The 72,089-nt window shown below is 38.1% G+C and overlaps 1 pseudogene; it reads left to right on the top strand.

Annotated features, from left to right (window-relative positions):
- Positions 1–42,131: 42,131 nt before the first annotated feature.
- Positions 42,132–51,503, top strand: LOC134390028 (small ribosomal subunit protein eS1-like; annotated as a pseudogene).
- Positions 51,504–72,089: the final 20,586 nt, after the last annotated feature.

The following is a 72,089-nucleotide window of genomic DNA, read 5'->3' as shown; positions in this document are numbered from 1 at the left end:
GACAGACGGACAGACGGAAGGAAGGAAGGAAGCAAGGAAGGGAGAGAAAGGAAAGAAGGAAAAAGAAACAACAATCATAATAATGTGTTGAACTTTCAGAAGGAGAGAACAAAACTGTGCTTACCAGAGGAGAGGAGAGGGGGCTTATGGAGAAATTGGTTAATGGACACAACGAATGAGTACATTTTGTAATGATGAATATGCCAACTATCCTGATTTGATCAGCATGCATTGTACACAGGTATTGATATTCAACACAAATATGTATAATCAAATATGTTTCAATTTTTAAAAAAGCAAATTATGTGTGGCTGAATCCTCAGAACCTGTAGCAATGCCTGACAAATAGCACTGATACAATCAGTACATTCTTGTTGAATGACTTAATCAGTAAATGAATAAACTCAACATGTCCAAAACAAAATTTATTATCTTGTATCCCCTAAAACTGATCCACTTCCAGTGTTCTGATCTGTGAATGGTGCCACCTTTGAGAACTATGCTTTCTTTTGTCTTTTCAACAACTTCTCTCAATTTATTTCCTAGCTAATTTTCAAATCATTCCATTTTCTTCATCTCCACAGCTATCTATCTATTCTACCTCTATCTCTTACTGGGCTACTCTACCCGTACTGCTGACAGGTAAACCCACATTTCCTCTCATCCTTTCCAATCCATTTCCACAATGTTATCACGGTGGTCTTCTCAAAAGACGCATCTGATCCCTTGTCTAAGCCTGCTGAGTCTTAGAGCTCCTTGGGAATTTTTAAAATTGTTCTTATAACTAGGATGCATATTATTAACATGACCAATAGTACTCTAAGCTGACTGACCCCTGCCTGAGTCTCAGACACACTTGTTCTGGCAAAGCTTCTAATCCTCTGCAGAGGCCACATTTTCTCCTGCCCGGGGACTTTTACTTATGGGGTTGCTACAGCCTAAAGCCCTGAGTACCTCCCACCACCACACTTCAATGAGTTGATTCCCACTCATTCCTCTCTGGCTTTCCAGACTAGTTCCATCCTCGTATTAAAGATCTAAGTCACTATATTACATTCATTTGTGTGACAATTTAATGAATATCTATCTCTCTTTGCCACTTGACTCCATGAAGGCAGGGAGTGTCTTCTTTGCCCTGCTTAATTTTATCCTTATGTCCTGTCACTATGCCTTTTCAAAGAAATGTATTGACAAGAAATTTGTAAAGGAAGATTAACACCAAGACATGGGTTGAAAAGTTACTTGAGGTTGAGAAATATAGAAAGAATATGACAATCATAGAAACAGAAGATTATCTGTAAAGAAAAAACTTCCACACTGGGCTCATTATCTCCAGAAACAGTTTATTTAATAATATATTGAGCTTTGAGGGGGAAAAAAATCATCCAAAGAACTATAGTAAAGCTATTGTTCAAATATAAAAGGAAATAGAAAAACTTCCTCATAGATGAAGCAGAATTATAATGTTTATCATAGTTCATTTCTGATGATTTGTTATGTGCCTACACTGTACAAGAGGTGGGAAAAGGGCAGAATGATTAGAGAGCAGAAAAACACAAAAAATAAAATGAAGTAACACACAAAAAGTTAACATGCCTTTCATCCTAGTAAATTTGAAAAATAAAGCCATTGAAACAAACAGTAACTTTCAATTAGAATCCAAAAACAAATCCCAACACACTTGAAACTAAATGATTAGAAAAGTTTGCAAGCAAAAAGAAGGGAAAAGAGATCAAAGACCTAAATGTATGACCTAGAACTGTAAAACTCTTAGGAGAAAACATGAGAAAAGCTTCAAAACATTGGATTTGGCAATGATTTCTTTTGGCAACAAAAGAAAAACATAGATAAATTTGACTACATCAAAATTTAAAACTTCTGTGCATCAAAGAACACAATCAATAGAGTGAAAAGGCAACCCATGAAATGGGAGAAAATGTATGCAAAAAACATATCTGATAAGAGGTTGCTGTGGAAATAATGCTCCCCCCACTTAATCCCCACCATGACAGTAGTAAGAGAGTGGGAAATCCTATTACGGTCATTGAAAGATGGGGCCTTCAAGAGGTGATCAGATTGTGAGGACTATGCCCAAGTAAGTGGATTAATCCATTGACGGTTAGATGGTTGTCATAGATGTGGTTCCGGCAGCTTTAAAAGGAGGAGTTAGCTCTCTCGCTTCTGCCATTTTGCCATGTGATAACCTGCATTGCTGTAGAGTTACCACCAAGAAAAGGCCCTCAACAAATGTGTTCCCCGGACTTTGGACTTCACAGTCTCTGAAATTTTAAGCAATAAATATTGTTCCTTTATAAATTACCCAGTTTCAGATATTTCTGTTATAAGCAACAGAAACATATGAATATGGAAAATTGGTACCAGAAAAGTGGGGAGCTGTTTAAAACAAATACTTGAAAATGTGGAAGCAGCTTTGGAACCGGGTAATGCACAAAGGTTGGAGGAGTTTGGAGGATACAGAAGAAGGTAAAGAGACAAGGGAAAGTTTGGAACTTCTTAAAGATCAGTTAAATGGTTGTGACCAGAATGCTGATAGAAATATGGACAGTAAAGGCCATTCTGAGACGACCTCGGATGTAAATGAGAAGGGGTTTATTAGAAATTGGGGCAAAGATCACCCTTACCATGAACTTGCAAGGAACTTAGCTGCATTCCGTTTGTGCCCAAAAGTTTTATGGAATGTGGAAATTCGAAGTTATGAATCAGGGTATCTGGCAGAAGAAATTTCTAAGTAGCAAAGCACTCAGACAGCTACAAGGCTACTTGTAACAGCCTATGCTCAATTATGGCAGTAAAGGCATGATGTAAAGCCAGAATTTATAATTAAAAGGGAAGTAGAGCATAAAGATTTGGAAAATTTGCAGCCTGGTCATGTGGTAGAGAATGAGAGAGCATTTACAGGAGAAAAATTCAAGGGTTCAGCCCAGTGACCGCTTGCTAAGGAGATTAGTACTGAAGAAAGGAATTACCGAGAGAAGAGGGAAAAGGCACTGAAGGCACTGCAGAAGTCTCTGGAACACCCCTCCCGTTACACATCCAGAGGCCTAGTGAGAGAGAATGGTGTTGGTTGACAGGCATGAGTTGCCCTACACAGGCTCATTGCCCAGGGCCACCTTGGGAAGCTGCTTCCAGCACCAGAACCCTAGCTGCTCCAGCCATGGCTAAATTGGCCCCAGGTATGGCTGGACCTGCAGTTTCTGAAGATAAAAGCCAGAAGCATTGATGGTGTCCACGTGGTATTAAGTCTGCAGGCCCAAAGAATGCCAGAGCTGTAAAGGCTTAGGACCTTCCATCCCAAGTCTAAAGGATGTATGGAAAGGCCTAGGGCCCATGAAGAGATCTGTCATAGGGGTGGAGTCACTGCATAGAACCTTTGCTAGAGTGATGCTGAGCAGAAATGTGGGATCAGAATTGCAGCAGGAAAATCCCACCAGTGCCATGCCTAGTGGAGCAATGAGAACAGGACTGCCATGAAGAGGACAGAATTGTAGAGCTACTGGCTTGCAACACCAGCCTAGGAGAGTCAAAGTATGGTCAGAGACCAGGAAAGCCACTGGAGCAGAGCATCCTGAGGACTTGGACACCTAACACACACACACACACACACACACACACACACACACACATTAGTCCATTTTGTGTTGCTATAACAGAATACCTGAGACTGGGTAATTTATAAAGAACAGAGGTTTATTAGGCTTATGATTCTGGGACAGCCATATCTGGCACGGGCTTCAGGCTGCTTCTACTCATGGCAGAAGGTGACAGGCAGCTGGCAGGTACAAGCAGATCACATGGTGAGAGGAAGCAAGAGAGAGAGAGAGAGGAGGTGACAGGGTCTTTTAAACAACCAGCTCTCATGGGAACAAATAGAGTAAGATCTCACTCAGGGTCCCCTTCCCCAGTTAGAGCATTAATCCATTCATGAAGTATTTGCCCCCATAACTCATACTGCCTCACTGGGGGTCAAATTTCCGTATGCTTTCTGGGAGGACAATACATCCAAACTCCATCATTCCACCCCTGGCTTCTCAAAACTCATGTCCCTCTTACATACAAAATACAGTCATTCCATCCTAACAGTCCCAAGAGTCTTAGCTTTCTCCAGCACCAACTTAAAAGTCCAAAGTCTCATCTGAGACCAAAGGCAAAACTCTTTCCAGCTGTGAATCTGTAAAAATCAAAACCAAATTTATTTATTTCCAAGATACAATGGTGGAACAGACATTGGATATACATTCCCATTCCAAAAGAGAAGAATCGGCCAGAAGAAAGGAAAAACAGGCCCCAAACAAGTCTGAAACCCAGCAGGGCAGACATTAAGTCTTACAGCTCCAAAATAATCTTCTTTGACTCCAAGTCCTGCATCCTGGACACAATGTGGTATCTGGGCCCCCAAAGCATCAGGCAGCCTAACTCCCACAGCTCTGCCTTATGGGCTGTGCTGGTGCCTGTGGCTTTTCCAGGCCAGTGTTGTACGTTGCCACTGGCCCTACTGTTCTGGGGTGCTGGCAGCAACCCCACTGCCTTGGCTCTCCTAGACATTTCCCTGGTGGGGCCTCTCTGTGGGGGCTCTCTACTAGAGCATTGCTCCAGTAGATGGCCTCTGTGGTGACTCTGTCCCTGCAGCAGGTCTCTTCCTGGGCCCCAAGGCTGTTCCATACTTCCTGTAAATCCGAGTGGAGGCTGCCCCACCTCCACTGCTCTCATGTTCTGCTGGCCTGCAGACTTAACACAACGTGGATGCGACCAAGGTTTCAGGCTACTACTCTCCAGACCTGCTGCATGAACCATGCTTGGAGCTGTTTGAGGCAAGGCTGCTCCAGTCAGAGCAGCTCAGATGCAGGGGGCAGGTTCCCAAGTGCAATGGTGCCCCAGGTCTGTCCTCTGGGACAATTCAGTCTTTCTAGGCCTCTGCATCTGTGATGGGAAGGGCACCCTTCCAGACTTCTGAAATGCCTTCAGGGCCTTTCTCCCATTGTGTTGGCTATTAGCATCTGGCTGCCTCACCACCAAGCTAATGTCTTTAGTAACCAGTTTATCTGCTTCATCCTTGCATTTTTCTCTTGCTTTCAAGTTTCTTTACCACACAGCCAGGCCGCAAATTTTCCAAATCTTCACTCTCTGCTTCCCTTTTAAATTATGGCTTTACATCATGCCTTTGCCACCACAACTTAGAGTAGCTGTTAAAAGTAACCATGCAGCTTCCTTAATGCTTTGCTGCTTGGAAATTTCTTCTGCCAAACATTCTGGTTCACAACTCTTAAGTCCCACCTTCCACAAAGTCCAAGGGCATGGACACAATGCAGCCAAGTTCCTTGCTATAGTGTATCAAGGGTGATCTTTTGTCCAATTCCTGATAAGTTCCTCATTTCTGAGACCTTATCATCCACATGGCCTTTACTGTCCATGTTTCTATCAACATTCTGGCCACAACAATTTAACCATTGAGCTCTAAAATGTTCCAAACATTCTGTCATCTTTTTGTCTTCTTCTAAGTCCTCCAAAGTCCTCCAACCTTTGCCTATTATCCAGTTCCAAAGCTGCTTCCACATTTTCAAGTATCAGTATAGCAACACCCCACTTCTCTGGTAACAATTTTCTGTATTAGTACATTTTGTGTTGCTATAACAGAATACCTGAGACTGGGTAATTTATTAGGAACAGAGGTTTATTTGGCTTATGATTCTGGGACAGCTGCATCTGGCACAAGCCTCAGGCTGCTTCTACTCATGGTGGAAGGCGACAGGCAGCCGGTGTGTACAAGCAGATCACGTGGTGAGAGGAAGCAAGAGAGAGAGTGGGGAGGTGCCAGGGTCTGTTAAACAACCAGCTCTCATGGGAACTAATAGAGAGAGGTCTCACTTAGGCCCCCTTCCAGGGAAAGCATTAATTCATTCATTAGGGATCCACCCTATAACTTAAACTGCCACACTGGGGGTCAAATTTCATATGAGTTCTGGGAGGACAATACATCCAAACTCCATCACCCCCATCACACTAACCTGTCAGTGTACAGAATGCCAAACATGGAGTCAAGGCACATGATTTACCAGCTTCAAAATGTGATATCTGTTCTGCTGTATTTCAGATTTGCTTAGGACTTATTACCCCATTCTTTTGGCCTATTTCTCCCTTTCTGAATGGGAATATGCACCCAATATTTGTCCCACCATTGTATCTTGGAAGTAGATAACTTGTTTTGATTTTGCAGATGGGACTTTGGACTTTAGACTTTTGAGTTGAAAAAGTTAATACTTTTAGGATGAAATGAAAGTATTTGTATGTGAAATGGACATGAGTTTGGGGAGGCCAGGGAGGAATGCTGTGGATTGGATATCCCTCTAAACTAATTGAGGCTTAGTCCCCACTGACAGTGTTAAGAGGGTGAGAAATCCTATCATTGTAACTGAAAGGTGGGACCTTGAAGAGCTGATTGATTGTGAGGACCACGCCCTAGTAAATGGATTAATCCATTGATGGTTTAATGGTGGTCATGGGTGAGGTTCCGAGGGCTTTAAAAGGAGGAGTAGTGAGGAGTTAACTCTCTCTTTGCTTCTGCCATTCTTGCCATGTGAAACCTGTGTTGATGCATAGTCACCACAAGGAAAAGGCCCCCCACCAGATGTGCTCCCTGGACTTTGGGCTTCCTAGCCTCTGAAACTGTAAGCAATAAGTGTTGTTTCTTTATAAATTACCCAGTTTCAAGTATTTTTTATAAGCAGTAGAAGCAGACTAATATAGAATTTATTATCCATAATATATAAAGAACACCTACAACCCAACAACAACAACAACAGCAACCAAAAAACCAATTTAAAAAAATGGGTAAAGGACTTGGATAAATATTTCTCCAAATAAGATGTACAAATGGACAATAAGCACATGAGAAGATGTTCAACATCACTAATCAATAGGAAAATCACAATAAGACACCACCTCACACCCATTAGGATAGCTACTACCAGAAAAACAGAAAATCACAAGTGTTGACAAGGATGTGAAGAAATTGAAACCCTTGTGTACTGTTGGTGAGAATGTAAAATGATGCTGTTACTATGGAAAACAGCATAACAATTCCTTGAAAAATTAAAGATAAAATTACCATATCGTCTTTGTTTTCTGTTGCTTATAACAGAATATCTGAAACTGAGTAATTTATAAAGAAATAAAATTCATTTCTTACATTTCTGGAGGCTTAAATGTCCAACATCAAAGGTCCACATCTGGTTAAAGCCTCACTGCTGGTGGGAACTCTCTGCTGAGTCCTGAAGCAGCAAAGGACATTGCATGATGAGAGGATTGAACATGCTTGCTCAGGTCTCTCTTTCTCTTTTCATAAAGCCACCAGTTTCACTCCCATGATAATCAATTAACCCATCACCCCATTAATCCTTTTATGAGGGCACAGCCCTTGTGATTCAGTGACCTCTTAAAGGACCTCTCAGTACTGCCACATTGAGGATTAAGTTTCAACATGAGTTTAGAGGGGACATTCAAACCATAGCACATATGATCCAGCATTTTTATTTATTTATCATATACTCAAAGTAATTGAAAGCAGAAACTTGGCATTAAAATATACAAGTAAAAGCTGCAGGAATCACAAAAAGAAATAGAAAGAAACAGAATTATAACCAACAATGGGAATCTTAAATACACCTTTCATATTTCTTGGCAGATCAAGTAGATAAAACCTGAGAAAAGATATAAAAATCTATTTGTAAATAAATTGTTTACATATAATAATATGAATAATTATTACTTATCTTTGTACTCTTGTAACTTCTATCCATATTAAAAAACATACAGACATGTTTAACTCGCAGAAAGTTTTCTCATGTTCATTACCAGACAGTCTCCAAGGTAACTATTCTGACCTTTCTCACCACAGAATAGTTTTGACTGCTTTTCACTTTCATATAAATAGAAAAGTACAATATGAAGTCTTTTGTGTCTCAGTTCTTTCACTCATTATAATATTTGTGTCTCACTTTTTTCACTCATTATAATATTTTTTAGATCCATATATGTCATGTATATATAAGCAGTTTGTTCATTTTTATGGTTGTCCAGTATTAATTGTATGAATATAACACAGATTTTCTTGTGCAAGTCTTTTTGTGGATATATTTTTGTTTCATTTGTCTTGGGCATATATCTAGGAGTAAAATGGCTAGGTATTAGGATAAGTCCATATTTATATGTGTTAGAAACTGCCATACAGTTTTTCAAAATGTTTGTTCCATTTTAAACTCCCAACCAGTAACTCATGAGAGCTCCAGTTGCTCGACATCCCTGAAAGCACGTGGTACTGCCTGTCTTTCAGCTGATGTGTATAGTATTTTAATATGTTTTAATTTTCATTTCCCTGTTTTGTAATGATATTTGAACACCTTTGATAGTATTAATGGCCATTTAGATATTTTTCGGTAAAGTATCTGTTCTAGTCTTTTCCCTTTTCTTAAATGTAGGTTTTTTGTCTTTTTATTATTGATTTATATTCCTTATATATTCTGAAAAAAAAATGTGTTTTGTCCAATAAATATCGTGGATATTTTTTCCCAGTCTGCAGCTAGCATTTCACTTTCTTAAAGGTGTCTTTTGATGGCCAAGAATTTTTAATTTTTTTTTCTTTTTTCTTTTTTTTTTTTTCTTTTTTTATTTTATTTTGTCAATATACATTGCGGCTGATTATTGCTCCCCATCACCAAAACCTCCCTCCCTTCTCCCTCCCCCCCTCCCCCCCAACAATGTCCTTTCTGTTTGCTTGTCGTATCAACTTCAAGTAATTGTGGTTGTTATATCTTCTACCCCCCTCCCGGTTTCTGTGTGTGTGTGTGTGTGTGTGTGTGTGTGTGTGTGTGTGTGTGAATTATATATTAATTTTTAGCTCCCACCAATAAGTGAAAACATGTGGTATTTCTCTTTCTATGCCTGACTTGTTTCACTTAATATAATTCTCTCAAGGTCCATCCGTGTTGTTGCAAATGGCAGTATTTCATTCGTTTTTATAGCTGAGTAGTATTCCATTGTGTAGATGTACCACATTTTCCGTATCCACTCATCTGATGGTGGACATTTGGGCTGGTTCCAACTCTTGGCTTTAAGCTGTACTACAAAGCTATAATAACCAAAACAGTATGGTACTGGCATAAAAACAGACACACTGATCAATGGAATAGAATAGAGAATCCAGAAATCAACCCACACTCTTACTGCCATCTGATCTTTGACAAAGGCACCAAGCCTATTCACTGGGGAAGGGACTGCCTCTTCAGCAAATGGTGCTGGGATAACTGGATATCCATATGCAGGAGAATGTTCATCGCAGCACTCTTTACAATAGCCAAGAATTTTTAATTTTGATGGAGCCAAATTGCCAATTTTTGGTCTTTTATGGTCAGTGTATTTTCAGTCTTTTTAGGAAATCTCTGTACATCCCAAGATCTTAAAGAAATTCTCCAATATTTTTCTGCAGAAGCTTTATGAATTTAGCTCTATTATTTAGAACTACAATTCACTAACATTTCACTTATTATAAGCAATTGAGCCAAGAGGTAAAAACATATCAAACTCTCTGCTTAAAATAAAGGTAAATAAAGGTTTTATACATGAATAAAAACTTACAAAATAACCATAATTTAGGCCACCAAAAAAACTCTCGGTCAATATCACAAGCATAAATATCAAAAAAAGCATTCTGTGTCCACAAGACTATAAAATAAGGAATAAATAACAAAATTTTAAAATCTAGTTGGAAATTTAAAAAATTTTACAAGCATTGGGTGAAGGAGAAAATTAATATTTTGAAGACAAATATCTAGAAAATAATGGCAAATTTTTAAAATCTTTGGGACAATGTCAATTCTATACTTAGATAAAAAGTTCATTTTTACTCCAAAAAGAAATAGAAAGAAAGGAAGGAAAGAAGTTAGGGAAGAAGGAAGGAAGGAAGGAAGGAAGGAAGGAAGGAAGGAAGGAAGGAAGGAAGGAAGGAAGGAAGGAAAAAAGGAAGGAAAGAAAAAAGTGAAGGGATTACTAAAGATAACAAAGAAATATATGAATTTGAAACTAGAAGAGCAAACACTACATTCTTCTCTCATGCTAAAAAATATAGAAAGCTATGATAAAAGGCAGAAAGCTACCTGAGCTTTCCTTGAAATCAGAGATAGCCATGTGTTTCTTGGGGGCTTTTGTTTGTTTGTTTGTTTGTTTGTTTGTTTGTTTGTTTGTTTGTTTGTTTGTTTTGCTGTTCAGTATTTTTTTTTAATTTTATTTTATTTTGTCAATATACAATGTAGTTGATTTTTTGGCCCATTACCAAAACGTCCATCCCTCCTCCGTCTCCACCCTCCCTCCCAACAATGTGCTCTCTGTTTGCTTGTCGTATCAACTTCAAGGAATTGTAATTGTTGTGTCTTCTTCTCTCCCCCCCAGGTTGTTGGTGTATTTATTTATTTACTTTTAGCTCCCACAAATAGGTGAGGACATGTGATATTTCTCTTTCTGTGCCTGACATGTTTCCTTAATATAATTCTCTCTAGGTCCATCCATATCATTGCAAATGGGAGTATTTCATTCTTTTTTATGGCAGAGTAGTATTCCATTGTGTAGATATACCACATTTTCCGTATCCACTCACCTGATGATGGACATTTGGGCTGGTTCCAAATCTTAGCCATTGTAAAGAGTGCTGCGATGAACATTGGGGAACAGGTATACCTTTGACTTGATGATTTCCATTCCTCTGGGTATATTCCCAGCAGTGGGATAGCTGGGTTATATGGTAGATCTGTCTGCAATTGTTTGAGGGACCTCCATACCATTTTCCATAAAGGCTGCACCATTTTGCAGTCCCACCAACAATGTATGAGAGTTCCTTTTTCTCTGCAACATCATCAGCATTTATCATTCTCAGTCTTTTGGATGTTAGCCATCCTAACTGGGGTGACATGGTATCTCAGTGTGGTTTTGATTTGCATTTCCCGAATGCTGAGTGATGTTGAGCATTTTTTTGTGTGTCTGTTGGCCATTTGCATATCTTCCTTTGAGAAATGCCTATTTCACTCTTGCCCATTTTTTAATCGGGTTACTTGTTTTTTTGTTGTAAAGTTGTTTCAGTTCCTTGTATATTCTGGATATTAATCCTTTGTCAGATGTACATTTTGCAAATATATTCTCCCACTCTGTTGGTCATCTTTGAACTCTGTTAATTGTTTCTTTTGCTGTGCAGAAGCTTTTTAGTTTTATATAATCCCATTTATTTATATTTCCTTTGGTTGCCCATGCTTTTGGGGTAATATTCTTGAAGTCTGTGGCCAGTCCTGCTTCCTTAAGTGTTTCTCCTTTACTTTCTTTAAGAAATTGTATTGCTCCATGGTGTATATTTAATTCTTTAATCCATTTTGAGTTGATTTTGGTATACAGTGAGAGGTATAGGTCTAGTTTCATTCTCCTGAATATGGATAACCAGTTGTCCCAGCATCATTTGTTGAAGAGGTAGTCTCTTCCCCACTGTATAAGCTTGGTGCCTTAGTCAAAGATCAGATGGCTGTAGGGGTGTGTGTTGATTTCTGGATTTTCTATTCTATTCCATTGATCCATGTGTTTGTTTTTATGCCAGTGCAATGCTGTTTTGGTTATTACAGCTCTGTAGTATAGTTTAAAGTCAGGTAGTGTTATTTCTCCAGCTTTACTTTTTTTGCTCAGAATTGCTTTGGCTATGTGTGGAATTTTGTTTTTCCATATAAATGTCTGCATAGTTTATTCCATTTCTAAGAAAAATGTCATTGGAATTTTGATGGGAATTGCATTGAATTTGTATATCACTTTGGGGAATATGGACATTTTCACAATCTGGATTCTTCCAATCACAGAGCATGGGATATCTTTCCATCTTCTTCTGTCCTCTTAAATTTCTCTCAACAGTGGCTTGTACTTCTCAATATAGAAATTTTTCAAATCCTTGGTTAACTCTATTCCTAAGTATTTTATTTTTTTGGTGACTATTGTAAATGGGCAAGCTTTCTTGATTTCTCTTTCTGCATGTTCACTGTTGGAGAATAGAAATGCTAATGATTATTGTGTTTTGATTTTATATCCTGAAACTTTGCTGAAATCATTTATCAACTCCAAGAGTTCTTTGGTAGAGGCTTTAGGCTGTCTGTTATATAGGCCCATGTCATCTGCAAACAGGGACAGTTTCACTTCATCTTTTCCAATCTGGATGCCCTTTATTTCCTTCTCTTCTCTGATTGCTCAGGCTAGTACTTCCAACACTATGGTGAATTGGAATGGTGAGAGTTGGCATCCTTGTCTAGTTCCTGTTCTTAAAGGAAAAGCATACAGCTTATCCCCATTCAGGATGATATTGGCAGTAGGTTTATCATATATGACTTAAATTATGAGATACTTTCCATCTATACCTACCTTTTAGAGAATCTTTATCATGAATGAGTGTTGAATTTTATTAAATGGTTTTTCAGCATCTATAGAGATGATCATATGGTCCTTGTGTTTGATTTTTTTAATATGGTGTGTCACATTTGTATATTTGCATATGTTGAACAAACCTTGCATCCCTGGGATGAATCCCACTTGATCATGGTGTATAATTTTGCGTTTCTGTTGCTGTATTCTCTTAGCTAGCATTTTATTGAGGATATTTGCACCTATGTTCATAAAGGACATTGGGCTTTAATTTCTTTTTTATTTGTATCTTTACCAGCTTTTGGTATCAGGGTGATGTTTGCTTCATAGAATGAGTTGGGGAGAATTGCCTCTGTTTCAATCTTTTGGAATAGTTTGTAGAGAATTGGTGTCAATTCCTGTTTGAATATTTGGTAGAATACCGCTGTGAATACATCTGGCCCTGGGCTTTTCTTTTTTGGGAGCCTTCTGATAACAGCTTCAGTCTCTTCTATTTTTGTTGGTCTGTTCAGATTTTCTACGTCTTTTGACTCAGTTTTGGTAGTTTGTTTGTGTCCAGAAATTTATACATTTCCTCCAGATTTTCAAATTTGCTGGCATATAGTTGTGTATAGTAGTCTCAAATGATTCCTTCTATGTCGGATGTATTGGTTGTAATATCACATTTTTCATTTCTAATTTTTGTTATTTGCGTCTTCTCTTCTTTTTTTAGTTAGCCATGCTAATGGTTTGTCAATTTTATTTATCTTTTCAAAAAACCAACTTTCTGATTCATTGATCTTTTGTATTGTTTTTTGGTTTCAAGTTTATTAAGTTCTACTCTAATCTTAATGATTTCTTTCCATCTGCTAACTTTGGGTTTGGATTGTTCTTGTTTTTCTAGTTCTTTAACGTGAAGTATCAGGTTGTTCACTTGCCATCTTTCCATTCTTCTGAAGTAAGCATTTAATGCAATAAATTTCCCCCTTAGTACTGCTTTTGCAGTATCCCAGAGGTTTTGGTATGATGTATCATTGCTTTCATTAGTTTCAATAAATTTTTTGATTTCCTATTTGATTTCTTCCTGGATCCTTATGTCATTAAGTAGAATGCTGTTTAATTTCCATGTGTTTTTTTAGTTTCCAGGATTTCACATGTTATCAATTTCAAATTTTAATTCATTGTGGTCTGAAAAAATACATGGGATAATTCTAATTTTTTTGAATTTGTTGAGACTTGATTTGTGACCTAACATGTGATCCATCCAGGAGAATGATCCATGTGCTGATGAGAAGAATGAATATTCTGAGGCTGTGGGATTGAATGTTCTGTAGATATCTGCCCAGTCCAATTGGTCTAGAGTCTTGGTTAGATCTCGTGTTTCTCTGCTGATTCTTTGCCTAGATGATCTGTCCAATATTCATAGTGGGGTGTTCAGGTCCCCTGCTATTAAGGTATTAGTGTCTATTTCCTTCTTTAGGTCTAATACAGTTTGCTTTATAAATCTGGCTGCTCTGACATTGGGTGCATATATATTTGTGATTGTTATGTCTTCTTGATGGATCAATCCTTTTATCATTATGTAGTGGCCCTCATTACCTCTTTTTATGGTTTTTAGTTTAAAGTCTATTTTATCAGATGTGAGAATAACTACTCCAGCTCCTTTTTCATTTCTGTTTGCATGGTAAATCTTTTTCCATCCTTTCACTCTTAGTCTGTGTGAGTCTTTATAGGTGAGGTGGGTCTCTTGAAGGCAGCATATAGTTAGGTTCTCCTTTTTGATTGAGTCAGCCAGTCTGTGTCTTTTGATTGGGGAATTTAATCCTTTTACATTGAGTTGTTATTGAAAAGTGTTGATTTTCTTCTAGAATTTTATTGATTTTTGATTGGATGTCTTAAGTGTCTTTTGTTCCTTTCTTTCTGATTTACATTTTGTCTTCTGTATTTGTTCATTCCTTAGGTTATAGTTAGACTTTTTTTTTCATTGTTGACATTTTTATTTTACTAGTGGGTTTTGATTTTTCTTGAGTTTTTATGGCAGTGGTAATTATTTTTTAGGAACCAAACCCAGTACTTCCTTGAAAATTTCTTGTAAGTTTGGTCATGTGGTAGTGAAATCCCACAGTTTTTGTTTGTCTGAGAAATATATTATTTGTCCTTCATTTTGGAAGTATGGACTTGTGTGGTAGGGTATTCTTGACTGGCAATTTCTGCCTTTATTGTTTTGAATATATCATCCCATTCCTTTTAGGTTTTAGTGTTTGTGATGAAAAGTCTGATATTAGTCTGATTGGGGCTTCCTTATAGGTGATTTGATGTTTTTCTCTTGCAGCTTTGAAGATTCTCTCTTTGTCTTTGAGTTTTGCCACCTTGACTGTAAGGTGTCTTGGAGAAGACCTTTTAGGGTTGAATACAGTTGGGGATCTTTGAACTTCCTGAATCTGAAGATCTATATCTTTTCCTATACCTTGGAAGTTTTCTGCCACTAATTTGTTGAATATGTTTTCAATGCAATCTCCTTTTTCCTCCCCTCCTGAAATACCCATGACTCAGATATTTGAGCGTTTAAGGTTGTCTGATATCTCTCTTAGATTTTCTTCAATGTTTTAATTTTTTTTTTTCTTTTTCTTTTCTTTTCTTTTTTTTTTTTTTTTGTCTGCACTGGTTATTTCAAAGAGCCCATTTTCAAGGTCAGAAGTTCTCTCTTCTGCTTCTGCAAGCCTGCTGGTTAAACTCTCTGTTGTGGTTTGTTTGTTTGTTTTTTTTTCTTTGAATGAATTCTTGAGCTTGGCAAGCTCTGCTACATTCTTTTGCAGGGCATTGATTTCCTTGTACATTTCTTCTTTCAGGTCCTGTATACTTTTCCTCATTTCATCATGTTGTCTAGCTTAGTTTTCTTGTATGTCACTTAGTTTCCTTAGAATTATCACTCAAAATTCCTTGTCTGACATTGCAAGGGCTTCCTTTTCTACGGGATCTAGATCTTGAGAGTTATTACCCTTTGGTGGTATACTTTCTTGATTTTTCATATTTCTGGTATCTTTCCTTTGATGTTTAGTCATTGTGTCAAGGGATTTCACGGTCCACTTTTCTGACACTATTGTCTGGCTAGGATGCTGCTGGGGCTGCCATTTTGGCATGGCTGCCTCAGTGTCTGCTCAGTCACCCACTGTTGCCTCAGGTGCCTGGTCACCTCAGGTCTTGGGCCTCTCCAGTGGGGCACCTCTCTGGTTGGTGTGCACTCGGCCAGGCTGGCGATGGAATCTGGCAGTGGCAAGGCCTACCTGCTCAGTCAGGGACTGGTACGGTGGGGCGCCTGATCTCTGTGGATCTCAGGCCTCTCTGGCGGGTTGCCTCTCTGATTGGCAGGTGATCAGCCGGGCATGTGTTGCTGTTTTGGCTCATGTGATAGAGTCAGAGCCTGCTGAGAGTTTCCCTGCCTTCTTTTTTTTAAAAAGGTATTTTCCAGCTTTATTGAGGTATAATTGACAAATAAAAATTGCACCTATTTAGGGTGTACAGTTTGATGTTTTGATATATGTCTACATTGTGAGATGATTACCATAGTCAATCTAATTAACATATCTATCGCCTCACATAATTAATTGCCTTTGTTTTTTTGTGGTGAGAACACTTGAGATCTACTCTCTTAGCAAATTTCAAGCACACAACACATTATTATTAACTGTAGTCACCATGCTATATATTAGGTCTCCAGCATTTACTCATCCTATAGATGAAAGCTTGTACCCTTTGACCAACATCTTCCCTTTTCCACCACCAGCATATGTATATGTGTGTGTGTGTGTGTGTGTGTGTGTGTGTGTGTGTGTGTGTATCACATTTTCTTGATCCATTCATCTGTCAATGCAAACTTAGGTTGTTTACATATGTTAACTATTGTGAATAATTGGTGATCGGTAATGTTGAACAGTTTTCATATGACTGTTGGCCATTTGTGTGTCTTCTTTGGAGAAATGTCTATTTGGGTATTTTGCCCATTTTTTATTTTTAATTTTACTTTCATTTTTTTATTTATTGCTTTTGAGTTGCATGAGTTTCTTTTATATTTTGGATATTAATACCTTTTCAGTGTATGGTTTACAAATATTTTCCCTATTCCATAGTTTGCCTTTTCATTTTGTGGATGATTTCCTTTGCTGTGCAGAAACTTTTTAGTTTGATGTTGTCACACTGTTTTACTTTGCTTTTGTTGCCTGTGCTTTTGGTGTCAAATCCAAAATAATTATTGCTGAGACCAATGCCAGAGAGCTTTTCCCTGTGTTTTTTTCTAGGAGCTTAACAGTTTTAGGATTTATATTTGTCTTTAATCCATTTTAAATTTATTTTAATATATGGTGTAAGAGAAGAGTATATTGTTTTTTCTTTTTTGCCATGTGAATATACCGTTTTCCCAGCACTATTTATCAAAGACTCTATCCTTTCTCCATTGTGTATTCTTGGCAAGTTGGTTGAAAATTAGTTGATGTCATATATTTCGGTTTATTTCTGGGCTCTCTGTTCTATTGAATTGGTCTATATGTCTGTTTTTTATGCCAATACCACACGATTTTGATTACTACAGCTCTGTAATATAGTTTGAAATCAGGAAATATGATGCCTCCAGGTTTGTTCTTCTTGATCAACATTGCTTTAGCTATTCAGTCTTTTGTAGTGGCATACAAATTTTAGGATTGTTTTTCTCCTTTTCTGTGAAAAATGCCATTGGAATTTGATAGGGATTGCTTTCAATTTGTAGATAACTTTGGGTAATATAAACATTTTAACAATATACCTCCAATGAACACAGGTTATGCTGTAATTTATTTATGTTTTCTACAATTTCTTTAATGAATGTTGTAAAGTTTTCAGTGTAAAAATCTTTAACCTCCTTGGTTAAATTTATTCCTAACTATTTTATTCTTAATGATGCTATTATTGTTCATGGAATTGTTTTCTTTATTTCTTATTTGGATAGTTCATCATTAGTAGAGCCACACAATTGATTTTTGCATGTTGACTTTGCAACCTACAACTTTATTGAATTCATTTATTTCTTTTTTTAAAAAATTTTTATTGAATCAAATTTGATTATACTTATTTTGGGTGTTCTACATTAAGATATGTTGATCAAATCAATATTACTAGCATATATATTGTTACAAATCATAATTATTCTTTATGCCCCTTGTCCAATCTCTCCCCATCCCTCTTCCCCTCCCCCTCCCCCCTCTAATTACCCTAGATTTCTTCTCTCCTTCTGAAAGAATAATGGTTACTCTGTTGATTTGTTGCCTAGATGATCTGTCAAATACTGAGAGATGTGACCAGGACCCCAATATTATCATAGAGCAGATGCTTCTTCTGTCACTCGGAAATGGGCTATGTGGAGAGAGACATCCTCTTCTTTATCTCTGCTGTTGACTCTCCTTGAGTCAGTGCACTCCAGTCACTTGTGAACCATCTGCATAGTTATTTTGGCATCAAGCCACTTTATGGTAGCCATGGATATTGTGGAGGCTGTGGTGGGCCACCCACATAGAGGTGATGTTCTTGTCATGCTCCTTGGTGCTGGCACTGTACCTGGCTGTGGAGAATGTCTTGTCCCCAGTTCCATGCTTTGGGTCCCTGGCTCCATGCCTCAGGTCCCTGGTGGGCCCCAAGGTGCTGGTGTGGTGTGCCTGGTTGTGGGAGGGGGTGCAGTTCCCTTCTCCATGCCTCAGGTCACCAGGCAGGCCCCAAGGCACTGGCACAGTGTGCCTGGTTGTGGGAGGGGGTCCAGCCCCATTCTCCATACCTTGGGTCCCTGGGTGGGCCCCGAGGTGCTGGAACAGTGTGCCTGGTTGTTGGGGGGAGGGGTTCCAGTCCCCAGATCCAAACCCCAGGTCCCTGGCTGGTCCCTGAGGCACTGGCATGGTGTGCCTGGTTGTGGGATGGGTGTCTGGTCCCTTCTCCAAGCCTCGGGTCCCCAGTCAGGCCCCAAGGTGCTGGTGCAGTTTGCCTGGTTGTAGGCAGGAGGTCCAGTCTCTGGCTGCATGCCCTGGGCCCCCAGGTGGGCCCAGAAGCACTGGTGGTGTGCCTGGATGTGTGAGTGGAGTCCAGTTCCCAGATCCAAGCCTCAGGTTCCCAGGTGGGCCTAAAGGTGCTGGCAATGTGAGTGGTTGTGGGTGGGGATCCTGTCCTTAGCTCCATGCCTCAAGTCCCCTGGTGTGCCCCAAGGCACTGGTGGTGTGCCTGGGCCAGAACTAATTTTTTGTCCTTTGCTTACTTCTGACACAGGGGAACTTCCTGTGGTAGCCAGTACTTGAGTTGTGTTGTTGAGCTAAATTTTTCTGCTTTGCTGCTTTTTCCCTGGGGAAGGCTTTTTGTGCAGCTCAGAGTTTAATGATTAACCTTATAGGTACATCCCACTCTCCAGAAACTCGGTGCACCTGGATTGTGTAGAAACTCTGATCTGGGCCTGAGTTTTTTCATCAAATTGCACCCCATGCAATTCTGCGTTCCTGACCAGTCTCCTCTGAGTGGCCTTGCACTGACTGGGGGACGGATCAGCTGTCCTTGCTGTGTCCCAGTGTTCTCCCAGTGGACCTGCCTGTCTCCCCAACTGCCCACGCTCCAAACACTTCCCATGGGATGGGCCCTGTGCTGGTCCCTTGCATTGACTCAATGGCCTCTGAATGGCTCCCCTTTTTCAGCTGTTCTGGCTCCTCACTCCTGCATGGATCCACGGGAACCCTATTAGTGGTCTTGCTGTCCTGGGGGCCACCAACGTCCTCTTCTCGCCTGCTGCCTCCAAGTAACTCCATCTGAAGGGCACAACTGTGGCTTCTGCTGGCTCCTGCTCCATGAGCTCCGTAGCTCCAGCATTAAAGTGGCCATGGCCCAAAACGTTCACAGAAGATTTTCTTTCTCTCATCATGGTTTCTCTCACCTTCATGAACTCCATATGTCTCTCCTCCTATTCCCCTGAGCTCCAGTGGCCCCAGTCTGGCTGTTACACTTTTATAGTCATAAATTGGTTGATTTGTAGGAGAGAGTGATGCTGGGGACTGTCTATTCCACCATCTTGACAAGAAATTCCCATTTATTTCTTATAACATTTTTTGATGGAGTCTTTAGGTTTTCTATATGCAAGATCATGTCACTTTCACACAAAGACAATCTAACTCTCCTTTTGCCATTCGGATGCCTCGGTTTTTTTTTTTTTTTTTCTTGCCTAATTGTTCTAGCTAGACTTCCAGTAGAGCTGAATAGAAGTGGTGAAAGTGGGCGTCCTTGTCTTGTTCTTTATCTTAAAGGAAAAGGTTCAAATTTTCATCATTGAGTGTGATGTTAGCTATGGGCTTGTTAAATATGGCCTTTATTATGTTGAAGTACATTTATTGTAAGCCTAATTTGTCAACTATTTTTATCATGAAAGGATATTGAATTTTGTTAATTACTTTTTTTGCATCTACTAAGATAACCATATGTTTTTTGTCTTTTATTCTGTTAATGTCTTATATCGCATTGATTCATTTTCATATGTTGAACCATCTTTGTGTCCCTGGGAAAAATTCCACTTCATCAGGGTGCATGATCCTTTTAATATGCTGTTGAATTTGTTTTTCTGTATTTTGTTGAAGATTTTTGCATTTATCTTCATAAAAGATATTGGACTGTGATTTTCATTTCTTGTAGTGTCCTGGTCTGGCTTTGGTATCAAGGTAATGCTGGCCTAGTAAAATGAGTTCAGAATTATTCCCTACTGTTCAGTTTATTGTAAGAGTTTGAGAAGGATTTGTAGCAGTTACTTTTTTAAATATTTGGTTGAATTTACGCATGATGCCACCAGTCCAGAGCTTTTCTTTGTTGGGAGATTTTTGATTACTCCTTAAATATTATTAGTCTGTTAAGATTTTCTGTTTCTTTATGATTAAGTCATGGTTGGTCATATGTTTCTAGGAATTTACCCATTTTTTTCTAGATTATTCAATTTGTTGGTGAATAATTGCTCATATCAGTTTCTCATGGTCCTTTGCATTTCTGTACTATCAGTTGTTATGTTTCCTCTTTCATTTCTAATTTTATTTATTTGAGTCTTCTCTCTTTGTTTAGTCTAGCTAAAGCTTTCCCAATTTTGTTTATATTTTTAAAAAAGCAATTCTTAGTTTTATTAACTTTTCACATTTTTTCTAGTCTCTATTTCATTATTTCTTCTCTGACTATTGTTATTACCTTCTTTTTAATAACTTTGGGCTTAGTTCATTATTTTCCCTCTGTATGTTTCCCTTCTTTGCTATTTTCTTCCTTCTACTAATTTTGGGCTTGGTTTGTTCTTCTGTTTCTAGTTCCTTCAAGTGTAATGTTAGGTTGTTTATTTAAGGTATTTCTTCTTTTTTAATGTCAGTGTTTATTGCTGTAAACTTTCCTCTTAGAACTGCAATCAGTTTGTATCACATGAATATTCGTAACCAATAAAAAAAGAAAAAAAAAGAACTGCTTTTGCTGAATTCCATAAGTTTTGGTATGTTGTGTTTCCATTTTCGTCTGTCTTCAGATATTTTTAAGTTTCTTTTTGACTTTTTAAAAACCTATTTGTTGTTCAGGAGCATGCTGCTGAATTTCCACATATTTATAAATTTTATAGTTTTTCTCCTTTTAATTATTTCTAGTTTCATACCATTATGGTCAGAAAATACACTTGATATAATTTCAATCTTTTTAAATTTGTTAAGACTTGTTTTCTAATCTAACATGTGACCTATCCTGAAGAATTTCTGTGTGCACTTGAAAAGGATGTGTATTCTGCTATTGCTAAATGAAATGTTCTGTGTATGTCAGTTAGGTCCATTTGGTCTGAATTGTAATTTAAATCCAATGTTTTCTAATTGATACTCTGTCTGGATGATCTATCCATTGCTAAAAGTCCCCTACTATTATTGTATTACAGTGTTTCTGTCCCTTTAGATTTATTAATATTTACTTTTTATACTTAGGTGCTTTGATATTGAGTGCATATGTATTTTTTTATTATTGGATATGAATACTCATGAAATATAAAGTTGATTGTCACCCCTCAGGGTGCATATGTATTTACAATTATGATATCCACTTGATGAATTCATTCTTTTATCAACATATACTGATCTTCTTTGTGTCATTTTACAGTTTTTAGTTTGAAGTCTATTTTATCTGATATAACTATAACTACCCCTGCTCTTTTTTGGTTTTCATTTGCCTAGAATATCTTTTGCCATTCCTTCACTTTTAACCTATGTGTGTTTTTAAAGGTGAAGTGAATTTCTTGTAGCCAGCATATACATGGGTCTTTTTTTTTTTTAATCAATTTGGCCACTGTATGTCTTTTGATTAGAGAATTCAGTCCATTTACATTTTAAGTAATTATTGACAGGTAAAGTTTACTGTTGCCATGTTGTTCTTTGTTTTTTGGTTCTTTTATGGATCCTTTGTTTCTAGTTTGCTTTCTTGCTACCTTCCATTGTGATTTGAACATTTTTGGTAGTGATATGTGCTTCAATTCATTTTTCTTTATTTTTTGTATAATGACTATAGGTTTTTGCTTTGTGGTTACCATGAGGCATACATAAAACATATCATAGTTATATCAGTTTAATATTTTGTCTTTTAACCTTTATACTAGATTACAACTGATTTACACATCATTGTTACAGTAGTAGAGCATTCTAAATTTAACTGTGTATTTACTTTTTGCCAATGAGTTTTTGACTTCCTTATATTCTTATGTTACTAGTTAGTGGTCTTTTGTTTCAACTTGAAGAACGCACTTGAAAATTTCTTTTAAGATAGGTCTAGTGGTGATAAACTACCTCAGCTTTTGTTTGTCTGGAGAAGTCTTTATTTATAACTCATTTATGAAGGTCAGCTTTGCCAAGTCAAGTATTCTTTGTTGCCAGTTTGTTGGCAGGTTTTTATTTCTGTACCTCTCTCTCTCTCTCACACACACACACACACACACACACACACACACACACACACACACACACACCAGCACTTTGAATCACTACCCCATACTCTCCTGGCCTTCATGATTTCAGCTGAGAAATCTACTGATACTCTTGATAGAGTTCTCATATATTTGATATGCTTTTCTTCCTCTTGCTTCTTTCAAAATTTTCATTTTGTCTTTGATTTTTGACACTTTGATTATAATGTGTTTTGGTAAAATCTTCTTTAGGTTGAATCCAATTGGAGACCATTGAGTTTCATGTACCTGAATGTTTGATCTTTCCCTTGATTTGAGAATTTTTCAGCCATTGTTTATTTAAATAAGCTTTAAGTCTTTTTTCTCTGCCTCTTCTCTTTCTGAAATTTGTATAATGTGAATGTTCCCTCTCTTATTGGTATCCCATGATTCTGTAGGTCTTCTTCATTCCTTTACATTTTTTCTTTCTTCTCTAACTACATAATTTCAAAAGATCTGTCTTCAAATTTGCATACTTTTTAATGTGTGCTCCAGTCTGATGTTGAAGCTCTCTGTTGCATATTTTTAAGTCAGTCATTGCATTCTTCAGTTCCAAATTTTCTATTTGGTTCCTTTTTATGTTTTCTATTACTTTGGTAAGTCATTTATTTTGTTCTTGTATTGTTTTCCTGATCTTGTTAAATTATTTATCTGTATTCTCTTGTAGTCCACTAAACTTCTTAAGAACAATTATTTTGAATTCTTTGTCAGGTAATTAGTGTATCTCCAATTCTTTGGAGTCAGTTACTGGAAATTTCCTGTAAGCCTTTAGTTATGTTATGTTTCTCTGATTCATTGTGGCACATTTAGCCATTTATAAGTGTCTCACATTTGAAGAAACACTCACCTCTTCCAGACTTTGTAGATTGGCTTCAGTAAGGAGAGACCTTCACCTGTTCAGGGTGGAGGGTGGAGAGGAGGGGCACACTGCAAGAAGCTATGGAACCAGGTCCAGTGACATAGGGAACCAATTTCAAGGGTGTACAGTGGTTTCAGGTCTGGCGGACACAATGTCTGATCAGCTTAGACAATTGGAATCCAAGAAATTGGCAACTGCATGGTCCTTGGTGACAAGAGCTTCAGGAGGTTTGCAGTGGATACATGGGTTGTTGGGTCTCTCAGCAGTGTCTCTGGGTCCAGTGGCAAGAAACTTTGGTAGGCAGGCAGCAGTGGGGGCCAAGGCTGGCAGTGTGCATGCACTTGGCAGCAGGAGCTGGCTGCAGGCATGTGCCTGATGTTGGAGGGTGTTGACAAGGATTGGGCAGCTGCATGCATGTGTATGAATGCAGAGACTGAAGCTGGCACCATGCACATGCACAGCTGCAGTGGCTAGCTGCAGGTGCAAGCATGGTGGTGTAGGCCAGTGATGGAAGTCAGATCCAGCTGCTTGTGCATGGCAAATGCAAGGGCCAGAGCTAACAGCGTGCATAAGGCCAGCTACAGGAATCAGCTGTGAGAGCATGCACTTAGTACTCCTGCCCTCTTTCCTTTCCCTTCTTGCCTTGAACAAGGACATATAGCTATCTTTGTGCTGTATTGAAAAGACCAAAGAATCTGAGAGAATTCATCCTTGACAGAAATAAACTTTAAAAAGAGCATTAGCAACCATCCTTGTTTAATGCATCCATCAGACTCCTTGTTTTGTGGGGGGGAAAAACCATTGTAGCCATCAGGAAGTATTCTTAACTGTTGGAATGAGTAATAATGAGAATGGATGGTCGTATTCATAGTACTCAATATTGAGTTAACAGATAGATACAAGTATACACGGGAACTTACTTATGATAAAGTGGTTTCATACTAGTGGTGATAAATTGGGACAACTTCATAGCCAGTTGGAATAAGGAAAAGAATAAAGATGGAGTCTCACTTTTCTTCTTAAAACAAATATAATCTAAAGGATGAACCAAACCAAACAAAAATTAGTAAATTATGGTTTCTCCTGAAGCATTCCTCCAATGTTTAGAAAGAAATCCCTGACCTGATGTTCATTTTTTAAACAGTTCTAACTGTGGGCTACTCATTGAGGAAGTCAAAGGGGAGTGTTATATTGGCTTATCATGCATTTAAAAACCACAGTCCCCTTAAACTTTATTAACCACAAAGATAAATTTGTATTAACCACAAAGATGAATCAGTATTTCCCTGAAGTGGAAACAACTAAAAGTTGCTGGAAAAATCATACGGGCCTGATGCCTTGGGAATAAGATGTCACTGATCATCATTTCAATTTTTATTTTAATTATCTTATGGTTGTGAGCTTTCTTGATAGTCTCTCTCTAAGACCAATCTTGGCATTTATACTTTGCTAGAAAATTGTCCATTTCATGGGTTTTTAAATTATTGATATAAAGTTGTTCATATCAACTCTTATAATTTTAAAACATGTCTGCATATGTTTGTGTTCCATTATTTGTATCTGATATTGTTTATTTATATTCTCTCTCTTTCTCTCTTTCTCTCTTTCAGTTTTGCTCTCTAACACTGTAGAAACATTTTTCTGTTTTATTGCTCTTTTAAGATAGTGTTTGGTCTTATCAATCAGCTCTACCTTTTATTTGCTATTTAATTAACTTTATCTTTTATTCTTATTTCCTTCTTTCTATTTGATTTATATTTTTGTTTTGTTCCTCTTTCCACCTTTTGGATTTGAATTGCTAGTTAATTTATCATAAATTAGTCTTTTAAGTTCAGCTTAGGGGTGCATTCTATTGGTTGTTATACAGAGTGCTTTTGTTTTAAATATTTTATCACATTTCTTTAGATTTACTCTTCAACTAATGATTTTTCAGAAATGTGCCTTATAATTTCTCAAGGGCGCTGTTGCTATTATTTGTTATATTCTAACTTTATGTATTTTTTGCTCAATGTTGTCTCCCCCAGACCCCAGTCTAACCATGAGAAAAACATCAGACAAACCCAAACCGAAGGATATTACACAAAATTCTAACCAGTATGCCTCAGAACTAGCAAAGTCATCAAAAACAACTGAAGTCTGAGAAACCTTCACAGCCCAGAGAAGACATGAGACATGACAACTACATGTAATGTGGTATGCTGGATGGAGTCCTGCGACAGAAGAAAAGTTAAAGGAAAACTACCCTTTAGGTCAGGCAAAGGGCATAAAGAAATATCACGATTTGTAAGAATGAATAAGCTAACAACAAATTTTAAAACTTTAAATAAAACATTTCACCTAAAAAATTTAAATGAAAACTAGTAAAATTTGAATTAAGTGTATCGTTTAGTTAGTAGAAATATGCCTACGCTCTTTCCTCAGTTGTGATGAATGTATCATGATAAGATAAAATGTTAGCAATAGAAAAAAAATGGGTGAGCGTTAAGTGGAAACTCACTTACTATCTTTGCCACGCTTTTCTATGTCTATAACTATTCTAAAGCAGTTACTTAAATTTTAAGAACACTAAACAAAATAAAACAAAACCCCTCCTGTGGCTTGCCTCCCCATTTAGCATGCAACATGTCCACGTCCCTACCACAGATGCTCGGTCTGTTGCTCTGTCCTTGCTATCTCGACCTCCTTGCCCACTGCTCATCCCTTTGCCCAGTCTACTCCACCACCCGCACGTGGACCTTTCTGTTGTTCCTCCAGCATGCCGACTACAATCATTCTGGAGGGTGTCTACACGAACGCGTGGTCTCCAGTATCCGTGCGTCTCACTCCCTCACTTCTTTATATTCTTACACAAATTTCTTCTTTGCACGGATGCATTTCTGACCACTTTATTTTAAAGTACAACTTCCCCAATCTTCCTCCTTATCCTCTTATCCCCTTTCTTTTACTTTTGCTCCACATACTTATCACCTCCATCTAGCTCACTCTCTCTCTCTCTCCCCTTGTCTTCTTTATTGTGTCTTCATTCATTAGAATGTAAACTTCATGAGTATATACATCTTTTTATATTTTATTCATCGAGGTATCCCTAATACCTATAAAACATCTTACACATAGTAAGAACTCAGTGACTATTGATTGAGTAAAATTAATCAGGTTAGATCCTTAAGCAGTAGCTCAAAAAAAAAATGGTGGTGGACTGGGCTTGGTTAATGGCAGTGAAGATGGAGGGAGCAAAGTGGTCAACTATGGGATATATTTTGGGTGCTGAGAAAAGAGAACTTACAGATTATTTAGATGTAGGTTTTGGGGAAGGAGAAGAGTGAGGGGTCATTTTAGGTGTTTGTTGAAGGTGTCACCCTTTAATGAGATGGAAAAGACTTCAGGGAGCACATGGGGGGGAGAACCTAGAGCAATGTCTGGGTGTTGGATTGGAGGTTACTCAAAGACATTTAAATGGGCATGTTCAGTATAAGTTTTGGGTTTGATGAGATTGGAGCTAGAAGTACTAACTCAGAAGTCATCAACATATGGATGGTCTTTAAAGCCATGGTAATGGATTGGGTCACATAAGAATAGAACATAAAAAGAGTAGAGGACCAGGCACACCCCCACGAATCTAATCATATGATGATGGGAGGACGACTGCAAAAATACTGGGAGATAAGACAGTGGGGATGGGAGTAAAATCTTGATAGAAGTATCACCGTAGGGGCTTTAAGAAGAAAATTTTTTAAAAATATCATCAATATCGAATGTAGCTTGGGCAAGATGTAGACGATTGATGTCTATAATATGGTTTGTTTCCCTGAAGTGTTGGGTAAGAAACTCTAATTGGCATGGGTAAGGAAGAAAATGGGAAGTGTGGAAATGAAGACAGTATCCAGGGGAGAAGGCAGAGAAATGCAGCACGTCTGGGGTCTTTATATTTTTATGTTTAAGAGGCTGGAAGGTGGTATGCTCCTCACAGTGCAATAATCAAGAAGAGGACAGAGTCTCTGCATATAGATGCATGAAGGTTGGAAGCCAAGAGTCTATATTCTATATAGTAGGAGAAAAAACAGAGAAAATAAAGGATTCATGGAAGAAATATCACAAAGAGATCACAAATTGAAACACAGACACCAAATGATTAATTTCTGCAGTAAGACAAAAAGTGGCTTAAATACCCCTATTAGTACAAAAGTTTCTAAGTTTGGATTTGAAAACTGTTCTACTCAACTTTGCAGTCTATGGAAGCACTGCCATGCACAACATAACACAAAACTTAAAAACAAAATGGTGGATAAAGGTTAATTACATAAATGCCAATTCACAGAAAGGTGGAATAACAACAATGTCTTCTAATAAATTTACCTCTAAGTTGAGGTTTGAGGCAAAGCATGACCAAAGACACCCCCCTCACCCCCAAGTAAGCTAACAGTTGTTGTGGACTGGGGATGCTAAGGTAATGGGGTAGAAAGGCATACCCAACTTTAGCTCCTGCCAAACATAGTCACAGTTTCAGAGAATTCCACACCTTGAGCACGCAGGATACTCTTTGTTCTGATCATGATGATGACTAGTTTTAGGATATATGGTAGGAAGGGGGCAGAGTTGGAATGCATCGGGGAGGTAAAACTTATAAGAACTGTGGATATATTGGATATATATTTGTAATATCAAACCCCATACAAACTGTTTTTTTTTCAATGTCCGTGGAACATTTATGAAACTATAAAATTACAAAATTTCCATTTTCTTCACAGATTTCTAAAGTGGAAATTGTAAAAGCACATGTTTATACATTAATTAATACAAACATTAATACAAATATTTACAACAATAACAACAAATCCAACCCCTTGGAAACCAAAAAATAAAATATCTGAATTAATACAAGGGTCAAAAAAGAAATTAAAATGCAATTATAATCTTTTTAGAAATAAAAATGGTAGAAAATAATAAATTTCAATTTATGCCTTGTGACAAATGTGAGGATACTTTGAAAAGTTTGTGGAAAGACAGAATTAAAAAATAATACTGATCTTTCCATGAGCTTTTTAAAAACCATTTGTACTCAGAATAAAATTTATAGCCTTAAGTGTTTTCATTACTAAGCAATAAAGAAGAAAGTTAAATGACATGAAAATGTAACTCTGGGTGGAGGGTCAATAGCTACTGAAAGAAAAAGGAAGAAATTGATAAAGATCTATACTGAATTTAGTGAATTAAGGAACAGTAAAATTCATAAATAAGTTCAAGTGCAAGTTCTTTGAGAATTCCAGGGAAAATAGAGGAACTAGTGGCACCGACATAAAGGGCAGGTGCAGGTAGGTGTGGCAGTGGGAACCAGGGCACCCACTGAGGGAGCTAATGAGATGAGCTCTATCTCAGCAAAGCCCAGAAAGGCCCAGAACGTTCCTGGACCTGACACCTCTTCCCAGGCCAGCCACAGTCCTGTGGCAATAATGTGTCTAATTTCTTAGAGTCTTAGCTACCGCTTCAAAGAGGAAGAGGAAAAGGCTGTGCCCTGAATAGAGAGAACAAGAATGAACCGAGTTTAGATTACTGAATTGAACAGAAAAATTCCTGGATTAGGCTGATTTTAAAGCTTGAAAACCAATAGATCAAATTCTCCCGTTGGGGTAAAACAGGGACTAGAGAAGTATTTAAGTTCAGATATGTGCAAATAAAGTTGGTTTTCACACCTGGGTTAAAAGATGTGTAAGTGTCATACCCACCATAGATACAAGATAAAATGTTCAACTTCCATACCCGTAAAGGAAATACAACTTACAATTTATGAAAGTGACAGTGCTTTGATCAGTGTCCATCTTCCCCCCTCGCTCATGAGCTCCATGAGTGCAGAGGCCATATCTGTTTGCAGTAGTGGGACCATCGCAAGTCATGTCTGATACTCCTACCTTCCATAATCTTATCCCCTTTCCTAAATCCACATCTCTTTTCGAGCTTAGTCATATTCATTTCTGAAAAAGTAAACTTCTCTAAATCATAGCCACATGTCATCCTTCACATGCATTCCTCATTCCTTCCCCCTCCTGTCTTCCTTTCTCTTCTTCTCATCCCACCTCTGTCCCCTCTTTCCTTGAACAAATATTCACAGCAAATCAATGCTGGGGCATTCCCATTTTGTTCCCTTCCCCTGCAAATTCTTTGTTCTGTCCCTGTCCTTCCCAAGTATGGAGTCCAGAAGAAAGGTACTACTCCAGGTGAGGTTGGCCAGCCAGTTTCTGGGTCTGAATATTAGGTCTTTATTAATCCAGATTAAAAGTTTTGGGGTTTTTTACTTTGCTTCTTTGCTTTGGGGCAGCTCCTCACACTTTCGGCTCAGGTTGTGCGTTGTGCTCACAATCAACTGGTCCCTTTTGGGTATTTACTGGAGGCTGGATCACCCTTGTGCTGGACGCGTAGGACCGACCACCATAGCAATTATGTTCAGAAAACCAATTTATCCTTGTTACAGTTCACTTTGTGGCTTCCAGGCTGTCTTTAAAATCAGTGAAACCCTTTGCAACCTTGCAGTTTATCTGTGAAACAACAGAATTATATAATAATTTAATTTTGTGGCCTGATAAATGCAGGACTTAAGCCGTTGGCATAGTTTGTTGATTTCATTTCATCATGAATTCTATTTGGTTTCTTAATGTATTTGTGTTATCTCCGGGCTTTTTGGAAGGTAAAGCTGAAGATGGGCCTTACCTTCATTTCGACACCACCAACCCTGATCTCACCTCTTGTATGTTGGCATTCTGCATGAGATGGATTATAGAGAAGACACAGGAGTGCACTATTTAAAAATATTTGAGAACCCATGAACTGTACACAGCACTTCCTCCCTTTTACATCTAAATGTCTAAATCATCTTACCAATACTCTTCTCTCTTTTCACGGAAAAAGGTTTTTCTTCTCCTTTCCAAGGTGAATTTCCTGTTGATTCTCCCAACTCCTTGCCCTCCAACCTCCCCTGCATCCACAATTTCTTTCTCTCGGTGAGCATCTTCCATCAACCTACAATTGGGACAGCCACGCTCACCTGGCACCAGCCAGGCTGCCCTCACCTCCCACCCCCCTTGCTCTCTCTGGCCTTTGAGTCATGCTTTTGCCACCACCATGTGTGTGTCCTCACCATGGGCACCATGTCTGCTTGCCAATGCTCATTTTCCCGATCCCTCCACAGTATTTCTTAAAATCCAGCCACCATCCCTGCTCACCTACCACCAGCACCTCCCTGGAAGCCTCTCCAAACCTGCAGTGTGAACCCACATGCATAACCACGGCACTGGCCCACGTTCCAATGTCGTCAGAGTTACTTCGTTTTGTGAGTTCAGCATTATCCACATAGCCTAACCCACCCATACTTGGAGTTTTTGTCATCCATCTGTAATGTTAGGTTGAACCACATAAAATTGCCATTTTGTGGATCAGAAATGTACTAATATTTTGCAAGAGGTTACCATTGGGGGAGACTGGATAAATGGTACATAGAATCTTTCTGTATTATTTCTCACAACTGCTCATGCATCTTTCATTTTTTTCAATAAATACTTTAATTAAAATATGGTCAATTAACAATTCCACATGATTCAACCTAATAGCAGCCAAAAATGTTCAGAAACAAAAGAGTTATTCTTTTCTCCTTGTGGATTTTTCTGCATGCTATAAAGTGCTAATGCAGAAAGCCCAACTGTATAAACTCCAAATACTTTTGAAGATGAAAAATTTTTCTAGGAATATATAAACTTGGTCTCATGGCAATTAAGTTTAAGCATTTGGTTGATTTTATAGCATTACTTAGTTCCAAATTCCTTGTACAAAAAAAAAGCTGCCTTTAAAGGACTTTCATTTTGTTTACAAATATGTTTTTTTCCTATGTGTTACATACTTCTTAGGACTATGAATCAATGAATCAAATGTTAATTACATGACGTTAGGCTTCAATGTGATGAAAGCGTCTAACCAACCTGGTTTTATTGACCTATTTTTAAAATTTTAAAGGTTAAAAAGTTGACCATGGATTGGGCCAAGGCATGAATTAAATGCTAAAGGCATCTTTCGCTGCAACCCCACTCCCCAGAGCATCCAACTTTCAGTTCCTAGAAATCTGTTCTATTCCTCATAACCAGGTAGCACCCATGTCTCTGCCTCTGCACTTCACTACCGTTCATTCTTCCTTGGGTCAGAGAGAGCTAAGTCTGGGGTTTTCTCCATATGAGACTTGTAAGTAGTTGTGCACAACCATCCTGTCCCCCTTTGTCTTATACCTTTCCCAAGTCCTATGCTTCCTGAGTTCCCAATCCTTCCTCCTGTGGTCAGACACTGAGTTTCCTCTTCACCTTCTCACCCTCCTGTGGTTGGCTGCTGTCTGTGTCTGTTTTCAGTTAAGTGCAGTACCTGGACTCTCAGCTGTGGTCTGAATGGTCAGCTGCTATGTCCATTCATTTAGAGACCAGATAGAAATAATGAAGAATGCAATGATGGCATCAGATATTCTTGTTTTGGGCATCCAGATTACACAGTTAACTCTTCCCTCTTTTAACCTAAGAAACCAAAATCCTCTTTCCCCCACTTCTACTTCTCCTCCACTTTTAGATCTATTTTGGGTTCTTGATAGTCAAAAGTGGCCAATAACAAGAGAAAAATAACTTGGCCCACATTTGAACATCATCAATAGGTCTCATGTCCTTCACACATCAAGAAGCAGTGCCTGTGCAGAGACAGGTGGTTAAACAAGACAAGTTAGACTTGGGCTGCCCCATTTGTCTTCTGTGAGTTTCAGGCTTGAACTTCTGATTAGTATAGAGATCAAAAACCTCTTTGAAGAAAACAGTTTAGTCAGTAATCAGCATGATAGGAAGACGATAGAGATCATTCCAGAGTGTTTTCCACAGTGGAGGGGAGTGCCAGCCTTACTCTCAGACTATAGAGCAAAAAAACAGCTCTTATTATGTCCAGACAACAATGAGGCGAATGCTGGAACTAGCTGAAGTTTATAAGGAACCGCATTACAAAGATGAAAGGAAAATAATTGGCGAGGTCTTGGCCTGGGTAGTTCTAGCAGGGCCAGCAGGTGCTCAGGGCCCTGGAACATCACTCGCCCCCACCTGTGCCATGGGTTGTCAGATATTCCCTGGCAAGGTGCAGCCCATCCACAGCTCTAGACCTGTCCATTCTCGAATTAGGAGTGACAGCCTCTCATGATCAGCTTTCCTTCATAAGGTGCTCTGGGGGGTAAATCCCTACGAAGGTGCCAGAACCTGCTCAACCCTACTCTCCCACTTCCCGCTCTACATTTTTCCTTACAACTTCCCTAAAGTCGTGATCTCAAGCTTCCCTGTCTAACCAACCCCATCTCTAGAAACCTTAGATTTTACCTCAAGTTACACAATGTTTGGAAAACATCAATACCAGCCATGTCTGGGGACTTAAATTCTGAGAAAGTTGTTCCTTTTGTTCAGCAGGTGGCACTGTTGCAATGAGGCTGTTCTTTCTGATGAAGTCAGGATCGAGAGGAGTCAGCAAATCTTAACCATATCACATATTTAATTCGAGGATCAGATTTTTTAAAATAACCACCTTAGCCAAGTGGCAAAATGATTTTCACATGTAATAGGACAAACCAGCTTCATGTGCCAATGTGCTGAGGACACGCTACTGTATGTGGTGTTTTTACCAGACGTGCACGACCTGAATCTCATCCTGAGAAAACATTACACAAACCCAAAGTGAGAAACATTCTACTAAGTAACTGAACAGTACCAAATTTAGGAAGACAGAGAATGGTTAAGGAATTATTCCAGATTAAATGACACTAAAAAGACATGATAACTAAATGTCGTGCTTGACCCTGATTGGATTCTGGACCAGTAAAATAAAACTGCTATACAGGACATTATTGAAATAAAGAGCGAAATTTGAATGCGGATTATAGATTAGATGATAACATTGTATCAATGTCAAATTTCCTGATTCTGTACTGTGGTTATGTAAGAAAATGCCCTGGTTCTTAGGAAATGCACCCTGAAGTACCTAAGGATAAAGGGTATGATAATATCATGTCTTCAAATTATTCTCAAATGTTTAGAAAAATATTGTATATTTTGTATATATTGAAATTATATTGAAATAAAAATTACCCCCAAATTTACGTTATCCACATTCTTACCCAATTTCTCCTCCCAGCCCAGCTATTGAAATATGTATGCCCATAGCCAACTCCATTGAGAGCAGCCGTCCCATCAGTCTTAACAGTTCATGAATTGGTTTAAATTACCCCTCTTCCCTTTAGGCTTCAGGTCATCGATATCTTCAGGACCAGCTCCCGGGATGTGGTTTGCTCTAATGATGTCATCTACTTTGAGATCTCTTACTCTTCAAATATGTCTTGCAGATTCATTTCCAAAAACCAGTATATGTTTATTTATTTAAACATGTGAACATATTTAGAAAACATGATCGGAATATCTAAAATCATAGAAAGAATCTTAGAATTTAAGAGCCAAAAAATTTTAGAAGTCATCATTCAAACACTCTCCCATCCCACCCTGCACCCCCTCTTTGGGAGATGGAACAAAAGACAACAGAGCTGCAATGACTTACCCACGTTTGGACAGTCACTTAGTTGCAGAACCAAGTGAAATCCCTCCACTGGGCTGGGTACACGACCCTGTCCATCACGTTGCTTCTTACACTGAGGAAATACAGGAGATATAAGGTCAGGAGCCAAGGACATGAAGCCACAGAACAAACGACACAGCTCCTGTTACATGAAAAGAAATTTAAAATACCTTATTATACTAAAATGAACACGTGCAAAATTTACCTAAATTTTCAAACTTGAAAGCAGCAGACTCAAAAAACAATTTATGCTTGTCAGGGTTACAGACTGTACCCTCAGTCACCCTGGGAGCAGAAGACTACTGTTTCTTCTCTGCAGTGGAAGTTCTCAGAAACGCTAGAGAGGCCCCGAGACAACATAACCCACTGACGGGAGGAACGTGAGTCCAGCCCTTCTAGGACAGCCGGCTTTGGTGGGAAACGCCTGTCCCAACCCTCTCACCCTCTCACAGGCCTGAGTTGTGTTCTCCATCTCTGGCCTAAGGAGATTAACAGCCTGGAGCTTGTCAAGCCTGGCCCATCAGGCATGTATTTTCTCAGCTCTGCTGACTTTTTGGTGAGTTACCAGCCTTGGGCTTCTGTGGCAAACTGAAGCAAACCCACCTGCGTGGCAAGAGCCCAGTTCCTTGCATCAGCAGGGAACCTTCCCACTCCACACAGGGTCTTCCCTGACTCCTTCCCCAGCACCAGGTCCCAGGTGGGAGATGACCAAGTTCTCCTCCTGACTTCAAGGAGAACCAGGCAAGCACCGATGGGAGGAGGGCAGGCAGCCCTGTAGGACAGATGGTTTCCGTCTACAGATTAGGGAAGGTTGGTGCTCTGGGCAAACCATTCTTACTCATCCCCTGCCTGCCCCTTGGTGACTATGATACTGAGCAGGAAGGTATCTGCCCCTCACTGTTTCTGCAATTCCTCTTGGTCTTTGTGGCTGGTTCACTCACTGATCAGGACAAATAGGTTTGTGGACTGGAGTACCTCACTTTTGGCTTATTGTGTGTTTTCACTTAGCTCTGTGTCTGAAATGCCCTTGTACATTTTCACTATGAAATGCCCCTACATACATGGGTGCATGCATGCACACACACACACACACACACACACGCACGCACACACACACACACACACCTGTACTTCCTCCCATCCCCACCCGCAAGGCCATCTCCACCTTTTACCCAATAGGGATCATATCTTACAGTTGCAAGCAAACTCTTTTTCCAGGTGTTCTGGAAGCAGTTTGTGGCCATCCTAGGCATCATTTTGCTGGAGCAAACACATGATTTATTCTGGCAGTTCAGCATAAGCGCTGTCTGCTTCTACCATGCCAGCAGGTACAAATACAAATCCACTTCACAGATAGCCACCAGGGAGAGTGGATATGCCTACATGTGTTTGCAAGTCTTCAAATGTGAGATGCTGTGTCTTAATTTGGGCAATCCAAAAGCAACCCTGAAACAATGACTTGTATGCGGGTAGTTTATTTGAGAAGAGATCCTAGGAAGCAGGAATGGGAGAGTTGGGAAGCAAGACAGGGAAGGAGAAAATGGAAAATGCCAATAAAGAGTGTGTTTATTTATTTATTTTTAGGTCCCACAAATAAGTGAGAACATGTGATATTTCTCTTTTTGTGCCTGACTTGTTTCACTTAGTATAATTTTCTCTAGATCCATCCATGTTGTTGCAAATGGCAGTATTTCATTCCTTTTTATTGCAGAATAGTATTCCATTGTGTAGATATACCACATTTTCCATATCCATTCATCAGATGATGGACATTTGGGCTAGTTCCAACTCTTAGCTATTGTAAATAATGCTGCGATGAACATTGGAGAACAGGTATACCTTCGACTTGATGATTTCCATTCCTCTGGGTATATTCCCAGCAGTGGGATAGCTGGGTCATATGGTAGATCTATCTGCAATTGTTTGAGGAACCTCCATACCATTTTCCATAGAGGCTGCACCATTTGGCAGTCCCACCAACAATGTATGAGAGTTCCTTTTTCTCCGCAATGTTGCCAGCATTTATCATTCACAATCTTTTGGGTATTAGCCATCCTAACTGGGGTAAGATGGTATCTCAGTGTGATTTTGATTTGCATTTCCCGAATGCTGAGTGATGTTGAGCATTTTTTCATGCGTCTGTTGGCCATTCGTATGTTTTCCTTTGAGAAATGCCTATTTCACTCTTTTGCCCATTTTTTAATTGGGTTGCTTGTTTTTTTCTTGTAAAGTTGTTTCAGTTCCTTGTATATTCTGGATATTAATCCTTTGTCAGATGTATATTTTGAAAATATTTTCTCCCACTCTGTTGGTTGTCTTTTAACCCTGTTAATTGTTTCTTTTGCTTTGCAGAAGCTTTTTAGTTTGATATAATCCCATTTGTTTATTTTTTCTTTGGTTGCCCGTGCTTTTGGGGGTCATATTCATGAAGTCTGTGTCCAGTCCTACATCCTGAGGTGTTTCTCCTATGTTTTCTTTAAGAAGTTTTATTGTTTCAGGTTGTATATTTAATTCTTTAATCCATTTTAAGTTGATTTTAGTATATAATGAGAAGTATGGGTCTAGTTTCATTCTCCTGCATATGGATATCCAGTTATCCCAGCACCATTTGCTGAAGGGAAGTCTCTTCCCCAGTGAATAGGCTTCACAAAAAAAACCAGGGTGGGGGGGCAGAGAGAAGACACAACAATTACAGTTCCTTGAAGTTGATACGACAAGCGAACAGAAAGGTCATGTTGGGAGGGAGGGGGGAGACGGAGGAGGGAGGGAGGTTTTGGCAATTGGCCACAATAATCAACCACGTTGTATATTGACAAAATAAAATAAAATTTGGAAGAAAAAAAAGAGTATGTTTAGTAGCATGCTGTTGCTGTAAGTAACTGGGGCTTAATCCCATGGGATAGAAAATACCTCATATAAGTAGAGCATAGTTTAGTTGCCCCACCAAGGAGTTTCATGGAAGCTGGTGAGTTTATCCACCAGCTCCCATCTGTTAGTGGTTTAGTATTGCTCTGGGTTGACTTGTCCTGCCCGCGATCCAGTGGAGATCTTGCTGGGTTCAGGGAAGAGGGATCAAGACGGAGAACAGGCAGTAGCCTTGTCTGGGCCTTACTTCCCACATGGGATCTGAGAAGGCAGCAAGATTCAGAGTTCTCCTCACTCCTTCGGCATAATATGAAACCAGCAGAATTAAAAATGGCTGCAAATGGTGCTTAAATAGATGAGGTGGAGGTAGACCTCATGAGCCTCCAACCATCCCAGTGGTCCTGATAAAGGCAGGTAATTTCTACATGTGGCTGAGGGCACAGAAGCTAACTGGTAAAGAGGAACCTGATGATGCCCTGAGGCAGGAAGACTAGAACAGAGCTAAAATCATGTGACAAGGGGACTGAAGTTCAGACCGGGCCACCAGCATTATGCTGGATGCTGCTTGAAGGCATCTGACCAGTGAAGGCACCAGCAGGCTTGGCAGCTGGCAGAGTGGACAGATACCTGTCATGCCAGGTCCTCTTCTCCCACTCTAGGAACTTTGATCTGGGTAAGTTTCCTGGAAATTAATCACATCCCCAGAGAGACAAGCAGAGGTGGGTGAAGACTGAATCAACTCAACAGAGATTACCCAGAACTGGTTGAGATTAAGCTCTTGTTACTTGGTGAAATGAGGCACCAGATAGAAACTAAGCTTAGTAATAGAAAACTAAGGTTACCTTTTTTCATACCTGGGTTTGGGGCCTGAAAAATTCATTCTGACTATACCTTATATAGTCCTAGATCTTCTTGGCCCTTGGCCATTAGGTTGAATTTCCCTACTAGCGGATCCTGAAACAAGGATTTGAGTGCAAAACCTTAATTTGGCAGTGATCCCAGGAACCACCAATGAAGAGATATGGAAATGAAACACGAGGGAGAAGTCAGCCAGAAAAATAAAAGTGTAGATTTGGATGTCTGGAGCTTACTCCTGCTTATACCCTCTAGGGGATGGGTGCCTCAGAATTGCCCCAACCCAGGGGCAGGAGAGCTGGGGCATTTATCCACCAATTCTCATTATTATTTGAGTGCTGCATCTTGTGGATGGACAGAAACTCCCAAGCATCGATGAACTACTCCAAGCATGGGCTAAAAAGACCCTGAGACATGAAATCCCCCAAGCAGAGTCCCAGGTGCTTGAGGCAAGAAACCAAGAGTAATTCACACAGATCAAGCATCAAGGGGACAGGGATGGGGCACTGACAGCATCCAATGCAGAAAGCCTAAAGTGATCCTATTAAAAACCACAGAGTATGTATAGATCAGTCCCTGGATATCGCATCATCAGTCAAGGTATTTTTTTTCCTATCTTCAGATTTCACATGACAAAATGAGAAAAAAGAAATCCCCACCAGGACAGCAAATCCCAATCCACTTTGCATGGTCTTGCTAACCCACTTTATACACCAGTGGATCGTGTAACCAGAAGACAGGATGGCACATCAAGAAATGGTACTTGGAACCTGATTCTGGTAACATGAAAAAGCCATTTTTGCATTATAACGAGATGAATTTGGAGATATGCAAGGTTAATAATCCCCAACTTGGGCTTCCTTTGACCTGGAAGGACCTAGGTTCAACAGGCAGATCATCATCACAACCCACACATGACTGTCTCAAGTGACTGAACACTCCAGAAAACCACACACTCACTGCCCAGGTCAATGCCTCCTGGCATCCTGGCCTGATGGCTTCTCCCTAGTGCTTATGACATTGAACATAGCCTCCACAAGGTCTATGTGTCATGGGGCTGCTTGTCACCAAGCCTCAATCCCAGCCCTCTTGGGAACTGCTACATACTTCTTACGTTGCTTGAGCTTTCTGCAGAAAACTGGCCCCATTTGTGCTAGAACTTTCTTTCCTTGCATTCCCAGTCATTACACTCTGGTGGCTTTCCTGTCTGTGGCCACTGTGTGATTTTCTCAGCTTCTGTGCTGCCTTAACCTGACCCTCATACTCTCTAGGGCTTTGTCCTTAATCTGTCCTTACTTGACTTTTTTCTCTTTGGTCATTTCCCCCATTTATACCTCAGATTACAACCGTAACCCACAGACTGATGACCGGCATTCTAGCCTTGACCCAGAATTATGTTTCAAGCTGCCTGCTGGCCCACAAACTCATGCCCATTTTATCATCTCACCTCCTCATCTACCCTTTCCTCTGTGTTCCCTCAACAGAGCTGGAGGAGAAGACATCATTATGCATGTCCCTGTCTCTCCATCAACCATTCAGGCCCCAAACTCCATGACTTTATCACCATGAGACTGTTTAATGCATCTCCCAACTCAATTGTCACTTTGATTACTTGGGTGACCTTCTATGCCATTCCCCGTCTCTGGCTCAAGCATTGCTCCTATTCATCTTCCACATACTGCCAGGCTCTTTCTAAAATGTAATGTTAACCTGTCCCCTCTGCTCAAATATGTTGGTGGCTTTGGCTTTCCAAAACCTTCAGGATTAATTCAAGTTCCTTAGCATGACATAGGGCCATTTCTAGCTCATCATCTGCCTTCTCTCTCTCTCTCTCTCTCTCTCTCTCTCTCTCTCTCTCTCTCTCTCTCTCACACACACACACACACACACACACATACACACACACACATCTCCACATCACTGCCCCTGATGCTCACACAGATATGCCTGTTCTTCCTCTTGCCATTGGTCTATATCCAGACTATGTCTGGTCTCACCTATCACCTTTTTGGTGATGAACTCACGTTCTCCCAGACTAAATCAGATGCCTCTTTTCGATATTCCCATGTGGTCCTCTACATTCCTTTAAAGAATCTTTATGACACTACATTGCGAGTGCTCAGCTGAGGTCAGGGACCATGCATTTTCATTTCAGTTTCTCAGCCTATAGTGCAGCACTGGCACAGAGCTGAAGCACCCAATTGTCTGAAGAATAAATGGAAAAGTGAATAAATGAAGGCACGCATGACTGAATAAAGGATACCTGATAGTACTACGGGTGGAAATGCACCGTTTGACAGTGGCCAGCTCTCTTGGGCTTCACGTTTCCATTACAACCAAGGCAGCCAAGGCCATGGCTGACCCAGGCCTCAAGCGTCTCCTCAGCCTGCTCTGGGATGGAGAGAAATACTGACTTCCCCTTGACTATGGAAGACTTTACAAATTCCAGAAAATTTATTTTTCCAGGCCCACATGGCTTGGCATAAAAGCCAGACAGTATTTTATTGAATCTGGTCCTTAGATTCACCTAGGTGGTTAGATTTTTGTCCTTAGCAACGTGGCCAATAGATTCAACCACGAATACTTTTTCTTTTCTCATTTTTGCTGCATGGACTCACTCTCACAGATCAGCCCATAAGTTCTGCCACTGCTGCTTTCCCCCAGGATCTGCTTTCCCTGTTGTTGTGACATCTGTAATCGCGATGAAGCTGTGGGTGCATTTCTGAGGGCAGTGCGGTGATGATGGCATGCCCACTGGTGCTTGGCTGCTGTTTGTGTTTGTCAGTGGTCCCTGTAATTGGAAGGCTCTCTTGCCTTACAATTACACAAAGGGTAATAAAAAAAATTAGGGAAAGCATATGAGTATAACTTCAGATCTAAGCCAGTGATATTTTGTAATTCTACACAAATACAATACAGATTTTCCCCCCAAATTTACTCAACTGTAGTGAATACTGAACAGAGAAAGCTCAGAAAGATCCACTTTAAAAAGCAGGCACAAATGAATATCTAATCTTTCAGTCTTTGAACATGATACAATCCACTATAAGCACCAATTCAATTAAGGCAGGAATGCAAGGTTGTCGTTTCTTCTGATGAAAAGCATTAATTAAGAGGCACAGGAATGCAGCATGCTACAAGGAAAATGAGTACATTTTATGGTTGCAGGGATTCTGCTACATCTTTCTAAGATTGTCTCTGCAGTGGACCTTGTCAGTGCAGATACTACTAGCTCAAATGGTACTCTATCTACTGTAGAAAGAAAGAAAGAAAGGAAAGGAAAGGAAAGGAAAGGAAAAAAGAAAAGAGAAACATTCTCCTGAGAATATGCAATGTTTAACTTTTTTAGACAGGAGAAAACAGTCTGAACATTTATCTTAAAATGGAAACTAAAATTTAAGTTTCTGACAATAACCTGCTCTGTAGATTCAGCAAAGTAATATCATTTAAGGGGGTGTTTTTGGTTAAAAAATGAATTTATATAATCTAGTATGTCTTATTGTAGGCATATTGTGAGACTTTTCACAAAATTTGACTGAGTACTCCCTTATACTATGTACACTATGATTTGAAATATCCTTGGAAGGAACAAATATACACATGACCATTCTCCCAGTTCAGACATCTGTTAGACAGCATCTCATTGCCTACCTCCTGCACATTTGCACATTTTTCTGCATTCACACACATAAAACACATTTTGGTGACTTTTTTCTTGGCACAAGGTCATAGGACTTGCAATACCATTACATAACCAAAGCATAAAAACAAAACAAAAAAATATGTAGTATGGCACTTTGTCGATGATACGGGCCAAGCTTTTAGCAACTAATTTATATATTATGATGATGTTCTTAAGAAGCACCTCTGTTATTATTATGTGTCTGTTTATATTTAAAATTTTTCATTTACTAAAACAGCAGATACTATCTGGAATGACTTAATGCTTCATTGGCTCTTTTTCCTCACGACACTGTCTTTAAGGGCAGCACGTGGAGCTCTGAAGAGTCACTGAGACCCGGATGATGAGCTGCTGCCCCTCCCACCCCTTCCCAACCCTCCCTGGTGTAACCCTCTCTTTTCTGGAGGAGACTCTCTGGACCCCTTTCACTACCACCCATATTTTTTCCAGAATGTCCATTGCATGAACCAGAACACTGAGAAAGGGCCGCCTTCCCTGGGCCCAAGTTTAGCTCTTCACCTCCACAAGTCAGTTTGTTGCCTGTTTATGGAACCAACTGGAAAACCATGAGCTTCCTCAAGGAAATGGCCTAGATGAAGTATGATCCTAACATTTTTTTGGCAGCCTACAGGGTTTCTGAGCTTCTTTAGACTTAACGTGCTTAGCATCTGGACTGGCTTAACTTTCCCTCGGCAATGTTTTGGATACTTTACTGGATAGGAAGTGCCTTCTCATTTTCTCTCCTTTGGGAAACCAAGACTTATGTCCAGATTTTCCCCTCAGGTTTGAGTGAGAGGCCTTGAGTCAAAGCCAGGATTTTTTCCTTTGCTGAAACATGCCACATGCCCAGTGCCCGGGAATGTGCCTCTGGTGGAAACAGAGGACAGCACCGAGGTTTGGTGCATCAGAGTGCTCAGAGAGATGAACAGTCACCTTCTGCTCACAAAGTCCTCCACACAGGTGATGCCGAAGGTGAGTGCATAAGACTAAACTTCCACTTCATTATAACTGTCTTTAAATTTATGTTTCTTGTCCCTTTCAGTTTTGAAAGTGTGTTTTTAAAAGTATTTCTCTTGGCTACCAGCTAAGGTTTGTTGAAAACTAAAGCCAGGGAAAAAATCTAGAGGATGGGGAAGATAGGACCTCCTGGGGCCAGTAACATTCATTTCCTGTTCTTGTGCAGACTCTAAGACATTGCAGAGTTCATCATCTTCAGCCAGTGGAGGGGACGACCAGGGTTGGCAGATGAGTTAAAAGATCTCACAGTGAAATCAACTACAATCCAAGCAAAGGTGACTTTCTCTCCTATTTTATATTGGGAGCCCTAGGATGAGAAATAAAAGTTTTTCAAAAAGGAACATGAAATCTGATCTCTCCAAGAAAACCAAAATCCTTCACAGCCATGAAACTCCAAGACCAAGGGCCAGCACCTATGGTTGGGCCTCTGATGTGCAGAAGTGACCCATAGCTATGCCTCTGCCCTGGGATAGCTTCAGCCTTCTATACCTTCTCCGCAGTGCTTCACAAACCCCCCATCCCATCCCACTCCACAGCAAATAAAGCTCAGAACCCCAAGGGGACTTGTTGGGAAAATGCCTAGAGTTCTTCATTCCTTAATTTCTCTCTCTTCAATATCAGTAACCCAGCCATAGAGCCTAGTGCTTATAAATGCAAAGGGAGCCCTCTTCCCCAGAGCAACCTACTCCACCCACAGCAAGACTCGCTGACGAAGGAAATCCTCACTCTAGAGAGTACTCAAGGACTTCAAAATACTCTGAGATGCATTGAATGTAGAGCAAAAGGAAACAGAGTGGAATGGTGGGAAATTCATCTCCAGAGTAAATAGAACTGAATGGAAGTACTTTTGTAAAAAAAAGAATGAACATGCCTAGAATTACAGAACACACTGATGCTGCCAGAAACATGTTTGGCTTGCTTGCCAGACACTTTATTACACTCTCATTGTAATAATTAGTCTCATACTAACTTAGTCATATAACCTCTATTAATTCTCATTTCTGTTTTAAAGGTACAATCTCAGTCACATGCACTTAAGTGATTTTTTCTTTCTTTGAAAAGCCAATGTATTTTACATTGTGAGCTTTACAGTTGTATTTTTAGTTGAATTCTGGGGCAACAAAGTCTCATAACATGAGAAAATTTTCAGCTGCTTAATTATAACATTTCATGTTTTCTTTTATACAGATGTCCTTTAAATTTTTAAGTGTATTTAGATTAGAAGAGTGAGTTAAATTATTTCAAATTTATGGACTTTTGTAAGCTTAGGAAATACCTGCCACCTAGAGGTTGCAACCTCATTTTAATTGAAACTGAGGAGAAGGGAAGAGTGATGGATATATACCCAAAAGAATGGAAATCATGTTGACGGGATACTTGTACTCCTAAGTTTATTGCAGCTCTATTCACAAAAGCTAGGATATGAAATCAATCTAAATGTCCACGAATGGATGACAGCATAAGGAAAATGTGGTGTACATACACCACTGAATACTACTCAGACATAAAAAAAGAATGAAATTCTGTCATTGGCAGCACCATGGATGAGCTTGGAGAAAATGATGTTAAGTGAAATAAGCCAGACACAGAAAGAGAAACCACATGTCCTCACTCATAAGTGGGAGCTGAGAAAGAAAAAAGAAACAAACAAAAACAACAACCACAATAACATGTTGAACTTTCAGAAGGAGAGAATAGAACTGTGGTTACTAGAGGTGAGAAAGGGGGAGGGGGAGGAGAGTTAAGGAGGAATTGGAAAATGGACACAAAGAATAATGACATTTGATAATGATGAACATGTTAATAATCCTGACTTAATCATCACATATTGTATACAAATATTGATAGTCAGTTCTTTATCCAACAAATAGGTATAATCAATTGTGTTTCAATAAAAAAAAGAAAAGATAAAAGAAGGTATTGGAAAGAGGAAATAAAAAGAAAGAGCGCAAAGCAGGACAAAGAAATTCTTTACTTGGAATAGGGGAAGGATTTGGGGGAATTTCCCAGGTAAGGTCATGGTTTGCACTGATGCATCCATGCCCCTAACTCAACTCTTTCTTATACCAGCTCATAGATGAACTTAGGTATCCAATCTGGAAATAATTGTTAAAATATTGAGTAGGTCGTGAAAGCATCAAAAATGTATCATAGTACTGATTAATGACTACAACAAAGATTTCTTGATCCCAGCTTCTAACATAAAGTAACACTGAATTAACTGGCAAAGGGAAATAAAAATTTCTTTAAAAAAACTTAAATTATAAATTTTTCCTTCATTGAGGGAAAAATATATTAGCTATATTGAGTCACTTCAAAGCAGTCGTTTTCAAACATTTTTAGCACCTTTTTTGCTTAGAATATTGTACAATATTCAACATGTGAAAGAGATCAGCATGAGGCTGCCCTTACTGAAGCAGGACCAGAAGCCAGAGGCCACGCCCCACATGCTGGGGGCCAAGGCTCCACGCGCATGTGCACACACAACCTCACAGGTCAGGTATGTTCAAAACCATTCATAGAAGCAAAAATCCTAACTAAGATATTAGCAAATAAACTACAGAAAATGAAAGGTATTTCTATTTATTACCGTAGAATATTTTCTAGGACATATTGTAAAAAGAGAAAGAAGCAAAGTGTAGAAGATACATGTTATCCTCTAGTGATACCTGGGAAAGTGATATGAATACCTGATTATGCAAATTTTCTTTTTTAAAAAGCATTAGAAAAATAAAATGAAAATATTTTAAAAGTTTACCTATGGCAGAAAGAGGGAGTGATATGGAAAGGACAGAAATAGAAATTAAACTTCTTTGAATATACCTTGTTTTATAGATTTGCTTTTGGAGCCATGTAAATACTTTTATATAATTTGAATAAACAAATAAATAAAATGTTTCCTAAAAATACAAGGCAGCTGTTAATGCATTTAGTGGTGTAAATGAGAGGAACGATTTGCACATTTAGTGGTATAAATGAGAGGAACTATTTGCACTGAGAAGAACTATTCCAAGTTACTTTAAAACAAATTGTTTGACTATGTCACTAGTCGGACACCTCCTAAGGACAGAAAGAACTGCAAAACAACGTTCAAGCTTTCTTCTTCATCTTCTTCATTATCCTATTATGTGTGGTAATGGGTGTTGCTTGTACATTGGGAGATTAAACAAGTTGTTATGTTGGTATTATTAAGAATGAGATTTCCCAATATGACTGTACGATGTATTGTATCTTTAAAAAAAAACAAACAGCATTCCCTAGTGGTTAAAGTGAAAATATTATGAAAAGAACTAGAGATAGTAACACCACCACTAAAAGCAATAATCAACCCTATTAGCCAAGCTGTGATCTTTAATTACCACTTCCCATTAAAAGGAATGAGGACTCCTTTGGAAAATGATTTCAAATCTGGACGGGAATTGTACAAAATGAACTTGAGATATATTATTACATGAAAAACAAGGATGCGATCAGGACTTCTGGAATGACTTTGTGAGAACTTCTGCAGATTCTCTCCCCAGTGAAACAATTATTCATTTGTGAAAATTACAAAATGCAGTCATTTAAAGTCTCAAAATTGATCTGAGGGAACACAGCAAATGAAGAAACATTTATTCAGTGAAATCTACTAAACCTTGGAAAGAGCAGTTGAGTGTCTGTGGCATCTGAGTCAGGACCCACTCCCATCAGCCACCCCACCCACAGCTGTTACTAAAGCTCTCTCTCCAGGTAGATGCGGCCAAGAGGATGACAGCTCCTTTTACCCCCAGCACCCAGTCACAGGTCTACGGTTTCACACCAAGAGGGGAAGGCTGCTGGTCCTCTCTGTTCTGGGAGTTATAGCCAAGAAGACTGGGGTTCACTTCCTTCACCCAGTTCCCACTCATCTGGTGGAGGATCTATCCAATGCTTTGCAGGCCAAAAACACAAAGGCCCTGACTACTGTCCCTTCCCAGTTTCTGCTTGTATGACATAGGTTCTGCTCAGGAAGGGGAAGTTGAGAATACTTCAGGCTATTCTCCCCACTCCAAACTCCCACTCATAAGGTGAAGGTGTCACTATGGAAGAAGTAGTTCACCATCTTCACCCACTTCTCTGACACAGTACAACACCAGAGGTTCTCTCCAACAGGAGGGGCAAGATGTGAGCACTGGCAGCTCTATAGATCTGCCAAAGGATGACATTATTGGGAACACAATCTGAAAAAACTCATGTCAGAAGGCATTGTTGAAAACAGTAAAGATCGTAGCAGTGAGCAATTAAGAAAAGGCTAATAACTCAATGGAACTAGTTGCAACCAACAGAATAGCTGACCAGCCAGAACTTTAACAGAGAGAACTAGAAAAAGAGAAGGATAAAAAAATTAAAAAGCCCTGTTAAGATCACATTCAGCCATGTGGTTCTACAGGCTATGCACTTGTGCTAGGCTGTACCCGCTCAGGAGCAACCATACTGGGCACTTGAGAGCTTCTACTCCCTGGCTAAATGTAGGATGGACTTCAAAGCATTCCCCAAACTACACACAGATCCATTAGCAAAAAGCAAAAATTATATAAACTTAAAGGGCATAAACTCTGACCAATCACTGGCTGAACATTAAGCTATGCTGAGCCATGGTGACCTCTAGGAATCCAAGCTTAAAAATAAAAACAAAGAGAAAAGAACTAAGCAATGACATCAGAAGCAGCAAACTTTAGAGGAAGTAGAATTCACAGAATTTGTACAAGCAAACCACTAAACAAACAATCTCCAGGAACATCAACAAGTCTCTGGAAAAAAATGGAGCACTAATCAGAATCCACAGTTGATAAAATATGCTATCAACAACAAAAAAATGAGACATGCAAAGAAATAAAATAATGTGATCCTTGTGCAGGAAGAAAATGGGCAGTAGAATCTGCTTTTGAGGAGGCCCAGATACTGAGTGCAGCAAACAAAAAGTACGAAGTAGCTATTATAAATAAAATCATATAATTAAAGAAAACCATATTTAGAGAATTTATCAAATGGAGATTATCAATAAAGACACAGAATTTATTTTTAAAAACAACTCAAAATTCTAGTATTGCAAAGTAAAATATCTGTCATGAAAAATTCACTAGAGGAGCTTAACACTAGATTTAAACTAGCAAAAAACAATAAGCAAACTTGAATACAGATCATCAGAGATTATACAATCTGAATAACAAAGGAAAGAAGAACAATGAAAAACAAATTCTAAAAGAGCTTTGGTAAACTATTAGGGATACTAACTTGTAATGGGAGTATCAGAAGGAGAGGGGAGAGCAAGAGAACAGAAAAAACATTTGAGGAAATAATTGAAAACTTCCCATGTATGATGAAAACCATTAATCTATACAACCAACAGGCTCAACAAACTGCACTTAGGATAAACAAAGATTCACACATAGATATATTATAGTTAAAATGTTTCAAGACAAAGAGAAAATCTTGAAAGGAATAGGAGAAAAATTATGTCTTCATGTACAAGTGAATAATAAGATTAACAAGTGACTTCTCCTCAGAAATGATGGAGGACAAAAGACAGTGGAACAATATACTTGAAATGTTTGGTTTTTTCTTTTTTCAATCTGTCAATCAAGAATTCTGTATCTAGAAATAATATCTTTCACAAATGAAGGTAAGGGGAAATAGACTTTTGGCATGACACTGTGAGGAGATCTGTTGACCTACACTCCAGAAAAACTAGTAAAAAAAAGTTTTAAAACAACCATTTAAAGGTTTTGGAAATAGTCCTAAAGGCAAATAGCAAATGAATAAACATCTATTGAAGAAATTCTATAAAAATTCAGTAAGAAAGGCAAGAATCTGTGGTATATTAACCAACATCATGCCCAGTTCAGCAGAGACTCCACTCCAGAATGCTACAGGCAAGAACACAAGACTTTCTCTTCCCTAGCCCCCAGTCAGAAGGCTTTCTTCCCAAAATGATTAGAACTTCAGCATTTCTCAATGTTCCCCCAGCTACTTGTTTCTGAGTCTGAGCCCCTGGCAAGTGCAGCCATGAGATGGGAAACTCCCTTTTTCTACCCAGCAGACATGCATTATTAGGCTATTTTGTCATTGTGCAAACATTATGGAATGCACTTACAGAAACCTAGATGGTACAGCCTACTATATACCTAGGCTATATGATATAACCTATTGCTCCTACGTGAGTCATGCGTGGCACTATGAAGTTATGACAGCTATGACAATAAGAATTTTTCAGCTTTATTATAATCTTATGGGACCAATATCATCAACCAAAACATCATTATGCAGTCCATGACTGTATATCAATAACAGAATTAAATGTGAATGTATTAAACAATCCAATCAAAAGCCAGAGTTTGTCAGGCAGGATTTCAAAAAACGAGCCACCTATAATGCTGAGACATACTTTGTATTCAAAGATAAAAGTAGACTAAAAATAAAAAGATATGCAAAAAGATTTTTTTAAGTGTCTTGATGTAGATAATGGGATTAAATACCACATATAAAAAATTCTCCCATTTGCAACAACATGGATGAGCTTGGAGAAACTTATGTTGAGTGAAATAAGTGATGCACAGAGGGATAAATACCACATGTCCTCACTCATAAGTGGGAGCTAAGAGAGAAAGAAGGAAGGAAAGAAAGACCACAGTGGTGTGTTGGACTTGCAGAGGGCGAGAGCAATACCTAGGGATACAAAGTGGAGTGGGGGAGAGGAGGAGGGGGAGAGAGGTCAGGGATAACTGGGTGGGGGACACGTGGTAAAAATGCAATTTGTGGTAAGAGGCGTGCTGCCAGTATGGATCTGGCCTTCACATGGGTATGAGAGGTGACAATCAGCATTGTATCTCATGAATATTCATAACCAATAAAAAATAAATAAAAATACCACTCTAACCTAGGCAAGAGAGACTTTGCCATATGCCTATAGTTTAGATGCCCCAAATATCACAAAAAACAAAAATAACAAAACAAATGTCAATAAACTTATGGGTGCCTCTGTCAGAACACGTCCCTAATCATCCATCTGGAGATTAACACAGTCAGGCTCCAAGGAAACGCTTTCTACATTTCTCGCCTTCCATCCTCAGAACAAAGGGTGACTACATGTAAAGGCCATGAAGGCCTGCGGCTTGTGTCACTGCCAACATCAGAAACCGACGTGGCTACAGAGCACAGACAGGTTTTAATCAGTGAAAGCACTCAGACAAAATAAGCAAGTAAATAAATTAATTTTTCTCCGACAGCATGAGGACCACAAGTTCCTAGACTAACAAAGCACCATTTCTCTGTGGTAGCAAACACCCACTTTCCTGCTTCTCTCTGTGTTCCAATTTGTGCTTCCAAAAGTATTCATGAATTTTCACACTATTAGCAGCATTTTCATTTTTTGTTGAGAAACATTTACAATATTAAACAATTTACATCACTTCCAAATATATGCATAGAATATATGTATAGAATATGTATATATGTATAATATATATATATATAAATGCATATGCTTACACATAAATATACATGGATATATATGCATAGACATACATGTATGATTCTTTACGTTTAGGAACTAGATGGATACTGAATGCATCAGTTCCAAGAATTGCAAATAAGAATCAAACTGGACAAAGGATACATATGTAACCTATATTTGCTGAATATGGTATTATGAACATTATCTTTTACAGCATAATATCTAACTAATCCTCTATTTTTGTACATTTATGTTTCCAATTTTTGCTTCTATAATCAGGTTGAGATAAACAGCATTACCACTGAAGCTTTGCAAACATTCATGAGATAATTTTCTAGAAATTACTTGCTGAGTTAAAGAGAACACAAATTTTTAACATGGGCTACATCTCAATGATTAGTAATTATTTTAGTTTAATAAATTTAATAAATATTTGAGTAACTATGTTGTAAATATAGTGTCTTGTGTGTATCATTCTACTGCCTTTTTCAGATTTTTGCCTAGATAACCAAATTTAATTCATCACAGAAAAAATCGTGAATGTCAGACAATGAAATTTTGTCTCAGAAAACGCCTACAGATTTACTTGCTCTAAAAGTAAGCAATTTTAGTAAAGTTTGAATCTTTTAAGACATGTCCCACACACCTTGACAAAACATGTATACATGTATGTATGACATGTGTGTTCATTTGCATATATTATTTTATTTATTTACATATTTATTTTTAAATGATTATTACAATACACATTTTATAATGATATTTGAGTTGGTAATTGTACTACTAAAATATGCTGTGACTTAGAGGATTTCTCTCATCAGAAGCCTCTATAGTTCAAAGAGAAATTTTATGCTTTGGGTAAACATTTACAAAAGGTAACCAATAGCAGCAAAACTTTCTTTTTACTACTTCTTTTTAAAGTCAAGTTTGCCTTGTGGCTCTCTGAGCAGCAGTGCCTTACAAAAGGTGGCAAAAATGGAGCCAAGAAGAAAGTGGTTGTTCCATTTTCTAAAAAAGATTGGTATGATGTGAAAGTGCCTGCTACGTTCAGAATAAGAAATATTGGTAAAACACTAGTCGCCGGAACTCAAGGAACCAAAATTGCATCTGGTGGCCTCAAACATCATGTGTTTGAAGTGAGCCTTGCTGATCTGCAGAATGATGAAGTTGCATTTAGAAAATTCAAGCTAATTACTGAGGATGTTCAGGGCAAAAACTGCCTGACTAACTTCCATGGCATGGATCTTACTCGTGACAAAATGTGTTCCATGGTCAAAAAATGGCAGACCACGACTGAAGCTCATTTGATGTCAAGACTACCGATGGTTATTTGCTTCATCTGTTCTGTGTCAGTTTTATTAAAAAGCACAACAATCAGATACGGAAGACTTCTTATGCTCAGCACCAACAGGTCTGCCAAATCCAGAAAAAGATGATGGAAATCATGACCTGTGAGGTGCAGATCAATGACTTGAAAGAAGTATTCAATAAGTTGATTCCAGACAGCATTGGAAAAGACATAGAAAAGGCTTGCCAGTCTATTTATCCACTTCATGATGTCTTCATTAGAAAAGTAAAAATGCTGAAGAAGCCCAAGTTTGAACTGGGAAAACTCAGGGAGCTTCATGGTGAAGGTAGAAGTTCTGGGAAAGCTACTGGGGATGAAACAGGTGCTAAAGTTGAGCGAGCTGATGGATATGAACCACCAGTCCAAGAATCTGTTTAAAATTCAGATTTTTAATAGTGACAAATAAAAAATCCCATTTAAAAAAGAATAAATAAAGTCAAGTTTACTTTAAGTGAAAACACAATAAATATTCAATAATAAGGAACAGAACCAAGGTTACTGAATAAAAACTATTTCATACCAGATAACAAAAGAGTCACTCAAAGAAAAGCTCATCTCAAACTATTTATAGCAAAACCATCATCTGTTGTATGAAGGCTTTTATGTGCTATTTGGTTCTCCAGGTGATTCCTACCACCATATGTATAATCCTTCTGTGTTATTTTGAAGGAAACTATTCAACAACAAAAAACATTGTCCAATTTATCTATTAGTCTTTAAAGTTCATTTACACAAAAATTCTTTTGGCAAATTAGCCAAAATTTTATCTATAGTCTATATTTTGCTATTTTTATAGGAAAACGTTAATACTTACCTTCTTGTAACACACCTTACTAAATAGAATTAATGAGCATTCACCAGGAGTTTCAAACTGAAGTATACATGAGAATGAATTGCACTAAATAAAATTCTTACAAAAACTCTTCAATTCACAGGTCTAGTGGTTTAAATATTTGCATACGAATTTGACACTTGTCACTCTGACATAAGCACCATAAATAGATAGAAATGCTGCACAGTAGATAAAATTAAGAAGTTGCTTTTGCTCATACTTCCATAGTCCCCTCTATTACATCTTCTTTTCTTTTTTCTTTTTTTTAAAGATGACCAGTAAGGGGATCTTAATCCTTGACTTGGTGTTGTCAGCACCACACTCTCCCAAGTGAGCCACAAGCCGGCCCTACATCTTCTTTTCCAAAATCTCCCTGACCCTATACCACTCATGGAGAAATCCTCTGGTTAAATGAAACTCTAGAAGATCATTAAAAGAAAACTTTCATTTGTCAGACCACTTGTAGCTTTTAGCCTCTTGTTGGACTGTTTAAAAAAACAGTGCTGGAAGTGAATCTAGTTCAAGTTGGGCCTCACCTGAGGTGACAAAGTGAGGAGAGTCGAGCATCTATCAAACTGTGAAAGTTATAACTTCACTCAGGGAACCCTACAACCAGAACCCGAGAACTACACGAACGCAGGCACACCTGGGGTAGTGTGGATGTGGGAGTGAGGGCAAGTCTTCATTTTTGTTTTAAAAGCTGCATGTGAATATCCTGTTCCCAGATAATTCAGGATTTTCTCTGAATCCTAAAACATCTCTCTGCAGAAAGACCTTGGGTTCCCCAAACAGCTCAAGAAGACAAACGGTTGCTCCCAGTGATTGCCCTGAAATTTCAAAGCCCCTTCCAGCCTGGCTCCACTGTGGCCCGAGCTACTTACACTGGTCCTTGGCCTTCTGTTGACTTTTGGGTTTTTTTTTTTTAACCCAAGTTAATTTCAAATGCACTAGAATCAGAAAAGCAAACTGTCACTCAACGCCCCTCACCCCCATTGATGGTAGCTGGATAGAAATGTCACCACTTCAGTGACATGGCTCTGGCAGAGTGTCTAGCAAGACTGCATATATTGTTTTAATTAGGCACTACTATACAAAAAGTCTTTTTGTTTTTCTTTTTAAAGCAGGGCACTAATAGAAAAAGTAATTTGTCAAGGAGCATAATTATCTTTTGATTAACTACATATTGTTGCATTTGAAGAAAAATGGTTCAATAATTATGTCCCTAGGCATTTCTAATCTGTATTTTTATAAAGCACAGTTGTTGGTGTTTTTTTTTTTTTCCAACAGCAAGGAAATCATACTGCAAAGAAGGAATGTTTAAAAAAAAGAAAATAAAAAGGTGAGCACATTTATTTTTAACTTGTTATAAACCAAAAGCATTTGAAGCATCATGAACTTGTCTATTAGAAAGCAAAAAGGTTTTATGTGCCTCCTGACATGCTTTGAGTTTCTCCAGAATTGTGTTCCTCCCATAACCGAGAGAAAACAGCATGTACAAAGTTTAACAACAATTTATTTGCTATAACTAGTGAGTGTTGTCCAGCCTCTCAGCAAGGACAACTGACTGGAATAGAACCTCAAATGCTGTCACATGGTGTGACTCAACCCAGGTTCTTTTCTCTGTGCAATATGGAAATCATTACACAGACTTGTGTGAATACACTGTGAGATCACAAGGCCTCACTGGAAGACCAGTGGGATGGGAGTGGTTAGAATCCTAAATTGTCCTTCTTATATGTGACTAGATGGATGAGCCACTCAACAATGAAGAGCCTCTATTTCTTTCTCAGTAAAATGAAGAGGTGGAACAAGATTTATCTTCACCCCACAATTATTCAATTGCTGGCAGGGTGTGACAATCATGAGGTGTAATATGTTAAGAGGTGAAGAATACACTATCCCTTCTTCAGTAAGTTCTCATTTTTCTAGTTCACCTTTTCTAGCTCAATAATGCTCTGGTATTTTGTGATAGTCAGCCTCTGAGTTGGTCCCCAAGCATTACTGCCTCTTGAAATAAAGGATTGTGCTTCTCTCTCTGTCTCTCTCTGTCTGTCTGTCTCTCTCTCCCTCCCTCGCTCCCTCCCCCCTCTTGCTCTGGGTGAAGTGAGCTGCTATTTTATGGAAAGACCTATGCAACAAGATGCCAAAGCCTCTGACTAACAGCCATTGAGCAAATGAGGTCTGCCAGCAAATGCGGGAGTGCACTTAGGAGGCAATTCTCCAGTCCCAGGCAAGCCTTGAGATGACAACAGCTCAAACACAATCTCTTAAGAGATTCTCACTCAGAACCACCCAGCTAACCCACTCCCAGATTTCTGATCCTCAGAAACCATGTGAGATAATAAATGTTTTCAGCCCTAAGTTTTGGGGTAATTTATTACGAAGCTATAGATACAGTGGACTCACTTTGGAATTCTATAGTCCAGTTGAAAGAGCAATAGTGAGGATAGCCAAAGAGCTGGGTTCTCCTCTCTGTAATGATATTTGGCAGGTAATTTAAATTTTTTAAATAAATTTTATAATCCATAACACGGGGACTTACATCTTTAAGTGGAAATCTTATGGGAAATTGGTTCCTAACTGATTAAAAACAAAGTGAGATGATTGTAATTAATGCAGAGAAGAAGCATTATTCTTTTTAAAAACTTGAGAAAATGGACTGGTGCAAAAGAGACTAAAAGTGTGGCAAAACTAGAGGTGAGTATGGAAGAGGGAATGGTAAAATGGTGTGCTAGAGTGGAGAGGATTCTTAAAGCAAAGGTACTTCACAGGGCCTTGTTTTCCAAAGCCTTGCAGTTTCACATATTGTCTTTGCAGAGGACAGGAAATTTTCCTCAGGCTATAAAGTCTCTGGTATAAGATAAAGATTTGTAACACAGCAAGGTTGCTGGCTCAAGAACAGACTAGTTACTGATTGATATGTAAAGATACTGAGAAATTGCTGTAAGAAGGAATGTTTCCTAAGATCAAGCTTTTGTTGATAGGATGACTTAATTGCCGTACTGAAATGTCATCTGACTTGTTTCACTGAGAGTTACCAGCCTATATTGTTAAACTATAACCCCACCTATGTTCTCTTCCTGTAACTTCCTGGTCTGGAAAATAAATGCAGGAAGAGAACCCCAATTTGGGGTTAATTTCCCAAGGAAGGAATGCCTCTCACTTGAGAGTTCCAGGGGAGATTAACCACTTCAGGGCTTCTCACTGTTCAGAAGAGATAGGCTTTGAGTAATCCTTTGTGGCTCCATCACCCAGGGGAAGTGGGGTGACAAATCCATGGGGGACAAAGCAACAAAATGGAAGCAACACTAGAGCTAGTGTGTACAGCTCACAGAAGATGATTGTTAAATGCTCAGGAATTTCAAGAGCTGGTAGTGAAAAAGAGTTATAAAATTTACATTATATATACTTATGATTGAGTAAATATATTTAAAACAAAGAAAATAAATATTCTAACCTCATCTTTTTTAAATATTTTATTAAATTTTACTGTTGTCATGCTTTTGTAGTTACTTATATCTATTTTATCTGTCTGGTTGTTTCAGTCAGTTTTGTGCTGCTATAACAGAAATACCTGAGACTGGGTAATTTATAAAGAAAAGAGGTTTATTTGGCTTACAATTCTGGGACAGCTGCATCTGGCATGGGCCTCAGGCTGCTTCTACTCATGGCAGAAAGTGGCAGGCGGGGGGGGCTATAAGCAGATCACATGGTGAGAGGAAGCGAGAGAGAGGAAGTAAGAGGGAGAGAGAAGGTGCCAGGGTCTTTTTAAGCAATGAGCTCTCGTGAGAACTAATAGAGTGAGAACTCACTCATTAATCCCTCTTCCCCCAGGAACAGCATTAATCCATTCATGAGGGATCTGGCCCCATGACTCAATCAGTTTCCAACACTGCCATATTGGAGATCAAATTTCCACATGAGTTTTGAAGGGGACAACACATTCAAACTCCATCACTGGTGGAAAGGAAATACAATGGCTTGCCATTGTGTATCTTTTCCCAGTTCCGTCTTTAGTGACATCACATTGGCTGCTTGAAATCAGCAACAGTGGGAGTATTTACACCATGGAGATTGGCAAGTCCTACACATCAGGGCTTTCCCAGCCCTCCCCAGGGCCAGCTGTTAAACTTTTTTCGGTATGGTTCTGGTCATGAGTAGTTACAGATCCCAGGAAAAAGTCAAGAGAACAAGCAGTCTATTTGCCTCCACAAGAGCACAGTGAGTATCAAATACAGAATTGGTGTGAGAATACAAAGGAAAATCGAAAGGCCAGGAAAGGGGCCATAACACAGGAGGATATCAAGCTCAACAAAAGGGAAAGAAAAGTCAAATGCTGTCCTAGCAGGGAGACTGTTTCCCATGAAACCTGAGGAAGAAAGAAGTAAGAAGCCTTCTGGAAAGAAAATAACTGATTAGAGAATCCCAGAGCAGTTCCTTGACAGTGAAGGGCTAAAGGACACATCAGGATATGCCTGAACGAGGATTATGCAATAGAAACTTTGAAGTCTCAACCCCTGGAAACAATTTGGAGAAACAGATTGAGAATGAAAAAAACATAAACTAAGCTTTGGGATTAAGGCATTTGATTTTGTTTTTAATCTGCACTTACCTCTAGTCTTGTGCTGGTAAATGTTTAACAACTGGATCTCTGAGTGGTGGGGAGGTGGTTGCAGGGAAAGCCCTAATTTACAGTGTTTGCTGATTTCCATGGTGTAAACATAAATAGGCTGAACAGAAAAACCGTTTCCATATTGTGTCACTTCATTCATCGAGTCCACCTCTCTGATCTGTTGTTCTGTGTATGGTGGCTTATATAAGCAAACATCTCTACCCACTATGAGGACTGAACATTTATCACCCTGGTACTGTCTGCAAGTTGACAAAGTACTGCAGCATCAGTTTCTACAAGAGGCAATAAAAATGTGTCCACTTGAAGAAAGCATGTTGTATAAGATAATGTCAATATCTTTGCTCTTCAGGTGAATAGTCTTGAAAACACTATGCATTATCTAGATTTTCATTTATTAAGATCATGACTTTTCCTATACAATCGGTATATAAAGGAGTGTTTTCTTCCTCCTCAAGAAGAATCCTGATGAATTAAAAGGGTACAGAGTCAGCCAAATCATTGTTCAAATCCTAGTTTTGTCACTTACTACTTATGTGACCTTGAACAAGTCACTGTCCTCTCTGCACCTCTATTTTCAATCTGTAAAAAGGGATAATAATTGTCCCTACCTCACAGGGATGTTTTGAGGATCCAATAAGGTGATGTCTATATAATGATTAAGAAAACACTTGCTCCTAATGGATGCTCAATAAATGTTGCCTTCAACTCTCCTCCTTTCCATCTCCTCCCAACTTCCCTCCTTTCCAACTTTCACACCCCTTCTTACGTGTCTTCAAAATCTAGCTCAAATATTCTTCCCTCTGCCAAGCCCCTACCAGCTATGATACTCATTGTAAAATGTGACTCTTCATTAAAGGCCAGATAACTTCTACAACTTCATTCTCCCTTGGATCCTTGTTTTTAAACTTTGTGAAAATATACAGATTCTCCCCCAAATTCAACCTCAAGCTTCCAAAGCAAAGGACAATGTCTGGTTCTTTCTGAGTGTTTGCTCAGCCCCATGCATATAATGTGCACCATGGCCATAACGATTATTCATGAAATAGTTGAATTTAGACATAACATGGCCACTGAAATTCATATAGAATTATAGTGAAGTAGACATTAAAATATTACAAAAGTAATCAAATCAGATACTGAACAAATTAGCACATGGACAAAAAGTAATGCATGGGTATCAGAACTTTAGTAAAGGGACTATAAATATCTCACAATACATAACATATATATTATGATGTATGTATGAGACAATCTCTAGAAAAGACCAAAAAAATTGTATTGGGCAATTAATCTGACAAAATACCAGTAACAGTTGATAATGAGAATTTAGAATTATACATGCAATAGCTCTAAAGAGTGTTGAGTGCTCCTAAGGGTCTGTAATTACTGATTGTGATTTATCACTGTATCACTTTCTATGGCATAATAATATCTGTAGGCCAACAGATAAAGTTTGTGAACAGTTAGAAACCAAAAAATGCAATGGCACAACCATTCCAGCAGCAGAAAAGGTCCAAAGCAGATACCATGAGCTCTGCGTGTGGGTGGCTAACACTTTTGAGCCCAATTGACTTCATAGTAAATATGCATTTGAGAAGAGTTCCAGGCACCCAAGTCAAACACCTGTAATACTGACAGGTGGACAGTTCAGGTGGCTGAAACAAAACTGAAGGATCAGACAAAGAAACAGGTCTACAATAGAGCACATGAGAAGAGCTCCCTCTCACTTGCTTGTGCTTGATAAAGAGAAAAGTAATCAGGGAATTGAAATGCAACCTCATGAAAACTATTACAAAAAAACAAGAGAAGAAGATAAGGGATGAAAATTTAAAATAAGTTTTGAAATTTAGGGGGAAAAAACAGAAATATGAACAGAGTTTCTGGTAAAGAGAAGCATTCTTAGGAGACACATCCAAACAACTTTGGGGGCAAATAAATCCCACCTCGTTAGCATATGAACATTTGTGTGTAAGAATTTAAACTCAAAACTCAGAGAAAAGGAAAGGTGACGATTGCATAAGGAGGATATCAATGAGGTTTTAGGAAATAGAACATGAATACGGAGAGGCAATGACTTATCAAAGAGGAGGAACCTGAATGGAGATTACTACCAAAGGGGCCTTGAAGAGCCTCAGAAAAGCTCAGGTCCAGGAGGCACCAGGGTCTATGGAAGGCTGTGAGGTGGGGAAGAGCAGAAACAGAGACTGATACCACAAATGCGACCTGGAGCCCAGACTCACAATTCATTACTGAGATGCACATTGAAACCACAATCAGATTCCACTACCCACCCACCAAGAAGAATAAAGTGTCAAAGTCTCACTACACCGAGTGCTCTTGAGGATGTGGAGCAACTGAGATTCTAATTCTTGGGAATGAACAATATTTACCGTAGTAAACATATGATCAAAACTTCACGTTTGTTTAACCAAAACATCTATTATAACAATATTAAGAGGACTGGGGATGGGCCATTATGGTAACAAAGCTAAATTTTCAACTACCATAATAGAAAGTCAATAGTTATAATAATAATATTTAGAAATTTAGAGGTAAAAATAGTTGCCTCTGGAAAGTGGGGACAATAGGGTGAGGAGGTAATCAGGAGACTAATGGTTTCCAAGTAGCCTTTTAGCACTATTTGACATAAAATTGTGTTCACACATTTATTAATTTAAATTAGTGGATTTTTTGAATTAAAAATCATTGGGGCTCTAGGAGATATCACAATATGGCTCCAAGCTGATTCACTAGTGTTTATCTAATACTTTCCTTGTGCTCTCTGGTGTTTTAGGTGCTAAGAAAGCATGCAAAGCCATGGGCAATCTATGAGACAAAGAATTGTCACTCACAATTTACATAATGGTGGGTCAGTCCCTTTGATAGGTTGTCTCCAAAGTTGGCTTCCAATTTCCCCTTTCCTCACACCCAAGCATGACAATCTACCCATCAGAAGGCAGAACCTGTTTTCCTTCCCCGATGAATATGGGTTGGTCCTGGACTTGCTTTAGTAAATAGAATATGGCAGACTTGACACTGGGCCAGTCTGAAGCCTAGCTTTAAAGAACACTGGCAGCTTCCACTTTCTGTCCCTTGTAAGCCAGCAATTGCCCTAGGACCATGATACTCTGAGGAAGCCCACACAAAGAAGTTGTGTAGAGAAGAAGAAGTGCCTGGCTAGCTCCCAGCTGTTCCAGCCACTCCACTGAAGGCATGAGACAGTAAGTGAATAATTAGATGTTCCATCCTCAGCAGCCATCATGCTGAGCAGCAAGGCTAGCCCACTGTGCCTAGTCCAGATTTCAGTGTCATGAGTAGTCATAAAGTGTTGCTGTGTTAGCCACAGCATTATGAGTTAGTTTCTTACTCAGCAATAGGTAACTGAGACAAAAATTGATATTGGCATTATACAGCAATAGGTAACTGAAACAGATACAAAGATATGTATTCTGATTTCAGAATTAGTGGGTATTTCTGTGGGTAGATAAAGACATCAACAAATGGTATAGCACAACCAAGTCAATTTATGGAATAGTCTGGATACATATTTGAGGAGAGGCACTGGGCAAAATCTATCAGAAGGATGAAAGAATAAATGAAAAAAATATTTTCTTTCTAAGTAAATGAGATTATGACAGAGGAAAAAAGAATGGGGTTGAGCGAAAGAAAACTCTCACTTTAATTTTGCTAGAATTTCAAACTCAGCATTGGAATAAAATAAAAGCCTTTAAGCCTTCAAAAAAAAAGTGGGCAGCAAAAGTTTGCCTAAAATATAGTCCTATAGTAGCAGGTAGCAAAAATAAATGGATAGAAGATTTTAGCATTTAAGGCACTATTGGTGCAATGAGATATTGGGTGGCAAACATAGCCTACTAAAAGGTTAAAAAGCACAACAGGGCCACTTTAGAAAGTAGCTGATCTAAATTGATACTCCTCGATTTGAAAAGAATTTTCCAGCCTTGGCAGAAGATTTAAATGCACTTCAGAGAGACTGGGAGCATAAGAACACACTTACTTGAGAGAGAGGGAGGATCAGGAATTGGTAATTAAGTACAACTGACCTGAGATGACAAAAACATCTGTAGTCATATTTTTATCCTTCACTAAAATTTCTGGAGCCGAGGAGATCCATGTGGCACAGGCAACCCCTCTCCCCTTGGACCTGGAGAGAAGTGCCAGCACTCATGAAACATCCCACCGAGGTGAGCCAAGGAGACCCACGTGGTGCTGAAGGCTCATTCTACGGCCACAGATTCTGGAACAGGACCCAAGGTAGTGTAAGATAGCCACTACCACACCTACTGTCAAGCAAGGACAATTCACCACAACAGTAGCATCCAGGGCCACTCTACAGGTAACCTACTGCTCACTCTACTACACTGATATAAGAAGAGTCACCAATAAAGCCTGCAAATAGAGGAAGAAATCTTTATCCTCATAGCCAACCTCAGTGTAATAGAAGAAGCAAGCCCTCTACCAAATGACCAAACATCAGTGAAAAAATACTAGAACTACAAATAATCAAGAAGATATGACACCACTGAATGAATACAGTAATTCTCAAATTTCAGACTCCATGGAACAGGAAATCCTTGAAATGTCTGAAAAAGAATCCCAAGCAATGATCTTAAGAAAACTCAAAGAAATAAAAGAAGACTCAATTAGAGAACACAATGAAACAAGAAAAAATATCCAAACTATAAATGAGGAAATTTACAAAGAGATTAATACCTGAAAAAAGAGTGTAGCAGAACTCCTAGAAATGAAAGATTCATTCAATGAAATAACCACTTGAGCAGCAGGTTAGAACAAGCAGCAGAAAGAATTTCGGATCTCGAGAACAGTCTTTTTGAAATAACCCAGGCAGACCAAAACAAAAAGAAAAAAAAGAATTAAAAATAATTAGGAAAATCTAAGAGAGATAGCAGACAACCTCAAGAGTTCTAACATCTGAATTGTGGGTATTCCAGAAGGGGAGGAGAAAGGGAAAGGTATTGAAAACCTATTCAAGGAAATAGTGACAGAAAATTTCCCAGGTGTAAGAAACGATACAGACATTCATATCCAGGAAGCTCAAAGATCCCCAAACAGATTTAATCCAAAAAGATTCTCCCCAATACACCTTATAGTTAAATTTGCAAAGCTCAAAAAACAAAGAGAGAATTGTAAAAGCAGCAAGAGAAAAGCATCAAGTCACCTATAGGGGAGCCCCCATCAGACAGACTAACAGCAGACTTCTCAGCCGAAACCCTCCAGGCCAGAAGAGAGTGGAATGATATATTCAAAATACTAAAAGAAAAAAATTGCCAGCCAAGAATTCTTTACCCAGCAAGGCTCTCCTTCAGAAATGAAGGAGAAATAGTATATTTCCCAGACAAACAAAAGTTGTGGGAGTTCACCACCACAGGACCAGCCCTGCAAGAAATTCTCAAAGGAGACCTTCATCTGGAATCTGAATAATGATGGCCACTGTCACAAATACACAAGAAAGAGCAAAACTCACCATTAAAACAAAAATGCCAGTGAGAAAGAGAAGCTAAATCATGACACCTTAAATTTCCAACTAACATTGAAGAAGAAAAATAAAAGGGAAAGTAATGATCAAAAGATATTTAAATCACCTAAACAAAAAGCAGTTAAATGACAGGAATTAAATAAGACTTGTCAATAACTATCCTAAATGTGAATGGATTAAACTCCCCATTTAAAAGACACACACTGACTTATTGGATTAAAAAGCTAGACCCAAGTATATGCTGTTAAGAGACCCACCTCACCTGTTGAGATACACACAGACTAAAAGTGAAGGGATGGAAAAAGATACACCATGCAAATGGAAACCAAAAATGAGCAGGAGTAGCTATTCTTATATTAGATAAAATAGACTTTACACCAAAAAACATAAAAAGAGACAAAGAAGGCCACTATATAAAGATAAAAGGATCTATCCAGCTAGAAGACATAACAATCATAAATAAATATGCACCCAATACTGGAGCACCCAGTTATATAAAGCAAACATTTGTAGACCTAAAGAAAGAAATAGGCTCTAATATATTAACAGTGGGTGACCTGAACACCCCTCTCTCAGTATGTGACAGATCTACCAGGCAACAAAGCCACAAAGAGATGCAGGATTTAATCTACACCTTAGACCAACTGGACCTGGCAGATATATACAGAACATTTCACCCAACAACTAAAGAATATACTTTCTTCTCATCAGCTCATGGAACATTCTCCAGAACAGACCACATATTAGGTCACAAATCTAATCTCAGCAAATTTTAAAATATTGAAATCATTCCGAGTATCTTTTCAGACTGCAATGGATTAAACTGGAAATTAATAATAAGCAAAACTCTGGAAACTATACAAATACATGGAAACTAAACAATAGGCGTCTGAATGATCTATGGGTCCAAGAAGAAATTAAACAGGAAATCAAAAAATTTCTTGAAACTAATGAAAATAAAGATACATCATACCAAAACCTGTGAGATACTGCAAAAGCAGTACCAAGAGGCAAATTTATTGCAATAAATGCTTACATCAAAAGAATGGAAAGACTTCAGATAAACTACCTAACACTATGCCTCAAGGAACTTGAAGAACAACAACAATCCAAATTTAATGGTAGTAGATAGAAATAAAAAATTAAGATCAGAGCAGAACAAAACAAAATAAAGACCCAAAAAAACAATAGCAAAGATCAACAAAACAAAAAGTTGGGTTTTTGAGAAGATAAATAAAATAGACAAGCCATTAGCTAGGGTAACAGAAAAGAAGAGAGAAGATCCAAATAACAAAAATCAGAAATGAAAAGGGAGACGTTACAACTGATACCACAGAAATACGAAGAACCATTAGATTAGAGAATATTATAAACAACTGTATAACAACAAATGTGAAAACCTGGAAGATATGGATAGGTTTCTAGACACATACAAACTACCCAGACTGAACAAAGAAGAGATAGAAAACCTGAACAGACCAATAACAAGCAACAAGATTGAAGCAGTAACCAGCAATCTTCCAACAAAGAAAAGTCCAGGTCTGAATGGCTTTACAGCTGAATTCTATCCAACTTTTAAAGAGGAGTTAATACCAATTCTCCTCAAACTACTCCAAAAAATTGAAACAGAAGCTACTCCCCCAAATTCATTCTATGAGGCCAACATAACTCTGATACCAAAACCAGATAAAGAGACAACAAAAAGAGAAAATTACAGGCCAATATCCTTGATAAAAATAGATGCAAAAATCTTCAACAAAATGTTAGCAATCAGAATACAGCAGCACATTAAAAAAAATTACACACCATGATCAAGTACGATTCATCCCAGGGATGCAAGTATGGTTCAACATATGCAAGTCAATGAATATGATATACCATATCACAAAATCAGGACAAAAACCATAAAATTATCTCAATAGATTCAGAAAAGCATTTGACAAAATTCAACATCCCTTTATGATAAAGACTCTCAACAAATTAGGTATAGAAGGAAAGTATAGCAACACAATAAAAGCCATCTATGACAAGCCCACTGCTAGTATTATCCTGAATGGGGAAAAACTGAGGGCCTTTCCTTTAAGAACAGGAACCAGACAAGGATGCCCACTCTCACTGCTTCTATTTAACATAGTACTGGAGGTACTAGACAGAGCAATCAGGCAAGAGAAAGAAATAAAGGGAATCCAGATTTAAAAAGACAAAGTCAAACTGTCTCTATTTGCAGATGACATAATACCATATATAGAAAAATCTAAAGACTCTATCAAAAAACTCCTAGAGCTTGTTAATAACTTCAGTAATGTTGCAAGGTACAAAATAAATGCCCCCAAATCAGTTGCATTTATATACTCAAATAATGAACTAACGTAAAGAGAAATAAACAAAGTAAGCCCATTTACAATTGTCATGAAAAAAATGAAATTCTTAGCAATCAATTTAGCCATGGAGGTGAAATATCTCTGTGATGAAAACTATAAGCCTCTACAGAAAGGAATTAAAGAAAACACAAAAAGATGGAAAGATGTTCCATGATCTGGAAGAATTGGAAGAATTAACATTGTGAAAATGTCTATACTACCCAAAGCAATCTACAGATTCAATGCAATCGCCATCAAAATACCAATGACATTCTTCACAGAAATGGAAAAAACAATCTTAACTTTCATATGGAACAACAAAAAACCCCAAATAGCGAAAGCAATCCTGAGAAAAAAAATAAAGCCAGAAGCATAACACTACCTGACTTCAAATTATACTAAAAGCCTATTGTAACCAAAACAGCATTGTACTGGCAGAAAAATAGACATTTAGATCAATGGAGCAGAATTAAGAACCCAGAATTCACCCCTCAGGCTTATAGCCATCAGATATTGGACAAAGGCAACAAAAATCCACATTGAGGAAAAGACTGCCTCTTCAACAAGTGGTGCTGGGAAAGTTGGATATCTATATGCAGAAGAATGAAACTGGATATGCACCTCTCACCATATACCAAAATCAACTCAAAATGGATTAAAGACTTAAGTATAGGGCCGAGCCCGTGGCGCACTTGGTAGAGTGCTGCGCTGGGAGCGCGGCGACGCTCCCGCCGCGGGTTCGGATCCTATATAAGACTGTCCGGTGCACTCACTGGCTGAGTGCCGGTCACAAAAAACGACAAAAAAAAAAAAAAAAAAAAAAGACTTAAGTATAAGATCCAAAACTGTAAAATTACGAAGGGAAAATATAGGTGAAATGCTTCAGCAACTAGGTCTGGACACAGGCTTTATGAACATGAGCCTGAAAGCACAAGAAGCAAAAGAAAAAATAAACAAATGGAACTATATCAAACTAAAAAGCTTCTGCACAACAAAGGAAGGAATCAACGGAGTGAAATGACAACCTACAAAGTGGGAGAAAATTTTTGCTAACTTTGCATCAGACAAGGGATTAATATCCATAATATACAGGGAACTCAAGCAATTAAAAACAAATAACCCAACTTAAAAATGGGCAAAAGAGCTAAATAGACAATTTTCAAAGGAAGACATACAAATGGCCAACAGGTACATGAGAAAATGCTCAACAGGACTAGTCATCAGGAAAATACAAATGAAAACTACATTGAGATACCACCTCACCCCAGTTAGACTGTCTATAATCAAAAAGACAGTGAGTAACAAATGCCAGTGAGGGTGTGGAGAAAAGGGAATGCTCCTGCACTGTTGGTGGGACTGTAAATTAGTACAACCACTATGGAAAACAGTATGGAGGTTTCTCAAACAACTACAGATAGATCTTCCATATGATTCAGCAATCCCACTTCTGGGTATATACCCAGAGGAATGGAAATCATCATTTCGAAGTGATACCTGCACTCCCATGTTCATTGAAGCTCTGTTTACAATAGTCAAGACATGAAACCAACCTAAATGTCCATTGATGGATGATTGGATAAGGAAACTGTGGTATATATACGCCAGGGAATACTACTCTGTCATAAAAAAGAATGAAATTCTACCATGTGCAATGATATGGATGAGCCCATAGAAACTTAGGTTGAGTGAAGTAAGCAGAGCACAGAGGGGTAAATGCCACATGTGATCACTCATACGTGGGAGCTAAGAAAGAAGGAAGGAAAGAAAGACCACAGTGGTGCATTGGACTTGCAGAGGAAGAGAACATATGTTGGGATACAGAGTGGAGTGGTGGGGGAGGAGAGGGGGAGGGAGGTCGGGCATAATTGGGTGGAGGACACGAGGTACAAACGCAACTTGTGGTAATGGGCATGCTGCAAGTATGTCCTTCACATCTTGGGCACTAGGGGTGACAATCAGTTTTGTATCTCATGAATATTCATAACCAATACAAAATTTTAATTAATTATTTTATTATTGAAAAATAATCAATTAAACATATTTGTGGGGTGCATTACAAAAAATAATCATTCTTTGTGTCCATTAACCAATTTCTCACTAACCCCCTCCCCCTCTTCCTTTCCCACTGTTGATAACCACAGCTCTGCTCTCTCTCTGAAAGCTCAACACATTATTGTGATTGTTCTTTCTTTCATTCTTTCTTTTTTCTTTCTTTCTTTCTTTCTTTTTTCTGCTCTCACTTATGAGTGAGGACGTGGTATTTCTTTTTCTGTGCTTAGCTTATTCCACACATATTTTTCTCCAAGCTCATCCATTCCACTGCAAATGGCAGAATTTCATTGTTCTTTATGGCTGAGTGGTATTCCATTTTGTATATATACCACATTTTCCTTATGCAGTTGTCCATCAATGGGCATTTAGATAGATTCCTTATCTTGGCTATTGTAAATAGAGCTGTGATAAATATGGGAGTGCAGATATCCTTTCAACATGATGATTTCTATTCCTTTGGGTATATACCCAACGGTGGAATTGATGAATCATACAGCAATTCTATCTGTACTTGTGTTAGAAACTTCCATACTGTTTTCCTACTGCAAACTTCCCAAATTTGACAAAAGATATGCATCTACACATTAAAAGCTCAACAAACCCCAACAATGATAAATGCAAAGAGATCTACACCAAGAGATACTACAATCAAATTATCAGAAGCCAAGGACAAAGAAGAATCTTCAAAGAAGCAAGAGAGAAGCAATTTATCACATAAAAATGTCTTCAATCAGATTAAGAGCACATTTCTCTTTAGAAACCATGGAGGCCAGAATGAAATACAATGTCATTTTTAAAGTGAGAAAAGAAAGAAAGAAAAAACACCACCCAAAAAAATTGATATCTGGCAAAAAAAAGTTCTTCAAAAGTGAAGGAGAAATTAAAACATTCCCAGATCAATAAAGGCTGAGGGAGTTTTTGTTAGCTAAGGGGAGTCCTCCAGGCTGAAATGAAAGAACAATTGGCAGTAACTTGAAGCTGTATAAAAAAATAAAGAACTTTGGTAAAGGTAACTCGATAGGTAAATATAGAAGCCAGTATAATTGTATGTTTATTTTATAACTCCCCTTTTTATTTCCTACGTGGCTTAAATGACCAACGTATAAAAAATAATTATAAATCCATGTTAATAGATACATAATGCATAAAGATGTAATTTGTGACAACTACATAAGCGGGGGGGTACATACATCTGTATAGGAGAAGAGTTTGTGCGTGCTATTAAAACTAAGTTGATGTCAATTCGAACTAGATTATTATAAATTTAGGTTGTTAATTTATAAATCCATGATAACCACTAAGAAAAGGAAATGAAAAGTTAATGGAAATGGTACACTACAAAAATTAAGTTAACACAAAGTAAGGCAATAATGAAGAAAGTGAAAAACAGAACAAATAAAAGGTACAAGATACAGAAAACAGCAAAGTGGCAGAAGTTCTTTCATATTAGTAACTACTTTACATACAAATGGACTAAGCTGTTCAAGCAAAAGGCAGAGATTGGCATAAAGAGGGGAAAAAACCAAGTGTACTCCAACAATATGCTGTCATCAAGACACTTTATTTAGATACAAAGACACATATAGGTTGAAAGTGAAAGGATAGAAAAAAGATATTTTATGTAAATAGTAACCAAAGAGGTAGGTTGGCAATACTAAGAACAGACAAATTAGTCTTCAAGTCCAAAAGCTGTTACAAGAGGCAAAGATGGATATTATATAGCAATAAAAGGGTCAATTTACGGAGAAGTTATGACAATTATAACATATATGAACAAAACAACAGAGCCCCCAAATATATAAAGCAAACACTGACAGATTTGAAGAGAAAAATAGACAGTTCTGCAATACTAATTTAAAAATTTAATATCCCAATTTCTTTTGCAGATTTCCTTATTTTTTTATTTTATTAGGTTTTAAGTTACAGGCCATCCTTGCTTCTATGTTATTTTTTTTAATTGACACATTGTAATTATACATGCTAAGGGGCACAATCAGAAATTTTGATATGTGTATATGTTGTATAATGATTGGGTTAAGGTAGTTAATGTAACCACCACCTCATGCATTTATCATTTCTTCATGGTGAAAACATCCAAAATCCTCTACTCTAGCTATTATGTAATATACAAAACTTAACTGTTAATCACAGTCACACTGCTGTGAAGAACTTATTCCTCCTATCTAATTATAATTTTGTACACATTGTTCAACCTCTCCCTGTTTTCCTTTCTCCCTTCCCCTCCCCAGTTTCTGGTAACCACTGTTCTACTCTTTGTCTCTATAATATCAACGTTTTATTTTATTTTATTTTTTAGATTCCACATATGAGTGAGATCATGTGGTATTTAACTTTCTGTGCCTGGCTTACCTCACGTAACATAATGACCTCCAAGTCTGTCCATGTTGCCACACATGACAGGATTTCACTCTTTCTATGGCTCAATATAACACATTTTTCAGATATTTTTATCCATTCATCCATTATCGGACATTTAGGTTGATTCTATATCTTGGCTGTTATAAACTGTGTTGCAATAAACATAGAAGTGCAGATATCTCTTCAATATACTGACTTCATTTCCTTTGGGTATATATCCAGTAGTGGAATTGCTGAGTCACATGCTAGTTATATCTTTAATTTTTGAGGAAACTTCATACTGTTTTTCCATAATGGCTGTGCTATTTACACTCTCACCAATGGTGTGTAACTGCTCCCTTTTCTCCCTGTCCTCACCAACACTTGGTGATAATAGCCATTCTAACCAGAGTTAGGTGGTATCTTGCTGTTTTGGTTTGCATTTCCCTGATGATTAGTGATGTTGAGAATTTTTTCATACGCCTTTTGGCTATTTGTATGTCTTCTTTTGAGAAAAGTCTATTAAGATCCTTTGCCCATTTCCCAATTGGGTTGGGTTTTTTTTGCTGTTCAGTTGCTTAGGTTCCTTACATATTCTTGATACTAACCCCTTGTCAGATGTATAGTTCACAAATATTTTCTCCCATTCTGTAGGTTGTCTCTTCACATGTTAACAGTTTTCTTGGATGTGCAAACCCTTTTTGGTCTGATCTCATCACATTGTTTATTTCTGCTTTTATTGCTTGAGCTTCTGAAGTCTTATTTTAAAAATTCTTGCCCAACCCTATGTCGTAGATCATTTCCCCTATATTTTCTTCTAGCATTTTCTTAGTTTCAGGTTTTACATTTAAATATTTAATCCATTTTGAGTTGATTTTTCAATATAGTGAGAAGTAGGGGTCTCGTGTCATTCCAACTTTTAGTAAAAAATAAAACATAAAGACAGAAGATCAGTAAGGAAATACAGGACTTGAACAACACTATAAACAAACTAGACTAACAGACATATACAAAATACTCTATGCAACAACAGCAAAATACACATTCTTCTCAAGTGCACATGGAATATTCTCCAGGACAGATCATGTGTGAGGCAACAAAACAAGTCTCAATAAATGTTTTCACATTTGATTGAAATTATACAAAAATGTATTTTCTGACCATAATGAAACAAAGTTTAAAATCAATAACAGAATAAAAACTGGAAAATTTACAAACATGCAGAAATTAAATAATACACTCTAAATCAACTAATGAGTCAAAGAAAAAAATCACAAGGGTCATAGGAAAATACTTAAAGTTGAATTTTTTAAAAAGCATAACATACAAAAATTCATAAGATGCAGCTAAAGCACTATTAAGAGGAAAATTTATAACAGTAAAATCCTACATTAAGAAAGAAGAAAGATCTCAAATCAGTACCTAAATTTACATCTTAAGAAACTAGAAAGAGAAGAAAGATACTGGAAAGAAGGAAATAACACAGAATAGAGTTATGATAAATAAAACAGAATAGAAAAATAATAGAGAGAATCAATAAAACTATAAGTTAATTCTTTAAAAAGATCAACAAAATTGATTAAACTTTAGCTAGACTGACAGTGGTAAAAAGAAAAAAGAGCAAATAACTAAAATCAAAAGTGAAACAGAAATAAAAGGAATTTTGTTTAATAAACTTTAATAAAAGGGAACAGTTATACATCAACCAATTAGATAACTGAGATGAATTGGATAAATTCTTAGATACACAAAAATTACCAAAACTACCTTAAAAAGAAACAAAATATCTGAACAGACTGATAAGTAAAATATTTAATCCATAATTTTTAAAAAACAAACAAGCAAGCAAACAAACAACAAAAAACTCCTAACAAGAATCAGATGGCTTCACTAAGTGAATTTACCAAACATTTAAAAAATAACTAACACCAATTCTTTTCAAACCCTTTTAAAAACTAAAAAATAAAGAAGACTTAAATAAATGAAAAAAAATTTCATGTTCTTGAATTGGAAGTTTTGATATTTTTTAAATGGCAGTACTTTGTAAATTGATCTATAGATCCAATGCAATCCCTATCAAAATTTAAATGCCCTTTTTTGGAGAAATGGAGAAGCTGCTCGTCAAATTCATATGGAATTGCAAGGTGCTCAAAATAGTCAAAACAACCTTGGAAAAAAAGAACAAAGATGGAGGACTTACACTTTCTAATTTCGAATGCTACTCCAAGAAAGAAAGAAACAAAGAAGGAAAGGAGGAAAGAAAGAAGCAAAGAAAGAAGGAAAGAAACAATAATATTAATAAGAAGTTGAACTTTTAGGAGAGAGCAGAACTGTGTTTACTAGAGACAGGAAAGGAAAAGGGGGAGGGGAGTTGTAAGAGGTTGGTTAATGGACACAAAACAGCTAGATGGGAAAATCAAGTTATATTGGTGTCCAGTCGAGTTAGGCATCTACAATTAACAACAATTTACTGCTTGTTATCAAATGGCTAGAAGAGAGGAGATCAACTGTCCTCATCAAAAATAAATGATTAAGTTCTGTAATGAAGAATATGCTAAGTACTCTGACTTCATCATCACACATTATATACAAGTGTTGATATTCAACTCTGTACCCCACAAATATGTACAATCAGTATGTTTCAATTAAAAAAAACAAAGTAAAGAAACACAGCTAAGGAATTAAAACAGTTGGTCCTGGCATAAGAATAGATATGTAGACCAATGACATATGACATAAAATTTAGAGTCCAAAATAAACCCATGCCATCTAGACTATTGATTTTCAATAAGAGTGCCCAAACCAACCAATTTGGAAAGAATAGTCTTTCTAACAAATGATGCTGGGACAACTGGATAACCACATACAAAAAATTTAAGTTGGATTTCTACCTCCCACCATACATAAAAAATAACTCAAAATGGATCAACAACCTAAATAGATAGAAGAAAACATAGGGGTAAATCTCCAAGACCTTGATTTGGCAATGGATTCTTAGATAGGACACCAGAATCACAGACAACTAAATAATTTTTTTTTAAAGATGGACTACATTAAAATGAAAAACTTTTGAATGTCAAAAGACATTGTCAAGAAAGTGAAAAGACAAACTACAGAATGGTAGACATTTTCAAATCATTTAACTGGCAAGGGTCTACCAGCATCTAGAATATATAAAAAATTCTTACAATTAAACAGAGTACAAAAAATCAAC

This window comes from Cynocephalus volans, chromosome 11 (assembly GCF_027409185.1).
Source record: "Cynocephalus volans isolate mCynVol1 chromosome 11, mCynVol1.pri, whole genome shotgun sequence".
In the NCBI taxonomy this organism is placed as follows: Eukaryota; Metazoa; Chordata; class Mammalia; order Dermoptera; family Cynocephalidae; genus Cynocephalus; species Cynocephalus volans.
This window is presented reverse-complemented; position numbering and strand designations above follow the sequence as displayed.